Source organism: Gadus chalcogrammus, chromosome 19, assembly GCF_026213295.1.
Source record: "Gadus chalcogrammus isolate NIFS_2021 chromosome 19, NIFS_Gcha_1.0, whole genome shotgun sequence".
NCBI classification, from domain to species: domain Eukaryota; kingdom Metazoa; phylum Chordata; class Actinopteri; order Gadiformes; family Gadidae; genus Gadus; species Gadus chalcogrammus.
Window position 1 is genome coordinate 17536473 of NC_079430.1, and position 70314 is coordinate 17606786.

At 41.7% G+C, this 70314-nt stretch overlaps 6 protein-coding genes across 7 annotated transcripts; 4 read left to right on the forward strand and 2 right to left on the reverse strand.

Annotated features, from left to right (window-relative positions):
• Positions 1–15593: 15593 nt before the first annotated feature.
• Positions 15594–20425, forward strand: LOC130372121 (peroxisomal succinyl-coenzyme A thioesterase-like). The gene is made up of 10 exons (XM_056577910.1): positions 15594–16060; positions 16419–16518; positions 16729–16919; positions 17180–17340; positions 17719–17838; positions 17939–18021; positions 18353–18446; positions 18537–18617; positions 19321–19462; positions 19920–20425. Exons 1-10 carry the CDS (start codon positions 15751–15753, stop codon positions 20048–20050), a joined length of 1413 nt encoding a protein of 470 aa, XP_056433885.1. The 5' UTR covers positions 15594–15750; the 3' UTR covers positions 20051–20425.
• Positions 20426–20995: 570 nt separating this feature from the next.
• LOC130372124 (dnaJ homolog subfamily B member 9-like) lies at positions 20996–23693 on the forward strand. Its single transcript, XM_056577913.1, has 3 exons — positions 20996–21096; positions 21452–21694; positions 22011–23693. Exons 2-3 carry the CDS (start codon positions 21478–21480, stop codon positions 22556–22558), a joined length of 765 nt encoding a protein of 254 aa, XP_056433888.1. The 5' UTR covers positions 20996–21096; positions 21452–21477; the 3' UTR covers positions 22559–23693.
• Positions 23694–23760: 67 nt separating this feature from the next.
• On the reverse strand, positions 23761–30657 carry LOC130372123 (aldo-keto reductase family 1 member B1-like). The gene is made up of 10 exons (XM_056577912.1): positions 30410–30657; positions 29464–29631; positions 29047–29163; positions 28083–28160; positions 27447–27569; positions 26609–26715; positions 26108–26189; positions 25407–25490; positions 25112–25194; positions 23761–24713 (listed from the first exon to the last, which is right to left on the reverse strand). Exons 1-10 carry the CDS (start codon positions 30473–30475, stop codon positions 24671–24673), a joined length of 951 nt encoding a protein of 316 aa, XP_056433887.1. The 5' UTR covers positions 30476–30657; the 3' UTR covers positions 23761–24670.
• A 1480-nt stretch (positions 30658–32137) lies between these two features.
• On the forward strand, positions 32138–35304 carry LOC130372120 (protein regulator of cytokinesis 1-like). Of its 2 annotated transcripts, none has more exons than XM_056577908.1 (3): positions 32138–32291; positions 32922–33582; positions 33731–35302. In XM_056577908.1, the coding sequence occupies exons 1-3, from the start codon at positions 32281–32283 to the stop codon at positions 34856–34858; spliced, it is 1800 nt and encodes a 599-aa protein (XP_056433883.1). In that variant the 5' UTR covers positions 32138–32280; the 3' UTR covers positions 34859–35302. The 2 variants fall into 2 exon arrangements, with proteins under 2 accessions (XP_056433883.1, XP_056433882.1); XM_056577907.1 differs by lacking the exon at positions 32138–32291 and adding an exon at positions 32546–32613 and having other exon boundaries at positions 33731–35304.
• Positions 34973–39845, reverse strand: LOC130372122 (acyl-coenzyme A thioesterase 1-like). The gene is made up of 10 exons (XM_056577911.1): positions 39473–39845; positions 38881–38980; positions 38561–38751; positions 38092–38252; positions 37698–37817; positions 37515–37597; positions 37072–37165; positions 36901–36981; positions 36641–36782; positions 34973–36388 (listed from the first exon to the last, which is right to left on the reverse strand). Exons 1-10 carry the CDS (start codon positions 39660–39662, stop codon positions 36258–36260), a joined length of 1293 nt encoding a protein of 430 aa, XP_056433886.1. The 5' UTR covers positions 39663–39845; the 3' UTR covers positions 34973–36257.
• A 1354-nt stretch (positions 39846–41199) lies between these two features.
• On the forward strand, positions 41200–55946 carry pnpla8 (patatin-like phospholipase domain containing 8). Its single transcript, XM_056577906.1, has 10 exons — positions 41200–41374; positions 42520–43704; positions 44677–44826; positions 45589–45740; positions 46690–46784; positions 47210–47381; positions 48355–48412; positions 48674–48868; positions 52320–52515; positions 53572–55946. The coding sequence occupies exons 2-10, from the start codon at positions 42724–42726 to the stop codon at positions 53847–53849; spliced, it is 2277 nt and encodes a 758-aa protein (XP_056433881.1). The 5' UTR covers positions 41200–41374; positions 42520–42723; the 3' UTR covers positions 53850–55946.
• Positions 55947–70314: the final 14368 nt, after the last annotated feature.

Here is a 70314-nt window from a genome sequence, read left to right on the forward strand (position 1 = left end):
TGCCCCTTATGTTTTTTTTCATGACGACCAATAAAAAACCACAGTGTTGCCCCTTATGATTTTTTTCATGACGACCAATAAAAAACAACAGTGTTACCCCTAATGTTTTTTTCATGACGACCAATAAAAAACGACAGTGTTACCCCTTGTGGTTTTTTTCATGGCGACCAATAAAAAACAACAGTGTTACCCCTTATGTTTTTTTTCATGACGACCAATAAAAAACTACAGTGTTACCGCTTATGTTTTTTTTCATGACGACCAATAAAAAACAACAGTGTTACCACTTATGTTTTTTTTCAAGACGACCAATAAAAAACGACAGTGTTGCCCCTTATGATTTTTTTCATGACGACCAATAAAAAACCACAGTGTTACCCCTTATGTTTTTTTTCATGGCGACCAATAAAAAACGACAGTGTTACCCCTTATGTTTCATTTTATAAAAAACGACAGTGTTATGTTTTTTTTGATGACGGCCGATAAAAAATGACAGTGTTACCCCTTATGTTTTTTTTGATGACGGCCGATAAAAAACGACAGTGTTACCCCTTATGTTTTTTTTGATAAAAAACGACAGTGTTACCCCTTATGTTTTTTTTGATGACGGCCGATAAAAAACGACAGTGTTACCCCTTATGTTTTTTTTGATGACGGCCGATAAAAAACGACAGTGTTACCCCTTATGTTTTTTTGATGACGGCCGATAAAAAACGACAGTGTTGCCCCTTATGTTTTTTTTGATAAAAAACAACAGTTTTACCCCTTATGTTTTTTTTGATGACGGCCGATAAAAAGCGACAGTGTTATTTTTATGTTTTTTTTGATAAAAAACGACAGTGTTACCCCTTATGTTTTTTTTGATAAAAAACGACAGTGTTACCCCTTATGTTTTTTTTGATGACGGCCGATAAAAAACGACAGTGTTACCCCTTATGTTTTTTTTGATGACGGCCGATAAAAAACGACAGTGTTACCCCTTATGTGTTTTTTGATAAAAAACGACAGTGTTACCCCTTATGTTTTTTTTGATAAAAAACGACAGTGTTACCCCTTATGTTTTTTTTGATGACGGCCGATAAAAAAACAACAGTGTTACCCCTTATGTTTTTTTTGATAAAAAACGACAGTGTTACCCCTTATGTTTTTTTTGATGACGGCCGATAAAAAACGACAGTGTTACCCCTTATGTTTTTTTGATGACGGCCGATAAAAAACGACAGTGTTACCACTTACGTTTTATTTGATGACTGGAAATAAAAGACAACAGTGTTTGCCCTTGTGTTTTTAATTGTACTATAATAACCCAGCTAGGAGGAGCTGGGGATCGAACACCCAACCTTTCAGTTTCAAAACAACTGCTCTACCTACTGAGCTAAGCCACCCGATCTTTGACGATAAATGACAGTGTAACATCTTATTATTTATTTGATGACGGCCGATAAAAAACGACAGTGTTACCCCTTATGTTTCATTTTATAAAAAACGACAGTGTTACCCCTTATGTTTTTTTGATGACGGCCGATAAAAAACGACAGTGTTACCCCATATGTTTTTTTTGATGACGGCCGATAAAAAACGACAGTGTTACCCCTTATGTTTTTTTTGATAAAAAACGACAGTGTTACCCCTTATGTTTTTTTTGATGACGGCCGATAAAAAACGACAGTGTTACCCCTTATGTTTTTTTGATGACGGCCGATAAAAAACGACAGTGTTACCCCTTATGTTTTTTTTGATAAAAAACGACAATGTTACCCCTTATGTTTTTTTTGATGACGGCCGATAAAAAACGACAGTGTTACCCCTTATGTTTTTTTTGATGACGGCCGATGAAAAACGACAGTGTTACCCCTTATGTTTTTTTTGATGACGGCCGATAAAAAACGACAGTGTTACCCCTTATGTTTTTTTTGATAAAAAACGACAGTGTTACCCCTTATGTTTTTTTTGATGACGGCCGATAAAAAACGACAGTGTTACCCCTTATGTTATTTTTGATGACGGCCGATAAAAAACGACAGTGTTACCCCTTATGTTTTTTTGATGACGGCCGATAAAAAACGACAGTGTTACCCCTTATGTTTTTTTTGATGACGGCCGATAAAAAACGACAGTGTTACCCCTTATGTTTTTTTTGATAAAAAACGACAGTGTTACCCCTTATGTTTTTTTTGATGACGGCCGATAAAAAACGACAGTGTTACCCCTTATGTTTTTTTTGATGACGGCCGATAAAAAACGACAGTGTTACCCCTTATGTTTTTTTGATAAAAAACGACAGTGTTACCCCTTATGTTTTTTTTGATGACGGCCGATAAAAAACGACAGTGTTACCCCTTATGTTTTTTTTGATGACGGCCGATAAAAAACGACAGTGTTACCCCTTATGTTTTTTTTGATGACGGCCGATAAAAAACGACAGTGTTACCCCTTATGTTTTTTTTGATAAAAAACGACAGTGTTACCCCTTATGTTTTTTTTGATGACGGCCGATAAAAAACGACAGTGTTACCCCTTATGTTATTTTTGATGACGGCCGATAAAAAACGACAGTGTTACCCCTTATGTTTTTTTTGATGACGGCCGATAAAAAACGACAGTGTTACCCCTTATGTTTTTTTTGATGACGGCCGATAAAAAACGACAGTGTTACCCCTTATGTGTTTTTTGATAAAAAACGACAGTGTTACCCCTTATGTTTTTTTTGATAAAAAACGACAGTGTTACCCCTTATGTTTTTTTTGATGACGGCCGATAAAAAACGACAGTGTTACCCCTTATGTTTTTTTTTTTTATGACGGCCGATAAAAAACGACAGTGTTACCACTTACGTTTTATTTGATGACTGGAAATAAAAGACAACAGTGTTTGCCCTTGTGTTTTTAATTGTACTATAATAACCCAGCTAGGAGGAGCTGGGGATCGAACACCCAACCTTTCAGTTTCAAAACAACTGCTCTACCTACTGAGCTAAGCCACCCGATCTTTGACGACAAACGACAGTGTTACCACTTTTGTTTCATTTTATAAAAAACGACAGTGTTACCCCTTATGTTTTTTTTGATGACGGCCGATAAAAAACGACAGTGTTACCCCTTATGTTTTTTTTGATGACGGCCGATAAAAAACGACAGTGTTACCCCTTATGTTTTTTTTGATAAAAAACGACAGTGTTACCCCTTATGTTTTTTTTGATGACGGCCGATAAAAAACGACAGTGTTACCCCTTATGTTTTTTTTATGACGGCCGATAAAAAACGACAGTGTTACCCCTTATGTTTTTTTTGATAAAAAACGACAGTGTTACCCCTTATGTTTTTTTTGATGATGGCCGATAAAAAACGACAGTGTTACCCCTTATGTTTTTTTTGATAAAAAACAACAGTTTTACCCCTTATGTTTTTTTTGATGACGGCCGATAAAAAACGACAGTGTTATTTTTATGTTTTTTTTGATAAAAAACGACAGTGTTACCCCTTATGTTTTTTTTGATAAAAAAAGACAGTGTTACCTCTTATGTTTTTTTTGATGACGGCCGATAAAAAACGACAGTGTTACCCCTTATGTTTTTTTTGATGACGGCCGATAAAAAACGACAGTGTTACCCCTTATGTGTTTTTTGATAAAAAACGACAGTGTTACCCCTTATGTTTTTTTTGATGACGGCCGATAAAAAACGACAGTGTTACCCCTTATGTTTTTTTTGATGACGGCCGATAAAAAACAACAGTGTTACCCCTTATGTTTTTTTTGATAAAAAACGACAGTGTTACCCCTTATGTTTTTTTTGATGACGGCCGATAAAAAACGACAGTGTTACCCCTTATGTTTTTTTTGATGACGGCTGATAAAAAACGACAGTGTTACCACTTACGTTTTATTTGATGACTGGAAATAAAAGACAACAGTGTTTGCCCTTGTGTTTTTAATTGTACTATAATAACCCAGCTAGGAGGAGCTGGGGATCGAACACGCAACCTTTCAGTTTCAAAACAACTGCTCTACCTACTGAGCTAAGCCACCCGATCTTTGACGATAAATGACTTATTATTTATTTGATGACGGCCGATAAAAAACGACAGTGTTACCCCTTATGTTTCATTTTATAAAAAACGACAGTGTTACCCCTTATGTTTTTTTTGATGACGGCCGATAAAAAACGACAGTGTTACCCCTTATGTTTTTTTTGATGACTGGAAATAAAAGACAACAGTGTTTGCCCTTGTGTTTTTAATTGTACTATAATAACCCAGCTAGGAGGAGCTGGGGATCGAACACCCAACCTTTCAGTTTCAAAACAACTGCTCTACCTACTGAGCTAAGCCACCCGATCTTTGACGACAAACGACAGTGTTACCACTTTTGTTTCATTTTATAAAAAACGACAGTGTTACCCCTTATGTTTTTTTTGATGACGGCCGATAAAAAACGACAGTGTTACCCCTTATGTTTTTTTTGATGACGGCCGATAAAAAACGACAGTGTTACCCCTTATGTTTTTTTTGATAAAAAACGACAGTGTTACCCCTTATGTTTTTTTTTATGACGGCCGATAAAAAACGACAGTGTTACCCCTTATGTTTTTTTTGATAAAAAACGACAGTGTTACCCCTTATGTTTTTTTGATGATGGCCGATAAAAAACGACAGTGTTACCCCTTATGTTTTTTTTGATAAAAAACAACAGTTTTACCCCTTATGTTTTTTTTGATGACGGCCGATAAAAAACGACAGTGTTATTTTTATGTTTTTTTTGATAAAAAACGACAGTGTTACCCCTTATGTTTTTTTTGATAAAAAACGACAGTGTTACCCCTTATGTTTTTTTTGATGACGGCCGATAAAAAACAACAGTGTTACCCCTTATGTTTTTTTTGATAAAAAACGACAGTGTTACCCCTTATGTTTTTTTTGATGACGCCGATAAAAAACGACAGTGTTACCCCTTATGTTTTTTTTGATGACGGCCGATAAAAAACGACAGTGTTACCCCTTATGTTTCATTTTATAAAAAACGACAGTGTTACCCCTTATGTTTTTTTTGATGACGGCCGATAAAAAACGACAGTGTTACCCCTTATGTTTTTTTTGATGACGGCCGATAAAAAACGACAGTGTTACCCCTTATGTTTTTTTTGATAAAAAACGACAGTGTTACCCCTTATGTTTTTTTTGATGACGGCCGATAAAAAACGACAGTGTTACCCCTTATGTTTTTTTTGATGACGGCCGATAAAAAACGACAGTGTTACCCCTTATGTTTTTTTTGATGACGGCCGATAAAAAACGACAGTGTTACCCCTTATGTTTTTTTTGATAAAAAACGACAGTGTTACCCCTTATGTTTTTTTTGATGACGGCCGATAAAAAACGACAGTGTTACCCCTTATGTTATTTTTGATGACGGCCGATAAAAAACGACAGTGTTACCCCTTATGTTTTTTTTGATGACGGCCGATAAAAAACGACAGTGTTACCCCTTATGTTTTTTTTGATGACGGCCGATAAAAAACGACAGTGTTACCCCTTATGTGTTTTTTGATAAAAAACGACAGTGTTACCCCTTATGTTTTTTTTGATGACGGCCGATAAAAAACGACAGTGTTACCCCTTATGTTTTTTTTGATGACGGCCGATAAAAAACAACAGTGTTACCCCTTATGTTTTTTTTGATAAAAAACGACAGTGTTACCCCTTATGTTTTTTTTGATGACGGCCGATAAAAAACGACAGTGTTACCCCTTATGTTTTTTTTGATGACGGCCGATAAAAAACGACAGTGTTACCACTTACGTTTTATTTGATGACTGGAAATAAAAGACAACAGTGTTTGCCCTTGTGTTTTTAATTGTACTATAATAACCCAGCTAGGAGGAGCTGGGGATCGAACACGCAACCTTTCAGTTTCAAAACAACTGCTCTACCTACTGAGCTAAGCCACCCGATCTTTGACGATAAATGACTTATTATTTATTTGATGACGGCCGATAAAAAACGACAGTGTTACCCCTTATGTTTCATTTTATAAAAAACGACAGTGTTACCCCTTATGTTTTTTTTGATGACGGCCGATAAAAAACGACAGTGTTACCCCTTATGTTTTTTTTGATGACGGCCGATAAAAAACGACAGTGTTACCCCTTATGTTTTTTTTGATAAAAAACGACAGTGTTACCCCTTATGTTTTTTTTGATGACGGCCGATAAAAAACGACAGTGTTACCCCTTATGTTATTTTTGATGACGGCCGATAAAAAACGACAGTGTTACCCCTTATGTTTTTTTTGATGACGGCCGATAAAAAACGACAGTGTTACCCCTTATGTTTTTTTTGATGACGGCCGATAAAAAACGACAGTGTTACCCCTTATGTTTTTTTTGATAAAAAACGACAGTGTTACCCCTTATGTTTTTTTTGATGACGGCCGATAAAAAACGACAGTGTTACCCCTTATGTTTTTTTTGATGACGGCCGATAAAAAACGACAGTGTTACCCCTTATGTTTTTTTTGATAAAAAACGACAGTGTTACCCCTTATGTTTTTTTTGATGACGGCCGATAAAAAACGACAGTGTTACCCCTTATGTGTTTTTTGATGACGGCCGATAAAAAACGACAGTGTTACCCCTTATGTTTTTTTTGATGACGGCCGATAAAAAACGACAGTGTTACCCCTTATGTTTTTTTTGATAAAAAACGACAGTGTTACCCCTTATGTTTTTTTTGATGACGGCCGATAAAAAACGACAGTGTTACCCCTTATGTTATTTTTGATGACGGCCGATAAAAAACGACAGTGTTACCCCTTATGTTTTTTTTGATGACGGCCGATAAAAAACGACAGTGTTACCCCTTATGTTTTTTTTGATGACGGCCGATAAAAAACGACAGTGTTACCCCTTACGTTTTATTTGATGACTGGAAATAAAAAACAACAGTATTTTCCCATATGTTTTTAATTGTACTATAATCACCCAGCTAGGAGGAGCTGGGGATCAAACACCAAACCTTTCAGTTTCAAGACAACTGCTCTACCTACTGAGCTAAGCCGCCCGATCTTTGACAATAAATGACAGTGTGACATCTTATTTTTCATTTTATAAAAAACGACAGTGTTACCCCTTATGTTTTTTTTATGACGGCCGATAAAAAACGACAGTGTTACCCCTTATGTTTTTTTTGATGAAAAACGACAGTGTTACCCCTTATGTTTTTTTTGATGACGGCCGATAAAAAACGACAGTGTTACCCCTTATGTTTTTTTTGATGACGGCCGATAAAAAACGACAGTGTTACCCCTTATGTTTTTTTTGATGATGGCCGATAAAAAACGACAGTGTTACCCCTTATGTTTTTTTTGATAAAAAACAACAGTTTTACCCCTTATGTTTTTTTGATGACGGCCGATAAAAAACGACAGTGTTATTTTTATGTTTTTTTTGATAAAAAACGACAGTGTTACCCCTTATGTTTTTTTTGATAAAAAAAGACAGTGTTACCTCTTATGTTTTTTTTGATGACGGCCGATAAAAAACGACAGTGTTACCCCTTATGTTTTTTTTGATGACGGCCGATAAAAAACGACAGTGTTACCCCTTATGTGTTTTTTGATGAAAAACGACAGTGTTACCCCTTATGTTTTTTTTGATGACGGCCGATAAAAAACGACAGTGTTACCCCTTATGTTTTTTTTGATGACGGCCGATAAAAAACGACAGTGTTACCCCTTATGTTTTTTTTGATGATGGCCGATAAAAAACGACAGTGTTACCCCTTATGTTTTTTTTGATAAAAAACAACAGTTTTACCCCTTATGTTTTTTTTGATGACGGCCGATAAAAAACGACAGTGTTATTTTTATGTTTTTTTTGATAAAAAACGACAGTGTTACCCCTTATGTTTTTTTTGATAAAAAAAGACAGTGTTACCTCTTATGTTTTTTTGATGACGGCCGATAAAAAACGACAGTGTTACCCCTTATGTTTTTTTTGATGACGGCCGATAAAAAACGACAGTGTTACCCCTTATGTGTTTTTTGATAAAAAACGACAGTGTTACCCCTTATGTTTTTTTTGATAAAAAACGACAGTGTTACCCCTTATGTTTTTTTTGATGACGGCCGATAAAAAACAACAGTGTTACCCCTTATGTTTTTTTTGATAAAAAACGACAGTGTTACCCCTTATGTTTTTTTTGATGACGGCCGATAAAAAACGACAGTGTTACCCCTTATGTTTTTTTTGATGACGGCCGATAAAAAACGACAGTGTTACCACTTACGTTTTATTTGATGACTGGAAATAAAAGACAACAGTGTTTGCCCTTGTGTTTTTAATTGTACTATAATAACCCAGCTAGGAGGAGCTGGAGATCGAACACCCAACCTTTCAGTTTCAAAACAACTGCTCTACCTACTGAGCTAAGCCGCCCGATCTTTGACGACAAATGACATCTTATTACTTATTTGATGACGGCCGATAAAAAACGACAGTGTTACCCCTTATGTTTCATTTTATAAAAAACGACAGTGTTACCCCTTATGTTTTTTTTGATGACGGCCGATAAAAAACGACAGTGTTACCCCTTATATTTTTTTTGATGACGGCCGATAAAAAACGACAGTGTTACCCCTTTTTTTGATGACGGCCGATAAAAAACAACTGTGTTACCCCTTATGTTTTTTTTGATAAAAAACGACAGTGTTACCCCTTATGTTTTTTTTGATGACGGCCGATAAAAAACGACAGTGTTACCCCTTATGTTTTTTTTGATGACGGCCGATAAAAAACGACAGTGTTACCCCTTATGTTTTTTTTGATAAAAAACAACAGTTTTACCCCTTATGTTTTTTTTGATGACGGCCGATAAAAAACGACAGTGTTATTTTTATGTTTTTTTTGATAAAAAACGACAGTGTTACCCCTTATGTTTTTTTTGATAAAAAACGACAGTGTTACCCCTTAGGTTTTTTTTGATGACGGCCGATAAAAAACGACAGTGTTACCCCTTATGTTTTTTTTGATGACGGCCGATAAAAAACGACAGTGTTACCCCTTATGTTTTTTTTGATAAAAAACGACAGTGTTACCCCTTATGTTTTTTTTGATGACGGCCGATAAAAAACGACAGTGTTACCCCTTATGTTTTTTTTGATAAAAAACGACAGTGTTACCCCTTATGTTTTTTTTGAAAAACGACCGATAAAAAAAGACAGTGTTACCCCTTAAGTTTTATTTGATGACTGGAAATAATAAACAACAGTGTTTGCCCTTATGTTTTTAATTGTACTATAATCACCCAGCTAGGAGGAGCTGGCGATCGAACACCCAACCTTTCAGTTTCAAGACAACTGCTCTACCTACTGAGCTAAGCCGCCCGATCTTTCACTACAAAAGACAGTGTCACATCTTATTATTTATTTTATGTTTCATTTTATAAAAAACGACAGTGTTACCCCTTATGTTTCATTTTATAAAAAACGACAGTGTTACCCCTTATGTTTTTTTTGATGACGGCCGATAAAAAACGACAGTGTTACCCCTTATGTTTTTTTTGATGACGGCCGATAAAAAACGACAGTGTTACCCCTTATGTTTTTTTTGATGAGGGTCGATAAAAAAGAACAGTGTTACCCCTTATGTTTTTTTGATAAAAAACGACAGTGTTACTCCTTATGTTTTTTTTGATGACGGCCGATAAAAAAACAACTGTGTTACCCCTTATGTTTTTTTTGATAAAAAACGACAGTGTTACCCCTTATGTTTTTTTTGATGACGGCCGATAAAAAACGACAGTGTTTTTTTTGATGACGGCCGATAAAAAACGACAGTGTTACCCCTTATGTTTTTTTTGATAAAAAACGACAGTGTTACCCCTTATGTTTTTTTTGATGACGGCGGATAAAAAACGACAGTGTTACCCCTTATGTGTTTTTTGATGAAAAACGACAGTGTTACCCCTTATTTATTTTTTTGATGACAGCCGATAAAAAACGACAGTGTTACCCCTTATGTTTTTTTTGATGACGGCCGATAAAAAACGACACTGTTACCCCTTATGTTTTTTTTGATAAAAAACGACAGTGTTACCCCTTTTTTTTTTTTTGATGACGGCCGATAAAAAACAACAGTGTTACCCCTTATGTTTTTTTTGATAAAAAACGACAGTGTTACCCCTTATGTTTTTTTTGATGACGGCCGATAAAAAACGACAGTGTTACCCCTTATGTTTTTTTTGATGACGGCCGATAAAAAACAACAGTGTTACCCCTTATGTTTTTTTTGATAAAAAACGACAGTGTTACCCCTTATGTTTTTTTTGATGACGGCCGATAAAAAACGACAGTGTTACCCCTTATGTTTTTTTTGATAAAAAACGACAGTGTTACCCCTTATGTTTTTTTTGAAAAACGACCGATAAAAAAAGACAGTGTTACCCCTTAAGTTTTATTTGATGACTGGAAATAATAAACAACAGTGTTTGCCCTTATGTTTTTAATTGTACTATAATCACCCAGCTAGGAGGAGCTGGCGATCGAACACCCAACCTTTCAGTTTCAAGACAACTGCTCTACCTACTGAGCTAAGCCGCCCGATCTTTCACTACAAAAGACAGTGTCACATCTTATTATTTATTTGATGACGGCCGATAAAAAACGACAGTGTTACCCCTTATGTTTCATTTTATAAAAAACGACAGTGTTACCCCTTATGTTTCATTTTATAAAAAACGACAGTGTTACCCCTTATGTTTTTTTTGATGACGGCCGATAAAAAACGACAGTGTTACCCCTTATGTTTTTTTTGATGACGGCCGATAAAAAACGACAGTGTTACCCCTTATGTTTTTTTTGATGAGGGTCGATAAAAAAGAACAGTGTTACCCCTTATGTTTTTTTGATAAAAAACGACAGTGTTACTCCTTATGTTTTTTTTGATGACGGCCGATAAAAAAACAACTGTGTTACCCCTTATGTTTTTTTTGATAAAAAACGACAGTGTTACCCCTTATGTTTTTTTTGATGACGGCCGATAAAAAACGACAGTGTTTTTTTTGATGACGGCCGATAAAAAACGACAGTGTTACCCCTTATGTTTTTTTTGATAAAAAACGACAGTGTTACCCCTTATGTTTTTTTTGATGACGGCGGATAAAAAACGACAGTGTTACCCCTTATGTGTTTTTTGATGAAAAACGACAGTGTTACCCCTTATTTATTTTTTTGATGACAGCCGATAAAAAACGACAGTGTTACCCCTTATGTTTTTTTTGATGACGGCCGATAAAAAACGACACTGTTACCCCTTATGTTTTTTTTGATAAAAAACGACAGTGTTACCCCTTTTTTTTTTTTGATGACGGCCGATAAAAAACAACAGTGTTACCCCTTATGTTTTTTTTGATAAAAAACGACAGTGTTACCCCTTATGTTTTTTTTGATGACGGCCGATAAAAAACGACAGTGTTACCCCTTATGTTTTTTTTGATGACGGCCGATAAAAAACAACAGTGTTACCCCTTATGTTTTTTTTCATGACGAACAATAGATAACTACAGTGTTACCCCTTATGTTTTTTTTCATGACGACCAATAAAAAACGACAGTTTTACCCCTTATGTTTTTTTTCATGACGACCAATAAAAAACGACAGTGTTGCCCCTTAAGGTGCGGCCACACCAGACGCGTATCTCGCGTACTTTTTACGCGAGATACGCGCGTAAAATGTTGCTTGACCATTTTGTGTCAAAAATGGTCACATACGCGCAATACGCGCCATACGCGCATACGTCACTCGCCTAGATGAGTCCAATGTCCATGCAAGTGAACGGAGCGTTCCCTCTTCGTCATAACTATCAAACCAAATGTTATGTTATGTTACTATTTCCACCCAGAATAAAGAAAGTTGTCGGCCGTGGCTGTGTGTGTGTGTGTGTGTCTTGCCCCAGGATGAGGCTCCCCACGGTAAAGGCTCCAACACTTGGGTGTGTGTGTGTGTGTGTGTGTGTTGCCCCAGGATAAGCTGCGCTGGAGTCCGAGGTAGGAAACCCAAACGCCGCCGTGTTTGGGTGATAGAGTTTAGATCGGGTTAGATTAAATAATCTCGGATATAAATAACAATAATCGGGTTAAATAACTTCACATGGTGTGTCTGGTGTGTTTCCAGCATTCGTAGTGTTGATCAGCAGATATATAGTCCGCCAAGACGTTGAGGTTGCTTAGTAACCAGAGACTCTGTCCATGCAAGTGAACGGAGCGTTCCCTCTTCGTCATAACTATCAAACCAAACATCCTTCACATTCACCGAGCGAACATTATGAAAGTAAAATGCACATTTCTCGCTAGAAATGTTTCCATAAAAGCATTTAATGGCGTAACTATGTTACTATTTCCACACAGAATAAAGAAAAATGTCGGCCGTATGCTTCTGTCCAAGCTCACTACTCTCTGCCAGTGACGTCGGGTCAAGCTCAACGCTGATTGGGCAAGGCGGCAATCGTCAGACGCGTATCTCGCGTACTTCGCGTAAAAAGTTCAATTTTTTGAACTCTTGAAATGTACGCGATATACGCGATATACGCGCGTATTGCGCGTAAATATACGCGCCACATACGCGCTATACGCGCGTACAATGTTGCTTATACGCTTAATACGCGTAATACGCGTAATACGCGTATTAAACCAATGGTTCCCTATGGAGAAAATGGCGATTTGAGACGCGAAGTACGCGAGATACGCGTCTGGTGTGGCCGCACCTTTACGTTTTTTTTCATGACGACCATTAAAAAACAACAGTGTTACCCCTTATTTTTTTTTCATTTCGACCAATAAAAAACGACAGTGTTACCCCTTATGTTTTTTTTATCGTCATGAAAAAAAACATAAGGGGTAACACTGTCGTTTTTTATTGGTCGTCATGAAAAAAAACATAAGGGGTAACACCGTCATTTTTTATTGGTCGTCATGAAAAAAAACATGAGGGGCAACACTGTGTTTTTTTTTTTAATTGGTCGTCATGAAAAAAACATATGGGGTAACACTGTTGTTTTTTATTGGTCGTCATGAAAAAAACATAAGGGGAAACACTGTTGTTTTTTATTGGTCGTCATGAAAAAAAACATAAGGGGTAACACTGTCGTTTTTTATTGGTCGTCATGAAAAAAAACATAAGGGGTAACACTGTCGTTTTTTATTGGTCGACATGAAAAAAAACATAAGGGGTAACACTGTCGTTTTTTATTGGTCGTCATGAAAAAAAACATAAGGGTTAAGACTGTGGTTTTTTATTGGTCGTCATGAAAAAAATCATAAGGGGCAACACTGTGGTTTTTTATTGGTCGTCATGAAAAAAACATAATAAAACCAATAAAAAACGACAGTGTTACCCCTTATGTTTTTTTTCATGACGACCAATAAAAAACGACAGTTTTACCCTTTATGTTTTTTTTCATGACGACCATGATATATGGTCATTATACAACGGGGGTGAATATACCCCGTTGTATAAGTATATTTATACAACGGGGGACCTAAATCCAGCGATCTGATTGGTTCCCATCTTTTGTATAATGAGCGTATACATAACTGCTATGACGCCCGATCATTTTGTGAAAGTATCACTCCGCGCCTTGAAGTGGAAACCGTTACAACCGTTCTCTCGGAGGGACGCTAAAGTGTGTTGCATAGCGACCGTCGTGCATTTTGAAGGCAGCCAGGAGGGACTACTTTTTGGTAGTCTTTAATAAAACATTTACTTTGACTTTCTTGGTTTCTTTTTAAATGTAGTGTGTCTATGACTTTCGTTTCGCCATAACAGTAACCGTTGTATAAAAGCAATCGATCACTTCAGTCAGTGGCATGGGTATATACACATAGACACATATACACATACACATACACATGTGTGTGTGTGTGTGTGTGTGTGTGTGTGTGTGTGTGTGTGTGTGTGTGTGTGTGTGTGTGTGTGTGTGTGTGTGTGTGTGTGTGTTTGTGTGCGTGTGCGTGTGCGTGTGTGTGTGTGTTTGAGTTGTTCTGGTATCTGAAAAAGAATGAATTAGAAAAAAGTCAAGAATAGGAAGCAGTGAAACGCTGACGGGACAGATTTGTGTTTGGACATCAAGATAAACTGAAAGTGAAGAGAGGCCCGACAGAGGGCCCTGTCTCCCTGGTTGACATGGTGACATTTCAAAACAACACTGAACCAATCAACATACTGGCCCCATCAAAACAACGACAACAACAACAACACGATCACATGTTCACGTTAACCTGAACGTTACTTGATTAAACGGAGCCAAAGATCGGGTCTTTTGGGTTCGTCAATAAATCCACTGCAGAATGTAACTAAATAACGATCGGGGAGCAACCGAAGGACACGATGGAGGAGGACATACCTTCGTCCAATGTGAGTCTAAGGGCCGAGGAACTGGAGAAGGTGATGAACGACCTCGACTCCGATGACCAGATCATGAACACCACCCAGAAGGTGGACCACCCGGGTCAGAACATGGACTGGGTGTCTTGTAGGGACTTCAACGTGGAGCTCGGCCGAAAACAGATCATGGAGTACGTCAGCACATGGGGGCTGAGTCCCCGCTGGCTCCTCAACCTGGCGTTCCTGGAGACCATCGAGGAGGAGTACCACAGCCTCCACCGCTACAGGGCGCGGTGGAGCATCCCGACCCGCCAGTCGCCCGTCCCTAGAGACACCGCCTCGGTCTGCTTCACCGTGCGGCTTTCGAGGTTCAGGCCTCAGACTGAACCGGTGGAGGTGTGCTACACCTTAGAGTCCAACCAGCTGGTGCACTTGGCGGGGAAGACTGCGTTCAGGGAGAAGTGGCTGGAGGACTTGGTCCACAGCAAAGCGCTACTAAGACGGGCGGTGGACTTCTAGACCCAATCAATCGATCACCACTTTCACATGTTATGAAGAACGTCTTTGATCGTTATTTAAAATATCGAATAGGATGATGATGTAAAATAAACATCTCTCTCTCTCTCTCTCTCTCATAATGGGCACTTTTCTCATCAATATGTTTGCATCAACATTTTTGACCTCACCTAAAAATACGTAATTTCAATCCATTTGGTAATAGTTAATCCTTTTCAGCAAGGCTTGGTTACACTTTTACTTGGACTTTGTACACACACGCCACATTATAACCAAGGCAAGAAAGTATGTAACATAACTTATTTATATATTTCTGGTACTATTACGGCGAAGTAATGGTTATAATATTAATAATAATAATAAGTGTTCTAAAATATTTGCTAAATATGAATTGTAATACAATTGCATCCCTTATAGCATAATTAAGCATGACTATTTTAAGATGCAATAGAAAGCATTCATATTGTATTCCCAAGTTTAAACAGAGCCCATAGCCTATGTATGCATTATTTATTCACTTACGCTAACATGAAAATTAGTCACTTTAACCAAGTTACAAAGGCCCTCTCAATGATTAGTCATCTGAGTTCAAGTTGTCTTGTTATGTTTGGCATTTAACATGTTTGAAACAAATTCAATATCAATTTGTTTACCCAGTGATCTTTAGAACTACATGGGATTGTTACAGCGGCATTGGGCATTGCGCATGCGCGAACTGTATACGCTGGAAATCACACAGTGACCTCAGTGGTCAAACGAAAGACACTTATTGATCACTTAGCCACAATCTTACGTGTAGTTGAAGCACTTCTACTTCTAAACATCTTGTCCTCTTTTTTTTTATCGCAATCGACTGAGCCAATGAATGCCTTAAAACGTTTGTATAGGCGTCAGGAAGTAATCCCCAGCTGCAAGACCTTCGCAACTTCCCAGTGGACTAGTTTTCTCCACTTCCGAAGTAACCTCTTGAGAAATAACTTCATGGCACGAACTATTGCTATGTTGTCTGTTCATCCCTCACGGGGACTCGTGGACGAAAAGTTCCGAGTGGAGGTGGAGAATCTCCCCCCTGCATGCCCAGTGACTCTGCACTGTCTCCACCGCTCCGAGGACCAGGACCACTGGGAAGCCTTCGGGCATTACTGCAGCGACCACAGCGGGACGGTGAAAGGTAGGTTCCACTTTGCTCTACTGCAGCGACCACAGCGGGACGGTGAATGGTATAGGTTCCACGTTCCTCTACTGCAGCGTCCATAGCGGGACGGTGAACGGTAGTCCCATGGTCTACGAATGCACCGTGACCAGATTAAAGAGGTTATTTTTCTCTTTTTTGCATAAATGGGGACTTAGAAATACTGATTTTGCATTGTGGTTTGTTTTTGATTCGATTATACGGTTATACTTAATGTCCTGTTTTACCAGTGTAGGCCTATTAAATAACACTTTTCTATCCATGCGATTGTGGCATGTGCTAAATGTTTAACATTGAAGACTGTCATTTGCACAACTGACGTCCACTTTTTGTGAAGTCTCTGAAGATGAAAGTTTCGGGGGAACTTACAGCGGAAGGGAACATATGGGACTGCTGTGGAGTATGCGACCCGTTCCAGGCAGTAGAAGGGGTCTTAGGTAGGCCCACCATCATCAACACATGAATTATGAAGAGATCCTCATATATTGTTATTTATTGTAGGCCTACTATGTAATGGTATGGAGTAATTGAAACTTACTACGTGTAAAAAAGACTAGAAATTGAATGTTTATTTTTAAGCCTCGAAAGTTGCTCTGGGTGCCTTTAATATTGCCTTCTGTTTTGTCATTTTCACCGCTGTGATTTAGGTTGAGAAAGACGCGAGTTGACGTTCCCATGACGCTGCTCATATCGGTGTACAGAGGTCACCTGACCGCGGGCTTCAGAGAGCTGCCTCCCGTGGCCTCGGTGGTAGCGGAGAGGTGGTACATGGCGCCCGGCGTCAAACGCATCGCAGTCGAGGAGCGAGGGGTCACTGGCACTTTCTTCATTCCTCCGGGTATACTGTGTGTCGGATACTGTGTGTTAGTTAGTTAGTTTTATTTATTTGTCACATACACAATTGTACAGGGCAATGCGTAGTGAAATTATTGTGTGTGTGTGTGTGTCTCTCTCTCTCTCTCTCTCTCTCACTCTCTCTCTCACTCTCTCTCTCTCTCTCTCTCTCTCTCTCTCTCTCTCTCTCTCTCTCTCTCTCTCTCTCTCTCTCTCTCTCTCTCTCTCTCTCTCTCTCTCTCTCTCTCTCTCTCTCTCTCTCAGGCCCCGGGCCCTTCCCCGGTGTGCTGGACATGTGGGGTGGGGGAGGCGGACTGGTGGAGTACCGCTCAGCCCTGCTCGCGTCCCACGGTTTCGCGTCCATGGCCCTCAAATACATCGACCCTGGGGACACTCCCACGGATATGGCGATGGGCTACTTTGAGGTGCTGCACGTGTCTCTACTTGCTTGGCCAGAATCAAAGGGCAAAAGACCAAGGGATTGAACTGTGAACCTACTTTGACTGGAAGTGTAGTTGGCTGTAATTCTGCCCCAAGGCTCAATTTCTTTAACGTCTTCAAATGTATGCATGTATGTATTAAGGGCCCAACTACACCTATACATAAGCATTCATAAAGTAGCATGCCATGGGATTAATACCTTTTCTCAGAAGTATTCGTGTTACGGTGATTTATTTATGGGGAAGGAGAAAGGATAGTCAATAGGTTTGCGTCCCAGCTGAGAGTGTCTGTTCAATGACTTCATAACCAATTCAGTACAGTGTATTTGTTCCTCATCACGTTTTAAACCATTTTATACTCAGACAGCATTTCAGATCATCCAAGATCACCCGCAGGTTACCAGCGACCGGGTGGGCATTCTTGGCCTTTCCTTTGGCACTTCAGTGGCCCTGACTGTAGCCGCTTACTCCCAGATTAGCAGAGTAAGAATTGAATGTATATATCTCACACATTTTCATGATGACACAACCTGTATTTCATTAACCACAGTGACTTTGTTTTTACACTTTTCCTTTTCTTTAGCCTCGTTGCTGTGTTGGTATCAGCGGCAGTCACGCCTACCCAATAAACAGACCTGTGGCTGAATTATTCGGGGAGATGGGCATGTAGGTCTCACTAGTAACATTATTACAGGGCCCCTGTTGTACGACCGTCCAACCACTGGTGACATAAGTGGGAGTTTCCACTAAGATGTATGATAGATAGATCTGAAACCCCCGGTCACGTCCCTGGTGGACTGTACCAATGGGTAGACCGGAGTTGGATCCATACATAATGCATAGTAGTGGACACTCTCACTTTTTATGACAGATTTGACCTCACTTGTTGGAGGCCGGGAAACTAGGGGCCCCTGTAATTCAACGTTGCATGTTCTACGGCTCCAAAGTCAAGTGTGATTGTAATGCTGAGATCACCCACCTTCTCCCCTCCCCCAAGGAATGAAGAGAAAATGAAGAGGGATGAGGAAGACAACGTGATAATGCGAAACCTGATTCTACCTATCGCCACTGACCCGGCCAAGAAAGTTGACGTAGGTGCTATAAAACACTGTGTATTTCCAGAAAACACACATAGGGATAAGACATTTATTGTGAGAACTCTGGTGGATTCTCTCTGCCAGGTGGGAAGAATTGAGTGTCCGCTGCTGCTTGTCAACGGAGACGACGATCAGAACTGGGCCACTACAGAGTCTGCAGAAGATGTGAGTTCACACACACTCGCCCTCACGCACACGCGCCGAACCAGACACACTGATGTTCTCTCTGTAAACTATAAAGTAGCATCATTTGATTATCATAACATTTTGATTGTTTGTAGTATTTTTGTGAAACCCTTTTTATTGACATTTAGTGGATTACGAACATTCTTCTTTTTGCAAGACTGCAGATGCTAAGCACATTTTAAAAAGCTAACCAAAGGTACCTTATGTACATCAAAAGATGTATGTATTCATGACGTGGAATATGCACTCGCCTTACACTTTTAAGCCATGTTTAAAAGCCATCCAAATGTATTAACAAAGTCTGATTTCGTATATATATATTGTGGCGACCCGGCCCCAGGAATGTCTCTCTCACATAGGAAATACCACACTCCAAGACCCGTTCAAAGCCCGGTGGGGCGTTTATTCATTAATAACGGAAAGTAAACTGCGGGGTCGGTGCCCAACGCAAGAAAAACAAAAATCATACAAGTGACTCCCGTGAGCCACGCTGGCGTCCAGGGAATTGTCTCTCCGGCCTGGGCCGGTCTCGTCCCTGGCAAGGGAGGTCACTCCCGTCGAGTGACGTCGTCCTGGGGGGGGGGGCCGGGTTGCCACAATATATATATATATAATAATAGGAATAACTGGTTTGCGATTATTTGAGAAGCTATTGCTTATGAAGCCATTTCTGCCCTTTCAGATAGCAAACATGATGTCTGTTGCTGGCAACAAACACCTGCTGACCACCCTGACGTACCCCAAAGCGGGTCATCTTATCGAGCCCCCCTTCACGCCACACATCAGGGCCAGCAACTTCATCGTTCAACATACCAGAGAGAAAGGTGAGCTTGTGCGGACATGCTAAACATAACCTGCTGTGCTCATGCAGTACCTACAATCTTTCTTTGTATTAGTGATGTGTTGGTGTTGGTCGACCGAAACAACAAGGGGAATTTGGGGTTCTCTTACCCTTTAAAGAAATGTATCTGAATGAAGTGGTTCTGGATAAAAGCATCTGCTGAATGACTAATTAGTAAATAGTTAGTGTTTCTCTTGTTTCTGAGCCTCACTTACAAGACCCCTTCGGAAAAGAAAAGTGGGGATATGTTAAGAAACCAACAATACCTAAGTCAATAAGGATCATGTTGAAATGAGCGGTGTGTTTATTCTGTGTGTGTGTGTGTGTGTGTGTGTATGTGTGTGTATGTGTGTGTGTGTGTGTGTGTGTGTGTGTGTGTGTGTGTGTGTGTGTGTGTGTGTGTGTGTGTGTGTGTGTGTGTGTGTGTGTGTGTGTTATAGTTATAATGCTGTGGGGAGGAGAGCCCAAAGCTCATGCAGTTGCGCAAGAAGATTCTTGGAAGAGGATCTTAAACTTCTTGAAGGAGCATCTGTGTATCCAACCCACCCTGGCTCCCCAGGCCAAACTATGAATGTGTCACACACACACACACACACACACACACACACACACACACACACACACACACACACACACACACACACACACACACACACACAGGTGACCTTTTGTGGCCAACTTAGGAAACATTGGCTAACGCACACATGCACACGCACGGTAATATAAATCATTCCTAAGGATCAATTGATCAGAATACAAAAGTCAATATATATTTATATATTTAATATCAAACTTGAGACAACTTTTCAGGCAGTAAACCAATGTTGCTCAGCAGTTGCCACAAATCCTCAACATCTTGCACCCAAACGAAATCAAACTGGATTTGTATTTTAGATTGTAATAAAAAATAAAAAAAACACCTTTTGCAATTACTCATTGCATTTTTTGCCCTCTTTCTTTCGACAGCTTAATCGGAATGTTGGTTTGAAATATTAAGTCAAATCTGAGTGAAATAAATAAAACTATGGTAGAAAGCTACATTTGCAATAAAGTTAATGCTTCATGTAACATGTGTCACAAATTTAGCCAATCAAAAAGAGCGACAATAATTAGAAATGCATTTCCTGCAGAAAATGCGTGAGCGCTGTAGTGCAAAGTGAGGTTGATAATGTTTTAGTGAAGCCACATAGTTAAATCAAATGAAGGGATTTAAACAGAGTCTAAATGCAGTTAAATATGTAAACATCTGGGTGAAAAAATGGGGAAGGAGTAGAGTCCCAAAATGTGTAGGGAATAATAAAGAAAGAATAAAACCTGAGAACAACAGTTTGGAGCGGCATTCAGAACTCAACAGAAATAAAAGAAGACAGGCTTCCGGATTGCATAACGGATGTGACGACAGACCACATCCAGCAGCAACGCTGTTCCACGTGCAATTGGTGTCGACCAATAGCAGACGTCGCAGCCCTTGGAGGTAAGGACGCGGACCAATAGGACTGCGAGTCGTGGTGTTCCGGCTCTGGAATGCCGCCCGTCCACTTTCGACCACCTCGCCTCAAACAAACAACAGCAGTCGATGGACGGATCCCGCGGGTTGCTGTCACCGCTCCACTCCAGGTAACCAAACCAGCCCTTATATTCTCGAATATACCTTTTATGTGATGGCCCTGTCTCATCCACAAAGTTGTTTAATAACCAAGACCAGAGTTACTAGTTATTTGTTTCGCCAAAGGATGTTATTCTTTTCTTCTTTTTCTTATTCTTAGTATGTACGTGTACATCTGTGTGGCTCTGGCAGCGTCACGTGGTCATTGTTTTTCTTTTTTTTTAGTTGCCCATCCATGGTTTAGGTCTCCTTTTTCTTTTAAGTCTTCGTGTTCCATGGTCGTTGGCCCATTATGGTCTACATATAGAGAAGGACAGGCCAGTGATGACGAGCCACCTGTCACCAACCCCTCCTCACCCCACACAGGTCACGAAGCGGGTAAGGGTCCGACCATGGCCACGGCTCACACAGTTCTGCTGCTAGCAGTGTACATCCTCCTCATCACGGAGTTCCTGCTGGCCTCCCAGGACTTCTACCACATCCTTGGGCTGCCCAGGGACGCCTCAGAGCGACAGATCAAGAAGGCCTTTCACAAACTGGCCATGAAGTACCACCCCGATAGAAACAAGAGCCCAGACGCCGAGTCCAAGTTTAGGGACATAGCCGAGGGTGAGTGCTAATGTGTTGCCCCGTTTCCTTATTGCTTACATTTTAGCGGCAATTTATTGCTGTATCGACTGACACTGTGCTGCGCTTACTTACTTCGCATTAACTTGGAAATCTTGGCTTAAAAATTACGATTTACGCATGATTTTAAAACCGCATGAATATTTTATGGATATATTGTATTGATGCTATTAAACCAATGGGAATGGCCAAGCCCTGTTATTCTCGTCTCATGGTCACACCTGGGCAGTTAGTGTGTTTTTAGCGCCGAGGCATCACGGACGTCCAATCATGCGTGTGCCTCCCGTCTCTCCTCCAGCCTACGAGACGTTGTCGGATGATAAGAGACGGCGGGAGTACGACCAGCTGGGGGGTCAAGGCCCCTTCCCCGGGCGGGGCAGCGACCACAGCGGCGGGGCCAGAGCCGGCCACAACGCCAACTTCCACCAGTACTTCCAGTCCTTCAACTTTGACGAACTTTTCAAAGACTTTGACCAGTTCGGACAGCCACACCACAATCACAACCAGCATCACCAGCACCACCACCACCACCACCACTCCGACCCCCATTCCCAAGCCCACCAGAAGAGACACTTTGACGGACACTTCCAGGCCCACCAGGAGGCCGTCAACGCACACAAGAGACAGTTCCAGCAGGGGGGCTTTGGAAGAGCAGGAGCAGGAGCAGCAGCAGGAGCAGGAGGGGGGGGGGTCTTCGACAACATGTTTGAGGACCTGGAGAAGATGTTCTCGTTCAACGCGCACGGGTCCAGCAGGTTCCAGGGGGGGACGGGTAAACAGCACTGCAGGACAGTCACCCAGCGCAGGGGCAACTTGGTGTCCACCTTCACGGACTGCTCCTCCTAGTACCCCCACAACCATAACAATGCTCTTCTCTTACCCCTGGCCACGTCCAAGCTTTCATTAAAACTTCTGGTTGAGGAACTTGACGTGACTTTAATTGTAGTGGGGTGGTTTTAATGTTAGGGTCACCAAGAACAAATCTTTTGAATTAGGTGGAATTTTTTTCCACGACTGAGTCAAAGCAATAGCCCATACGGTTTTCATTCATGGAATTGCGACTTCAACTCTAGACATAGATTAATTTTTTCGGGGTTTTGTTAACATACATACTTTGGCTTTGCGCATTGTGTGAATGTGAAGGTGAACCTTCGCTCTCAGGTTGGAAGCAATATTTGATATGATTTTTCATTGGAGATGTAGAAAGCTTGATGGGCCATGGAAGCAATAACATCCATCTCTAGAGTCTAGACTATTTCTTCGAGCAGTCTTTTCTACCACTGCGTAATCGTACGCACGGCAATATCGCACCAACATACCCATCAATCTCTTTTTTGAAATTGTTATATCACAGCCTTTTGTAGAGGTTGTTATACACAAGCAATTACAATCGAGTGTTTTTTTGTGAAATTATACAATCTTTTTTTTCTTACGAATTCAGTGTCTGAATAAGAATAAGACATTTTGTTTTGGATTGTCGTGGTGTGAAAGTGGAATTTTGTAACTCATGAATGGCCATGGTTTATCATTGCCAACTGTTACCTCATTTAAGTAATTATTTTCTTCTGCAGAGTCTGTCTGCCTCATCAGTCAGGGAATTAATGACAGGAATATCCCAATGCTGTGGTTCTACAACACCTATTATAACTTTGGCACATTAGCTGTGCTGATGGTACCAATGCATTTTATTTTGTAATGGTAATTGGCTACTAGACCATGTTCAAATGTGATGACTGGTCACCGAGGGGCGAACACAATGGTTGGTTACTTTCCTGTACTAACATTATGTGCAATATTTGCTTCCCATGCTCTTCCCAGACAGTGCTGTATGACAGTGTCATTGTCGAATGTTTGCACTTTGTATGCGTGTGTGTCTTTGTTGCATTATGTCTGTATGAGTGTTTGGTGAATTAAGAAAATAAACGGCGAATTGTAAAAGCATTTGAAATCAAAAGCTTAAAGTTTCTTTTATTATAAAAAAGAATACCCGAGATGTTTCTTTTTAGTATACGTTCAAATAAGGTTTGGATTTCGTAAGGCAATAGCTTCATTATTTCCACACCTTTTTAAGTATTTAAACCACTTTGGAGTGACTATTGCATTGTGCCGATAACCAATCGTGTTTTAATTGTAGGAATTATATTTCAGGGCAGACTTGATCTAAATCAAAGAAAAAGAACCAAAGCAAAAATGTTACGTTCAAAAGAGGATAAATTGTATTAAGTAATATGAAGAATCCTGAATATACAGGAGACAAATGGTATGAGGTATTTACATCTTGGCGGATGTAATATAACTGATCACTTTTCCTTAACTAGATTGCGATTATACAACCAAATTGTTGCACATCTGTGGTGTGAGAATAACAACCAATAGGGGGATGAGAACTTTAAAAGAGTAAACTGTTAGAGAAGCCTGATCATTGATAAGCCCATCCTGTCCAACCTGTGTTGCAATAAGGTGCACACATGGAAATAAAATATGAGTCGTCTTAGTTTGCAATGAAATGGCTCTAGAAGATGTGAAATCAGCGCAACTTCATTTTGAGTTACATTCGCTTCCATTTCAAAGTGACCTGAATTCAGATGCATAGTTAAGTTAGCGTTAGACACGCCTACAGCTACCGGGGATGGTACCCAATATATGACCCCCAAGTTCTAGCATACTGAAATGTTTGATTTTTTAACAATAAATGCTTGTTTTCACACAGGTCCTTTAATGATATATCCCTCAAATGCATCCAGCTCACAAATCATTGGGGAAAATTTGACTTCATAAAAAATGACATACTGACAAAAAGTACACATCACAGTTTAATTTTTCTTTCGGGGACCTTTTCAAAACAACGTTTAATGATTGAGGGGAGTGTAACAAACCCAGATGTGTCAGTAAACTCAAGCAGACGCGTGTGCGCAGGGTGACATTGGAGTGCATGTAGCTGTGCGTGCTCACTCCCGCCTAATACTCAGCGTGGAACGGGTAGTCCTTGTGATTCTTGCTCCTGAAAGTAAATCAGAAAGAGAAAAGATGCATTGGCAGCCTCAAATTTAAACGTTAAAAAGGTCCCATGACATGCCACCAGGTGTGAGTGTGTATAGCCTCACAAGCCGTTTTGAAAATCTGCCCCTTATGACATCACAAGTGGGCATGTCCACCTAGCTGTGTGACGGATAGGTGTGGCATGTCATGGGAGCTTTAAAAGTTTTCCATGTGACACTTTATGCCCTGCCTTGGTGCCATGCGTCCCCAATTCTATGAATCCCCAATTTTTGGGTTACACCCTTTCGTCGTCATCCAGGTCGATTCCCCCGTGGGTTTCGGAGCCACATGAGTGAACAATTGAATAAATGTATAACACATGATGTAAGAGCTCATTCTCAATTTGGATAGGCATCTCACATGGCCAGAGGGCAGCATCTCCAGTTCCTGTGCAGTCCTAATATGGTCTTCATTTCCTCCTCAGTGAGCTCAAAGTCATACACCTGTGGAAAAACAGAGAAATACATTATTTGACTATGATCAACTCGATGTAAAAATCATATGTAACATACATGAAGTGGACTGTAAACTCTGCCAGAATACAATAATACGTATTTTATACCCACAGTGTGTCAAACAAATGACAACACACTATAATAAGGCTCATTCTAATGATGAATGATAATTCCTATAATAGTGCATTCGTGGCTGGTACCTGGAAGTTCTCCTGTATGCGGGAGGGTGTGACAGACTTTGGGATCACCACCAGGTTTCTCTGGACCTGGAACCGGATCAGGACCTTTGAGGAGAACGTGGAAAGAACCGCAGAGGTCAAGAGGTCATTATTCAAAACATTCAACACATTCAACTAAATAATTCAATTCAATTTCATTTGTATAGCACTTAATCACAGATACAGTCTCAAAGGGCTTAACAGGCCATATATTTATGACTCCCCGCCCCCCTGACACAAGCCCCCCAGAGGGCAAGAAACTAGAATTAAAAGTCACGTTCGTCGTTGACATAACGCAGATATCTCCGATCTCGCCATTTCTTGAAACCATTACAGGGAAGAATACTCTAGCCATGTCTAGATAAAGGATATTAACGTGTTGAGTTCAAAGCACGCCATCCACCTACTAACGTTACATTCAGGAGTTAATTGATGTTCCACCAACTCATGAAGACTCATATTTTGTCACACGGGTCAAATATGGTGATAGAACACAATATACAGTTACGATAAAAATCACTTTTTACCCTCATTTAATTCCATAGCTAGTGAGGTCCATGTTCCTGTTTTTCGCCCACTTGCCAATTAAATTCCTCTCGGTACAAACTTTCATCCACAAACCACTGTAGACTGATCTGCCGAAGCCAGTTTGTATCTGGCATGGGGAGTGAAGTGCGTTGTACCTGGGCTGTAGTCTTCTTGTGCTTCTCGCCGATGGACTTGATGGTGGGGTCTTCCAAGAGGGAGGGGTCACCCGGCTGAGCCCTGAAATGATTCCACGTATGAGAACAGTTAACATAACTGATAGCTTAATAGAAGTTGATTGTGTTGTCAGAAAAAAAAAAACAGGAATGTGTGACTATATCTCCACAGTTTTCTGCACGCTTCACTGTATTGTGCTAGCTAACAGGCGCTGTGTGTGTATTTGAGTGTTATGGCATCTCACCAGGGGCTGAGTGTATTTGACTTTGTTTCTCTAACTAATCAGACACGGTCTGTATTTGACTTTGTTTCTCTAACTAATCAGACACGGTGTGTATTTGTCTTCGTTTTGCTAACTAATCGGACACAGTGTGTATTTGACTGTGTTCCACGTGCTAATCAGACACAGTGTGTATTTGACTGTGTTCCACGAGCTAACCTGTACGTTCCTGAATTTCGGGCTACGTGTTGTGCCCACTCACCCTGGACGATCGGGGGAGCCCAAGGGGCTGTAGGCCGTCACTGCGATGCCTTGGGAGTTACAGTAATCGATCAGCTTCGCTTGATTCAGATACGGGCTGCACTCCACCTGAGGCACAAAGGAAAAGGATATGGAACATGGATAGAATTTGTCTGAAAGGTTGTATCAGCGATGTTGGGTGATGACGTCACTTCTATTGGTATTTGAAGCAAGATCCAAAACAAACAGAGCCAGCTCGCCCGTCACTTCCGTGTTCCGTTCATCCAGTAAAAACGATCATGAACGCAGCGCAAAACCCCACAACACCCACCCCTTGTCGTGATTGGTTGGAATACTATTTAGCGGATCGTACGGGAAGATCTGATTAATGCGATTGTTTATGTTTCGGCCTAGCATCGCTGATACAACCTTTAAACGATGCCCAGATGTCCTGGGTGGATGTCAGTTGATATCCAGTCAAACCCATGAGCCCTTCATGTTATGCGGCTGATCATTTGGCAAAGGCTTTTTTTAAAAGTGCAACAAAATGGAAATATTATGTAACTGTAATCATCATGCAGGTATCAGGGGCAAGCAGACCTACAGATAACATTTGGGGCGGTCGAAGACACAGTTGTTTGCCTTCAGGCCACCAACTGCCCAATATTGTCACTTTCAATAAACCGACAAGAGAAAGGTAACTGAATTTCGGCTTCTTGCCTGTGTCATTTAATCCAACTAACGCTCACAAAATGTCCCCAATCGGGTTGTGTGCTTGCTTCTCCGTTCAGGCCACACTCAAGTAGCCATGGGGCTCAATTTCCCTCGTATCATGTCGGTACCAAAGGGTCTGGGCGTACCTGGTTGTTGGCCGGCTTGTATTTCAGCCCGGGCTTGTTGAGCACAGACTCCACCTGCTGCTTGTTGAAGTTGGAGATCCCGATGGCTTTCACCAGCCCTGCGTCCATCAGCTCCTCCATGGCCTGAGCGTTTTCACAGTCAGTTAACACGCTTTATCCAAAAAGACTCCCATATCAAAATCAGTCGTTATTCCAAAGTGCTGCATGAGCAGGTTAAAGAAAACACACTGAAAAACAACTGGGCAAGGTGCAGATTAGCTAATATGAGTCCAATGATAAAAGGTTTGATTATTATTTAAAGTGATAATAATAATAATAATAATCTTTGTTGCTTACAGGGAATCCTATTGTAAGTGCTTGGCACTTGTTTTTATGAACATCCTGCCTGTACCGACCGTGATATTTTTCTCTTTCTTCTGATAAACGTACACATTGTACTTTGGACAAAAGTGTTTGCTAAATGTGCCCTAAATGTTAATGTAATAATAATAACCAGATAGAACTGCAAAGTAAGTTCAAGTTCAACACAAAAGCCCAAATCAATAATGTGCGCATGTCATGAGTGGATTGAATAGCAATGGACCAAGCTAATCCTTGTTGAGTGTGTCCATCACTGCCTAGCCGTGGTCAGCGTACCTCCCATGTATCCAGGAAGTCAGTGCCGCTGCAGATTGGTTCTCCTGCAGCGTCACACGGGAAGAGCTCGGCCCCGGCCTGGAACAGAACAACAACAGGTCAACATACGTACCCCAGACCACTCTGATGTTGTAGAAGGACAGCTCTGTCTAAGTGTTACGGTGTCCAACAAACATAAAATCAGCAGCCTTCGGACAACCCAACATAAACACAGATGACGTTTTTTTTTGTGGATAAAACAATGTTTTATGGTTGACAATGATCGTAAGGTTTCGTTCAAATGAAACCAGTAACAGCAACCCAAAAAAATAACCCCGTCGGCAGAAAAGCCCTGGGTGGTTACCACATAACAGAAAGGGAAAAATGCAAAGGAAAAACCTCACACTAACTGCCTGAGCGGTTCGGCTTATCTAACAATCAGCCAACAATCAGGGCGAGCCAAACAGCAACCTGCGACCACAATGCTCCGCCTCCAGGAGGTGATTTATATGATTGAGCGCAGGACGCAAAAGCAAGACATTAGTGCAAAACCAACAAAAAGAGCACAAGACCCAGCACTACCACGTAACACTAAGGTTAACACAACATGGATGGCTTGGGCACACAAGAACAATGGGAACACAAACTTATTAGAGCCCTGGCATAGAATAGTAACCAGCGGATGATTTGGTGAGCTGTCATGCTCTACTTATGTATGTAACTTAAGTCTCATTGAGAATCAACCATTTATTTTACACCTCGCCAAGACACAAAAAAAACACAGTAAACCCAACATTAGAAAATATTGTTTGACCAATTCAATCGGGTAGAGAAGAAGAAAGACCTTTAGATAGGGGAAGATGGTTGCTTTGTCCCGACTCCTGCTCAAGAAAGAGGTACCGACCCAACCCAAGTGTTGCCTTCTGAGTTCATTACAAAACGCTCACCTTTCACCCGGGGTAAAACAAGTCAGTCATGAATCTACCTTGTAGCCCATGGGCCAGTGGACGAGGTACAGATCCAGATAGTCCAGCTTCAGGTCGCTCAGAGTCTTCTCACACGCTCCTCTCACCATGCTCTTGGCGTGGAAAGTAGACCACAGCTGTCGAAGGGTTAAGGATAAGGCATCATCAGTCAGGCAGTATAAAGGTATAAACCGCTGGCCTCGGACCCAGTAGGTGTTCAATGAAGAAAGGTTTTTCATTCAATTGTATATCGAAATACCAACTAAAACTTAAGGTGTGAGGATGAGAACGAGCCATTCTAAAAAAACGTGTCGTCACAAGTAGATTGATTTGGAAATGTCTTGTTGACTAATAACCCTAACACCTGGTGGAAAAATAGGGGGGCAATTACTGTAGTGTATGTGTCAGTAAACATGACAGAAATAAGTACAACTCACCTTGCTGACCACGAAAAGATCCTCTCTCTTGACCACACCTTCCGTGATCATAGCGTTGATGCCCTCGCCAACCTCTTTCTCGTTTTGGTAGACGAAGGCCCCGTCGATGTGTCGATAGCCGGCGGTGATGGCTGCTTTCACGGCCTCCGTCACCTTACCTGGTTGGGACTACAGGGTGGAGTCATGGGTTAATGGCGCAGAGTCGAAGGTGCTCCTGGGTTCGATCCGAGAGCTGAAATGCCCTAACTTTGACCTGTTCAATAGGGACATCTATCTACTTTGAATCTTCTGGGGATGAATCTATCTGTAAATTATAATAATGCTCCTATGCATATCCCACATTATTAGTTATTTCTGATCTTACATTAAAAGCTAAAATATCCTTCCTAGGTTAGCATTAAACCAGATTTGGCCTGAATACTTTTTCATGCAACAAACCTGTGAAGAATAAGGTTCTGATGTAAGGAAGAATGAGAGAATACAATATTGTGTAATAGCATAGGAATGATTAAATCAACAGTAAAACTACAACAATATTTATCATATAGGCTATAACATATGAATTGGTGGAGCATAGGGTCATTTTGATGAATGTGCATAGCTTTCAAGAAAATAAAACATTACGATTGACAAACACTGGAATAAAGTAAAACAAACCATGATTTTTTTTTGACCTAATTTGTATTCATAATTGTGTCTTTATCTGTTTACCGTAAACATAAATGCGCACCGCAACATACAAATAAAGCATTGTACAAATACGTCATTACCATTATAACCCGCGGCGCATCACATGACTGCTGTAAGTACATTGTAGAAGGTAACAATGCAACACAAATGCATTAACATCCCCCTCGATGTTAAGTTAGAAAGTTAAATAACTAGTAATGCAGCCGCCCCTAAAGTAGTGTTATTCCCTCTCCTACATAGTTTCCAATCCACGTACCTTCCATGTCCCGAGTCCCACAGTCGGCATATGAGCGCCGGTGTTGAGTTTCACAAACGTTGCCATTGTTGGTGGTCGTTGTTAGTAGTTGCGGCGACTCTGGTTCTGGTTCAGCAGTAATGCGTTGAGACTCTGAGATTCGTGTCTGCAATGCTGAAGACTCTCAAGACAGACAGCAAATGGGCTGTGTGGAGAGATTCTTCAGCCTGAAGTCAAAAATAGGTCGATTTTCGGGCATCGATTTATGATGCCTGTTTATCAGAGGAATATCGATGTAGCTGCAGACTTCAAAGTCATTACTCTAAATATTGAGTCGGGTTTTTTTAATATATGTGCACTTTAATGTAACGTACATTGCCAAATGTAATTTATTTTCGTTAGTTCGTGTTTTTTTATACCTTGGGAAGTATTCTCTCTCTCTCTCTCTCTCTCTCTCTCTCTCTCTCTCTCTCTCTCTCTCTCTCTCTCGAAAAGGGTTGGTGTGCCATTCTAATGGTTTAGAATGGCACATTTCTCTTACAATTTGAGAAAACATTGCGTGAGTCAAGTCAAGGCTTGTGAAAGACTGATATGGTTGTTTTTGACGGAAAAAGAATATGAGTCATTGCTGCATTTACAAGAAAGGAGAATGATTTTAAAAGAGTTTGAATGTACTGCTATCTTGTGGCTGATATGTGTAAAACAAGTCGTTGTCCAGTTCATTGCGAGGTACAGATGACAATTCACACACACACACACACACACACACACACACACACACACACACACACACACACACACACACACACACACACACACACACACACACACACACACACACACACACACACACACACACACACACACACACACACACACACACACACACACCTTATAGAAGGGGGGCTCGATAAGATGACCGGCTTTGGGGTACGTCAGGGTGTCAAGAGGTGTTTTTTGCTAGCAACAGACAGTTGGCTATCTGAAAGGTCAGAAATGGCTTCATAAACAATAGCTTCTAAAATAATCGTCAAATTCTTATGTGCATGTATAATATTTATATATATCCTCGTAAAATCCTACTTTTTGTTTCGTACATTTAGTGGATTTGGTTGGCTTTTAAACATGGGTTAGAAAAGTAAGGTGATTTATACAATTTGATTAGATTTGTACTTTATTATTTTCTTTTTTTGCAACAGCAGCACACATCTGTAGTTATTATTTTAATGCATCACAAAGGAAAAATATTGGGACATATATAGGCACTCTACGGTCAGCTTAGCTTAGGAGGTAGAATATTGGTCTTGTAACCGAAAGGTTTCTAGTTCAATCCCCAGCTCCTCCTAGCTGAGTGTTGATGCGTCCCTGCGCAAGTCGAGCTGACTGTCGCCTTGCATGATTGACTCGGTCGTCGGTGCGTCACTGTGTGTGTTAACCGATGTAACTCGCTTTGGTTAAAAGCGTCTGCTAAACAACCTAATTGTAATTGTCTACAGACAGCAAAAACAAGGCCAGTTTTCTCTTCTTTTGTTATAAAAAATGAATGTGAAGAAAAATAGTATTATCTTTGTGAATCATTTGAAGTCATAATTTAAGCCATATAATAACGATTATCTCGCCCGCCTGTGCGTAACCATCGGGCGGGCGGATCTTTCATCCATGCCCTGTAAAACTCAATAAGCCACGCCCATTGGTTCAGCGTTTCAATGACGCCTTTCTTATCAACCAATGAGAGCCTCGGGTGGAGCCTGGATTAATTTTTTAAATCTGCTGGACGCGTCGGGCACTGAATCAAGACGACCGACGCAGGCGATTCAAAACGTCAACGTTTTGGTAGAAAACAGGGGTCAAGCCGTATTTATATCGTGTTTTGATTGGAGTACACCGAGACAATGCGGAAGAGGTTAGTACAAAATAAAACACTAGCATTGTTTAGGCAAACTTATTTGGTCGTGACTTGGCAAACTAGACTGCGGTGGTGAACTCATCGGGACGCTGGATAAGTGCAAAGAATCAAAAGTTAAAAGTTCACTGGAACACGGTCCTGCTCCTCCTCTGATAAGACGACAATTATTCCATTAGTGCAGTGTTGAACGACGCTCTTTTATAAAAAGTTGGATACGTACGTTAAACTGTTCCAGGAAACGACGCGACGTCAGTGAGCTTTAGTGCATTTGAATTTCAATAATTCGTATGGAATGATTCAACATGACGGGCGGACTATGGCGAGTGTAGTATAATACTAAAGATAATCAATTCTGTAATAATGCATGAATGGGTGAGCTAGGCTTTTTTTTCATCAGATAACCCCAACAAAAGACATGTCACTGGGTCGTCCTCCAAAGATCACAGACCTGGCACTGGTTTCTATGAATGTTGAACCCCGTTCTTCAAAATTTTAAATATTTACCAATCAGCTTTTTAGTGAATCTCTTCCATATGCTTGAGATAGACATTATAGCTGTTTTTTCTCATTTGACCCAAGATGGCTGAATTTGAATAAATTAATAAATTGTTTGTTTTTGTATTCCAGTGAGCTCCACGCAGCCGAATCTGTGGCTTCACTAAGCAATGCCCTGATCCACCTGAAAGACATCTGGGAACAGGTTGGAATCCCAGAGGAACAGCGCCTCATAAGGACCGAAGTGTTCACCCAGCACATCAAGAGTATGCTGGACCTTATGATTGAGGAGGAGGAAGGCATGAAGAAACGTGTGGAGAACAGCCTTGAGACGTGCCGCAAGGAGCTCGACCAGCTGTGCGTGGAACTCGGGATGCCCGGCGTCCCTGAGGCGACGGGCCTCACCATGCTGCAGCTGGAGAAGGACCGACGCGCGCGGCTGGAGATCATGCTGAGGCACAAGAAGGAGCGGATGGACGACCTGCGAGCGCTGGTCGAAAGCGACGGCGACCTCTGCGACGTCCTGGGCGCCGCGCCCTTCAGCATCGACCACGACCGCGTGCCGTCCGTGGAGCAGCTGGACGGCTTCCGCTCCCACGTCGGCGACCTCGCCGCGGAGAAGCGGCGGCGGCAGGCGGAGTTTGTGAGCCTCAAGGAGCAGATCGTGGCCTCCATGGAGGACCTGGAGAGGCTGCCCGAGACCAGCTTCGAGAGGGACGTCGTGTGCGAGGACGAGGACGCCTTCTGCCTGTCCCACGACAACATCGGAGGGCTCAAACTTCTGCTCGCCCGTGTACGGTTGTGCGCCAGCGGCTCGACCGTGTCATCTTACTTTGTTGTAGATGACCTCTGCTTTACATAGTTGTGTTTGTGTGTAACGCACCAGTGGTTTTGAGACATAAATGTAATCGTGTATTCCATTTCACCCCCTCTCCCTCTAGTTGGAAGACTGCAAGGCGGAGAACCGACGCCGTTGCGCTGCGTACCGCCTCAAAATCCAGGAGCTGTGGGAAAGGCTCCAGACTCCGCAGGAGGAGAGGGAGGCCACGTCCCCACACATGGTCCACTGCAAGAAGGAGAACATGGAGGCGCTGCGGGCGGAGCTGGAGCGCCTGGAAGCCCTGAAGATGAGGAGCATCAGGAGCTTCGTGGAGGCGATCCGCGCCGAGGTGGCCGTCCTCTGGGACAAGTGCTTCTACAGCGCCGGGCAGCGGCAGGAGTTCGGCGTGTACTACCACGAGGAGGACGTCTTCACGGAGGAGCTGCTGCTCCGCCACGAGGCGGAGGTGTCCACGCTGAAGAGGCGCTACGAGACGCACCGGCCGCTGTTCGAGGGCGTGGCCCGCTGGCGGGAGAACTGGACGCTGTTCCTGGAGCTCGACCGCAAGGCCAACGACCCCGCCCGGCTGAACAACCGCGGCGGGAACCTCCTCAAGGAGCAGAAGCAGAGGGCGGACCTGCAGAAGAGCCTGCCCAAGCTGGAGAAGAGCCTGAAGGCCCAGATCGACCTCTGGGAGCAGGAGTGCGGCGGCCGGTTCCTGGTGGACGGCGGGCAGTTCGTCGACTACATCAAGCAGCAGTGGGCGGCCTTCCACGACGAGAAGGAGAAGGAGAAGACGGAGCGGCTGATGAAGAAGACCAAGCAGTTCGAGGAGGAGGTGAGGTTCGGAGCGGCGACGAAGACCCCGTCAAAGAGGCGCCTGCCGACGGTTCCCACGCCGAGCAAGGTGAGGAAGCTCAACGTCGCCGCCACCCCCAACAGCACCCTGAGCTCCGGCTCTGGGAGCACTATCTGCCAGAGCGCGGGGTCCCGGCCGCCTCTCGCCGCCAAAAATCTGTCGGTCAACGGAAAGGCGTCTCACACGATGGAGCGGAACAAGGGGTACACCACACCCCTCCCCGATAAGAACACTCTGAACGTCGGCAGCGGCGGCGCCATCAAGTGCCAAGATAACAACGACTTCACGTTCAGCACGATCGCCGGAACCTACTCCGATTTTGCGCGCGACCTTTCGAAGGCAACTAAAGCAGAAACCAACCCACTGAACTCCACCTGCAGTCATCACTGATTGATCAGCAACCGGGAGTCGTCCAGCTCTTTGGTTTGGCATTGTTTTTATCTTTTATATATATATATATATATACACACATAGGCTTCTCTTTCTCTTCTGTTTATCCTTTATTCTTTTTTTCACTTGCATAAAAATACTGTGTATGGAATTATACATTGGTTTGATTGTTTCCTTCCACGTTGAATTTCGTTCATAGAATTTTGTTGTAAAATCTGTTGTATTTTAGTAGTCATGGCTGGAATAATATTTCCAGCAATGCCAATTTGATTGTTTATTAAAATATCAAAATTTAAATAGCCCTTTTTTTTTCTATCTTTAATTTTCAAGTTTTGATTGATTGTCTTCATTTCTAACATGTAAACAATAAAAAAACTTTGCTTATTTGCTTTTCTATGGCTGGAATTACAACCTCATTGCACCTTAAAGGGACACTGTGTAATATTTTAAGTAATTTATTACCTCAAATCAACGTATTCATTTATAAATAAGTCCTCATTGGTGTAAAATGATCTCTGCCAAAAATCACACTTATCCTCCTGAGCGAAGAATAATTAATATGTAGTTACATAGGACGGGTAAGCTTCATGGAGGCTTCCATGTTCTTCCGGTCTATGAACTGCCGAGAGGGACAAAAGCGCTACGTGTTACAGGAAATGCAAACGCGTTTTCATTCTGAGCCAGCGTGAATGATGACTGAAATAATTCACTATCTTGCTCGAGGAGTAATTACTCGTACATCACTAGCTTACACTAATGATTCAATGCAGTTTGAAATTTGTTTGCAATAACAAACCTCATCATCACTCGAATGACTCGATGAGGTAGTATTGGATGTCATGACACAGCTTCTTGGCAATTACTGCCCACCGTAGTTTTTTAACAAGCGATCACTATTAGTTTGAATGCAATATACAATTGTACCACTAGAGGGGAGTCATTTTTTACAGTTTCCCTTTAAACTGTTACTGGGCTGGATCAATCTGTTAACAAACATTTATTTACAGACTTTTTTTTTTCTTGCTATTTTCATTCAACTTTATCTTATCTTAAACTGTATCTTATCGAACGATTTCAATAACATTTATATCATATTACGAAAAGAAAATATTAACATATTTTGTCGCCATTTGTTTTGCATTTACCTGGAACAATCAAAGTACGCAGACGCTTGACTGATAACCAATATGTAACAAGCGCGCATTTAAATCGACCAATCTGGACGTTTGGTCTACACGCCACCCGGATGTTACTGTTTTATTTCATGAGTTGTGTACGATATCTATGGCCCATAGTTGGATTAATTTTATTAGTTTCGGGCTCACATCTTGACCATTTCGTGCTTCATACGTGTATATATTTTAATGTCAAAAAAACAAAACTCGTGTGTGTGACACATTTATAGTTTGGCCTTGGGAGCCAGGGTGGGTTGGATACACAGATGCTCCTTCAAGAAGTTTAAGATCCTCTTCCAAGAATCTTCTTGAGCAACTGCATGACCTTTGGGCTCTCCTCCCCACAGCATTATCACTATAACACACACACACACACGCACAAAATAAACGCACCACTCACTTCAACATGATCGTTATTGACAAAGGTATTATTGGTTACTTGAAAGCGACATATCCCTACTTCTCTTTTCTAAAGTGGCTGATAATATATTTTATTTCAATACATGACTATTTATTACTAGTCATTCAGCAGATACTTTTATCCATAAAAATTGTAGGTTCTTCATGTGCACAGCGGGTTATGTTGAGCATGTCCACACAAGCTCACCTTTCTCTCTGGTATGTTGAACGATGAAGTTGCTGGCCCTGATGTGTGGGGTGAAGGGGGGCTCGATAAGATGACCCGCTTTGGGGTACGTCAGGGTGGTCAGAAGGTGTTTGTTGCCAGCAACAGACATCATATTGGCTATCTGAAAGGGCAGAAATGGCTTCTTAAACAATATTTTCTAAAATAATAGCAAACCAGTTAGTCCGATTCTTACGTACATGTATAATATTTATATCTATCCTAAGTGCGTGTGTACTCACATCCTCTGCGGACTCTGTAGTGGCCCAGTTCTGATCGTCGTCCCCGTTGACAAGCAGCAGCGGACACTCAATTCTCCCCACCTATCAGAAAGAGTCCACCAGAGCCCTCACAATGAATGTCGTATCCCTAAGTGGTTTAGTTGGAAATACACAGTGTTTTATAGCACCTACGTCAACTCTCAAGGCTGGGTCCGTGGGGATCGGTAGAATTAGGTTTCGCCATATCACGTTGTTTTCTTCATCCTTCCCAACTTTCTCATTGTTCCTATAGGGAGGGGGACAGGGGGTCGATCTCAGCATTACAATTACACTTGACTTTGGAGCCGTTGTACATGCAAAGTTTAAAATAAAGGGCCCCTAGTTTCCCAGCCTCAAACAGGTGTGAGCTCAAATCTGTCGTCAAAAGTGAGAGTGTGCACCAAGGTGCATTATGGATGGATCCCACCCCGGCCTACCCATTGGTACAGTCCACCAGGGACGTGACCGGGGGTTTCATATCTTATCCATCATCTTCATCAACTTCTTATTGGACACTCCCACTTGTGATGTCACCAGTGGCTGGGTAGACTGGTACAATGGGACCCTTTAATAATGCTGCGTGTCAGGTGACCTACCTAACCCTTGCCTCTGCTAATACATCCTTGGGTGTGGTTATTGGGTAGGCGTGACTGCCGCTGATACAAACACAGCAACGAGGCTAAGGATAAAACAAAGGGTTAAAACAAAGTCACTGTGGGAAAGGAAATGCAGGATGTGTCATCATGAAAATGTGTGAGATATATACATTCAATGCTTACTCTGCTGATCTGGGAGTAAGCGGCTACAGTCAGGGCCACTGAAGTGCCAAAGGAAAGGCCAAGAATGCCCACCCGGTCGGTGATAACCTGCGGGTGGTCTTGGATGATCTGAAACGCTGTCTGAGTATAAAACGGAACATGAATGAGGAACAAATAAAATTTACCGAATTAGCCATAAAGTCATTTAACAGACACTTGCATCAAAAGCTTTCAGCTGGGACTCAAACATCTGAACCACTGGACTATCCTTTCTCCTTCCCCAATATAAAACACTGTAATACGAATACTTCTGAGGGGAGGTATTAAACACTTCCAGTCCAAGTAGGTTCAGAGTTCAATCCCTTGGACTCTTGCCCCTTGATACTGGCAACACAAGTAGAGACACGTGCAGCACCTCAAAGTAGCCCATCGCCATATCCGTGGGAGTGTCCCCAGGGTCGATGTATTTGAGGGCCATGGACGCGAAACCGTGGGACGCGAGCAGGGCTGAACGGTACTCCACCAGTCCGCCTCCCCCACCCCACATGTCCAGCACACCGGGGAAGGGCCCGGGGCCTGAGAGAGAGAGAGAGAGAGAGAGAGAGAGAGAGAGAGAGAGAGAGAGAGAGAGAGAGAGAGAGAGAGAGAGAGAGAGAGAGAGAGAGAGAGAGAGAGAGAGAGAGAGAGAGAGAGAGAGAGAGAGAGAGAGAGAGAGAGAGAGAGAGAAAAGAGAGAGAGATCTTTAGGGAGGAGGGGTGGTTGGGTTGGATTTCTTTTTTGATTTTTTTTTTAGAGAGAGAGAGCTTTCTGTATTTATTGAATACAGTGTCGTAAAGTTGATCTATGCATACACACACACACACACACACACACACAAATTATACCCGGAGGAATGAAGAAAGTGCCAACGACTCCTCGCTCCTCGACTGCGATGCGTTTGACGCCGGGCGCCATGTACCATCTCTCCGCTACCACCGAGGCCACGGGAGGCAGCTCTCTGAAGCCCGCGGTCAGGTGACCTCTGTACACCGATATTAGCAGCGTCATGGGGACGTCAACGTGCGTCTTTCTCAACCTAAATCACAGCGGTGAAAATGACAAAGCAGACGGCAATATTAATTACATATATATTTATTATATTATTACAATAAATAACAATGCATTAGGATTTCTTCATCATTCATTGTGTTGATGGTGGACCTACCTAAGCCCGCTTCTACTGCCTGGAACGGGTCGCATACTCCACAGCAGTCCCATACATTCCCTTCCGCTGTAAGTTCCCCCGAAACTTTCATCTTCAGACACTTCACAAAAAGTGGGCGTCAGTTGTGTTTTCAAGGTTAAACAATTAGCTAAAGCTACAATATTATGGATGAAAGTGTTTGTTTATAAAACTGGTATAACAGGATATTACTACGGAGCCCCCCTTGGGGGGCTCCGTAGTAATATCCTGTTATACCAGTTTTATAAACAAATATTAGGATATTAAGTACACATGTATAATCGGCTCAAAAACAAACATGGAGAGGAACAATGACAGCTACAATGTGACTGTTTCTAATTCACCATTTGTGCATGGAGAAAATAACCTCGTTATTCCGGTCACGGTGCGGCAAAAGACCATGGGACTTGAGCAGAATGGAACCTACGATGATTCACTGTCCCGTTGTGGTCGTTCAGTAGAATAAAGCGGACCCTACCATTAACCGTCCCACTGTGGTCTATCAGTAGAATAAAGTGGAACCTACCTTTCACCGTCCCGCTGTGGTCGTTCAGTAGAGTAAAGTGGAACCTACCTTTCACCGTCCCGCTGTGGTCGCTGCAGTAATGCCCGAAGGCTTCCCAGTGGTCCTGGTCCTCGGAGCGGTGGAGACAGTGCAGAGTCACTGGGCATGCAGGGGGGAGATTCTCCACCTCCACTCGGAACTTTTCGTCCACGAGTCCCCGTGAGGGATGAACAGACAACATAATAATAGTCCCTGCCATGAATTTATTTCCCAAGAGGTAACGCCGGCAGTAGAGAAAACTAGTCGAAAGTAAGTAACTAAGTTACGAAAGTCGAGATCGAAAAGGGCGAGATACTACAAAACGGATACTACATACGATTGTGGGTAAACGAACATTAAATGTCTTTCGTTCGAGCACTGAGTGTCCCTGTCATCAGAGATCATTATGTAGAATTGATACATTTCACGCATGCGCAATGGCCAGTGTCGCTGTAACAAACCCCTAAAGGCCTAAAGAGCACCATAATGTAAGGTCAACAGTGTAATATTGAATTTTGTTTCAAACATGTTAAGTGCCCAACATAACAAGACAACTTGAACGCTGCTGACTGTTCATTTTAGTACCATTGGGCCTTTGCAACTTGGTTAAAGTGACTAATTTGGAAGTAGCTCAAGTTAATAAATGGACATGGAAATAACATATATGATACACATAGGTCAGGGTCGCATGAACAGGGAGCATTCCTACTCTATTCCCACGTTTACACAACACGAATAGAGTAGGAATGCTTTCTATTCATGGCGTATTCTGTCGTGCTAAATTGAGGGGATGACATTATAATACCGATTGAGATTTAGCAACATTAATTCTAATGGACAGGGTGGACAGTCGGCACCCGTCAGCAGGGAATAGCGTTGTTTGTGGATGCAATTTTCCATAACGTTTATGAAGAGTATTATTAATATTATTATTTCGGGGTAATAGTAACTATTAGGTTATATTGCATCATATTTTCTTGCCTCTTTATTGGTATAACGTGGCGTGTGTGTACAAAGTCCTAGTTTAAGTGTGCCCCCAGTCTTTCTGGAGATTATTTACTTTGAACTCAAAATGGAAATTATGTATTTTTAGAGGATGAGGCCAAACATTTTGAAATAGGCATAAGGAAGAACAAATTACCCATATTCTTGTCTCAATGTATACTTAATGTGCATACATGCCTACACCAATTAAATTAATTAATTGGTTGAGAGAGAGAGAGAGAGAGAGAGAGAGAGAGAGAACACAACGTCTAACTGATCACTGTTTTGATTGTTTGTTTGTTTTGTTTTGTCTTGTTTTTGTTTTATTTATTTCTTATTGCTTGTTTATTTATTTATTTATTTATTTTTTCCACAATGTCTTTTTTTTTTTTTTTTTTTAAATATGTATGATGACTATATGCTCTGTAAGGTGACCTTGGGTGTTTTGAAAGGCGCCTCTAAATTAAATGTATTATTATTATTATTATTAGAGAGAGAGAGAGAGAGAGAGAGAGAGAGAGAGAGAGAGAGAGAGAGAGAGAGAGAGAGAGAGAGAGAGAGAGAGAGAGAGAGAGAGAGAGAATGGGGCATGTATTCGATGCAGGCGTAATTAATAATGCATACTTTTATTACTATTAATATACAACTGCATCCATATGGAATGATTCATGTTTGCTACTGATCTGATTGGTCGAAGCAATTACATTTTCCGAGCCATCTGATTGGTTGAAAAATAAAAAGAGAAAGAAAGATAGACAGATTAAAACCGAAGCAGAACAATAGTTTAGCGCTGCATGCAACTGATAATAATAAAAAGTATTTTAAAGTAATATATCCAGAAACCGGAAGTGCTCCGGACACACCACACACACGTCACTTCCTCTTTACATCTACCAAAACAGTACCTGTACGAGGAAAGCATTTAGAATAGGATACGGTTTTCTAAAGGTAAGGGTCAAGTCCTTTTCTATTTAAATAGCTCTTCACTTAACCCGTTGAACCGGTAACAAATACATGTGAATAAGTCAAAACACAGCTTGGAACGAACTTTAGATGTTGACTACCGCCGCCTAACATTACCAATGAAGACGACGCGATGGGCATGCTGAACATTAATATCAGATTAAACAACAACCCTTGAAACGATAAAAGTCGTTCTTCATAACATGTGAAAGCGGTAATCGATTGATTGGGTTTAGAAGTCTAGAAGTCAACCGCCCGTCTGAGTAGCGCTTTGCTGTGGACCAAGTCCTCCAGCCACTTCTCCCTGAACGCAGTCTTCCCCGCCAAGTGCACCAGCTGGTTGGACTCTAAGGTGTAGCACACCTCCACCGGTTCAGTCTGAGGCCTGAACCTCGAAAGCCGAACGGAGAAGCAGACAGAGGCGGTGTCTCTAGGGATGGGCGACTGGCGGGTCGGGGTGCTCAACCGCGCCCTGTAGCGGTGGAGGCTGTGGTACTCCTCCTCGATGGTCTCCAGGAACGCCAGGTTGAGGACCCAGCGGGGACTCAGCCCCCATGTGCTGATGTATTCCATGATCTGTCTCCGGCCGAGCTCCACGCTGAAGTCCCTACAAGACGCCCAGTCCATGTTCTGACCCGGGTGGTCCACCTTCTGGGTGGTTTTCATCTGGTCGTCGTGGCCGAGGTCCTTCATCACGGCCCTGTTGGCTCTCTCCAGAACCACTGTCACCAGTTCCTCCGCCCTTAGACTCGTATTGGACGACGGTCTGTCCTCCTCCATAGTGTCCTACTGTCGCTCCCCGGTATTTATCTAGTTACTTTCTGATCCAGTGGATTGAAGAAACCAAAAGACCCGATCTTTGGCTCCGTTTAATCAATGACAATAAGTAACGTTCAGGTTAAAGTGAACATGTGATCGTGTTGTTGTTGATGTTGTTGTTTTGATGGGGCCAGTAAATTACCGACCGTTGATTGTTTCAGTGTTGTGTTGAAATGTCACCATGGCAACCAGGGAGACAGGGCCCTCTGTCGGGCCTCTCTTCAGTTTATGTTGATGTTCAAACAACTGTCTGAACCGTGTACGTTTTCACTGCTTCAATTCTTGACTTTCTCTTATTCATTCTTTTTCAGATACCTGGACAACTCAAACGTATATCTAATAATATTATACATTTACATTTATATATATTTCATCCACCGATTGTACTAATAAATCGGCTTTAGCCCCTGCAAGAGTGCCCAAGATGGTACATCACTCTATATAGGAATCCCAAGCCCAGAGGGGGGTACTAGTTAATGTATTAACCAACGGAGGACCTTCCAGTCCAGAGACGCATGTCCCGGATCAGGAGCACACTCGACAGCGTCTCTCGAGTGGTCGGCAGCAAGGACCTGATCTCCAAGCTCTCCCGCTTACGGCTCGGTAGCTCAGCGGTCGACGGGTCCAATGCGGGCGAGGTTCTGGTCAACGCGGAACCCCCCGGCGCCGCCCAGACCAGCATGACGGCGCCCGGGTTAGACCGGAACATGCGTGTAGAAGGAGAGTCCCTGCGGCAACCTGACAAAGAGGAGCCTTATGTGGCGACCTCCCCCAAGACCGGCTCGGCCCCTTCGGCGAGCGCCGGCGACGCGTCCGCGGCGAGCTCCCCGCCGTCCGCCTCTTCCGTGGCCAAGCAGACGCTGCAGCTGTTCCACCCGTCGACCCTCTCCGCCAACGTGGACGAGACCTACAACACGTTCGCCAAGAACGTCAACAGCTACTTTAGCGTCGGCGCGGACGAACAGGGGGACGGTACAGAAGGACAGCAACAACAACAACAGCAGCAACAACAACGACGGCATGGGGACCACGTCCGCGATCAGCCCCCCCACCACCACCGAACGCCAGAGACGGCCGTAGAACACCTTCCCCTCGCCGTCCCTGTCGCAGGCCAATCCAAGCCCGAGGAACCCCTCGCTGCCGCCCCCTCCTCCGGATCAACCTCTCCTCCTCCGCCTGGCAAGGGGACCCCTCTGACGGAGAACGCTTCGCCGACTCCAGCCCCGCCCCCACCCACTACCTCCGCCAAGAAGGGCTTCACCCAGTACCTGTCCTACCCCACGCCCAGCATGCAGGCCTTCGTGGGCAGCTACATCGCACCGCTCGTCCCCAAGTTCCGTGTGGAGGCCAAGAGCATCGCAGTCGTGAAGGAGAACGGGCGGGCCCCCGGGGAGGCCGTGGAGAAGAAGAAGAAGGAGGAGGAGGAGGTGGAGAAGAAGAAGAAGGAGGCGGAGGAGGAGAGCGCCAGGAAGCTGCTGCTGACTCAGAGAGAGAAGGTAAGGCTGATGGCATTATTTATTTATGGTTTATTCGACAGGGACAGAGACAGTGTACATAGACTAACAGAACAGCTATCCAAAACAAGTGTCATGGTGCTTATAGCGGATGCTAATTTGCAACACCCGTCCCTAAATCCGCCGTAGGAAATTGGGAAGTAGTGAAGAATGCGCAGGGAAGTGGGCAGCTGTTCAGTCCTATGAAGGTTGTGCAGCATGTGGAATTTGATTTGCACTTCCTCCCAACTTTGGTGGTATGCTTTGATTTGTTTTCAGTCTCACTTGTAAGTCACTATAGATCGTGTATCCGTGTGCTGATAAATTCCTCAAAGTAAATGTAAATTGTCAGAGGATCCGCTTGATGCAAAGAAGAAACCTTCAGGAAAACAGAACGTCATGATGATATTAATTCCAAAGATGTCTATTTCATTTTGATTATTATCGACAATTTACTTATGAGGCAGACCCTTTTATTCAAAGAAATGTAGAGATTTCCCATACACATGATTAAGGAGCAGGTAGGGGTTTGGTTTGATCATGGAGGCCTACTGCCTACAAATTGGCTGTGTATCTTGGGGATCAAACCTGGTATCTTTTGGACAGGGGTAGAAACCCCCTACCGTGCCCGGGTGTCTTCATTAAACTCTATATACTACTAATGGAAACATGGTTGATTGTACTTCGTCTCCAACTGCGTTTCATCTGGATCTGAGGAGCTGGAGCTCGGACGGTCGTAGCGATCCTCAAGGGTTTATTATGGTCCCACGTTCAATCCAACCCAACGACCCCGCAGACGCTCCGACGCAGTCGTGAGCCTTTATGGTTCTGCGTCGGGTTTGAGTAAGCGGACCAATCGCAGCCCTTGCGATTGGTCGCAAGGTCCGTAACCTCCTTGCGCTGCGTGAACGTGGGACCGTAATCAGCCCTTCAGTCTGTCTCCTCCTCCTCCTCCTCCTCCTCCTCCTCCCTCAGATCATCGCCAGGGTGAGTGTGGACAACCGCACCCGGGCGCTGGTGAAGGGCCTGCAGAGCGTCACCGACGTCAGGCTGCTGACTGGCCGCGTGGAGGAGCTCAGCTGCCATCTTCTGGAGTTCCCGGAGACCCGCGGCGTGGTGGTCAAGGTACGCGGGCTGTGTTAGCGTCGGGCAAAAGCAGTGGTCGACGCCGTTGTCAATTTAGTCGGTGCAGTCGTTTTTTTTTTTAAGTGGAGAATTAAAGGCGCTGTAGGTATGATTTGAGAGTTGTGAAGAGAGATCAGAAGAGAGCATGGAGGGCCGAAGAAAAAGTCCCCTTCTTCTCTGCGCCATCTCATCCTAGGTTTCTCTGCCATTGCTACGTGTTGCATTTCCCGAAACCTGTGATTGACAGGCAAGATGAATGAGCTGATCCAATCAAGGAAGAGATGCCCAGATTTGTTATACAGTATATAAGCCAGGAGTAGTGTAAAGGCTAATCACTCAACTCAATGAACTCACCGCAGTGAACTCAAAACAGATATTCTCTAAATGTTTGTCAAAAGAGACTTAAGCCTTGTTTCCACCGCAGGAACTTTACCCATGAACTAGGAACCTCTGGGGAACTAGTTGTGTCTTACCGCAGGAACTAGGATCCACATCGAGTTCCGGGACATTATTTGACCCACAAAACAACCCTGCTCTAATTTGAGTCAATACGAAGACACAAAACAACTGCTGTTCAGTTTTTCTTTTTTTTTCTCTCATTCACGAATAGCCCTCATCTGTGTTTCCTTTAAATGAAACGAGCCACTCTATTCAGCCGCTGTGCAGATGCTTTTTGCGTTGACACGCTGAACCCCTGAGCTGAACCCCCCCCCCCCTCTCCCTCTCTCACCCCCCCCCCCCTCCCCCCCTCCCCCCTTCCAGGAGCGAGCCCTGCCCCGCCTGCTTCGCCTGCGGCAGGCCAGCGACCCCCCCCTCCAGGCGGCCGTCAGGGAGGCGCTGGCCCTGGTGGGCTACACCGACCCCGTCAGGGGGCGGGGCATCCGGGTGCTGACCATCGACGGAGGCGGGACCAGGTGAACACGATAGACCTCTGAAGAATAAGCCCCGCCTCCGAAGAGGCTCCCGGTTCCTTCGGTCAAATGTCTCTAGGAAATACAGATGGGGTTTTAGAATGATCTTACATAACATCTTTCCAATCTAGTTCCGACTGGGTTTTTGGATTGCCGTTAAAGCAGAATTAATAATTGTTTGCTACTTTAACGGCACCGAAAATCTCAAAACCCAGTCGAAACTAGATGGAAAAAGTGTGTAGTTCAAAACGTGACCCAGCTTTTACTTCTTCGCCTCCTACAGAGTTTGTTATGCACAAAATTATTCAAAAGCGCCAGGTTATTTCCCACAGACATCGGACCGAGGGAACCGGAGCCTCAGAGGCGAGACTTATTCTCCAGGGGTCTATTAGACAAGCCCTCCAGATCAAGACTTTTGAATACCAAGGGCTAAGGGCTCAAGTCTGATGGGATCAGTGGGGCGGCTGAAAAAAAAGAGTAGAGACAGAGATGAGTTAATCATGCTGCAGGGAGGTGATCTGTAACCTGAGGTTGATTACATAATCTCTGCTAATCTGTTACTCAGAAGGGACTAGATCATCTCGGGTACAGTTAACTACGGCTGGCCTAGTTTGTGTCGGGAGATAATGCACGACTTACAGATCCACGACCGGCAGCACCACAATTCATTGAAGCAAATCCGACCAGTTCACCCAGATCTAAGATCGTCTCAGCATTAGGCTTTAGATAAGATTCTAATAATCTATCATCTATATGAATATAAATCTGATATGGGAAACTAGGGAAGAAGCAACAGCAAACAAGCATCTAAAAGAGTATAACATGCAGCACACAGGAGATTACCGTGGAATGAAACCTTAATAAATAGAAGTGAAATACTTATGCAGAAGTATCATACAGCTGAGAAGACATTTTATACTTATTACTGACTTCATTATTGTGTTGGCTACAGGGGCCTGATGGCACTCCAGACTTTACATAAGCTGCAGGAGCTCACCGGAAAACCAATCCATCAACTGTTCGACTACATCTGTGGAGTCAGCACAGGTATGCCCTCTGAACCTATGGGCCACCCTCCCTCTCCGTTTTTCACTATCTTTGAATAATGGAAGGACGATATCTGTGCTTTTCTCAAGGCTTTCATTGTCGTACTTGACCATGACCCAATTGCAGACCTCAAATTATGACCTTAATTTGGTATCGTTGGGGTTTTATTGTTTATAAATCGTGGGGAGGGGGAGCTAAATAACATCTACATAAATCCATTCTATTCAATCATTTGATCATTGAAGGAAATCTTAACATTGGGCTGCAAGTATGTTTACTGACCGGGACACCTACGTACTCGCAGTGGACTCATGTCTGCCGATTGTTTCTGAAGCTTCTGGTTCCTACCTGTTTGTCTGTCTGTCTGACTGTCTGTCTTCCTGTCCGTCTGTCCGTCTGTCCGTCTGTCCTACCCCCCCCCCCAGGAGCCATCCTGGCCTTCATGCTGGGGGTGTTCCAGATCCCCCTGGAGGAGTGTGAGGAGATGTACCGCAAGCTGGGCTCGGACGTCTTCAAGCAGAACGTCATCGTGGGCACGGTGAAGATGGGCTGGAGCCACGCCTTCTACGACAGCCAAGTGTGGGAGAACATCCTCAAGTCAGTCCGGCCGTTCCCCACCTGGGGCTGTGCTTCTCCTTCTCAAACACTGTTTTACCGTCTAGTTACTTAAAGGGGACATATTATCCCACCAGGTCTGAGTATGATTAGCCATTACAAGCCGTTTTGAAAATGTGCATCTTCTGACAACACAAGTTGGCGTATCCCACCTAGATGTATGCTGGATAGATCAGTCTACTAGCCTACCCAGTGGACTAAACGTTGCTCATCTATTCGTCACACATCTAGGTGGACACGCGTGATGTTAGAAGCTGCACATTTGCAAAACGGCTTGTAACGGCTAATCACATTCACACCCGGTGGTATAATATGTCCCCTTTAATATAAGGCTCAACGCGCTCAACTCGCTATACACTCGCCTTGACGACTGCTGCAAGCGTAATGTAGTAATGATAACAAAAGTAAGGCCAGAATAGCCCCCCAATTTGGATTTTTAAGATTGCTAGATGGATGTTTCGGGCAAGACAACATTCTTCATCGGGTATTCTGGTAATGCACAATCAATATACACAGATAGGGTTAATTATAGGTAACCACAGCCAACACAGCAATTGCATCCAACTAAGGGAACCACAACCTTTCCAGGCAAAGTATCATGATGTAGGATACCTAAAAATAAAAAACTAAGACGCACAACACTAATTATATTCCCTTCATAAGTAAGAAGGCAATTTAGAGTGCTATTCTAGCCTTCTCTTTTCTCTTCTAAAGTGACTCTGTGATTTTATATACTGGTCGTTAAAGAGCAGATCGGCGTTAAGTTAGGGTATCTTGTAGGATGTCTATAGGTTCCTCCTTTGCTTCCTTGATTTCTCCTTTCCTTTCCCCCCCTCTTGTCTATTTAATTTAGCCATCATCATGTCCGCTGTCTCCTTTTCTCTTCTTTATTGGTGACCGATCTTTTGGAAAAAAAAATAGAAGCCTTGTTGAGGTCTTTTGTTTTTCTCCTCAGGGAAAGAATGGGCGAGGGACTCATGGTTGAAAGCGCCAGGGGTCCAAACTGTCCTAAAGTAAGCTGATACCCACTCATATATACTATTAAGAATGTAAAATGATTGATGTAGACCGAAGTACATACATTTATCTAACCCACATTGCAAGGGAATGTGGGTTATAAAAGAAGAAAATAAATAATGACGTTTTAATGAATACAAACATAGAAAATATAGATCCTCTCTTCTTGTTCTTTAATTCACCTCATAATGAAATCACAATGAATTTCATCAGGCGCTAATTGCATCTTCATGTCTGTTGCGTCGTGTCGCCACTAGGTGTCAGCAGTGAGCACCATTGTGAACAGAGGGCTGCCGCTGAAGGCCTACGTGTTCCGCAACTACCGGCTGATGCCCGGGACGCGATCCCACTACCTGGGCGACTGCAAGCACAAGATGTGGCAAGCCATCCGGGCGTCATCAGCTGCTCCGGGATACTTCCAGGAGTTCGTCCTGGGAAAAGACCTTCACCAGGTATGGTTTGAAGTAAACTATATAAAAAAATAAAGAAAAGTAAAATGAAGTGAATTTTTTTTCGCATACTATATCTAGGTCTTCTTCTCCCCCCCCCCCACCCCCAATGTCAGAGTGTATAATTCTTCAAATAACATCGGTCATCTCAAAGATTTCCGTTTTGTTCTCTCTGGTGACATCTTTGGCGATAAGTGGTAATGGTTACTAAATACCATTAATTAATAATAATTCTGCAAATGCAAGGGCTTACATCAGGGGGCCACATGCTGTACCACCCCTGTGTCACCTTATCCAACGATAGATAGACTCAACAAACATAAATTCACAGGAAAATGCCTTCGCATGAATACATTTTGTGGAGTAAAATATTTCCAAACGTCCAAGTAATCTACCAAAGCTTTAACAGGCCCACTAAAATACTTCAGTGGAGAAGATGACCATATGTTTGTGCTCATCCCTCTAATATATTCCTACGGGGGTTTAACATGAATAATCCTGGTTAAATGATGATGTGGTGTTACTGTGTCCTGTTAGTTGCACGAGAGGCGGGCCAAGTTTTAGCTGCTAGCAGAACAGATGAAGGGCAACCCTGTCATCAATATCCCTGTAAAAATGCCTTGCCCAAGGGATTCCTGGAGAAATCAAACCTTTTATATAACCATGAATACAAATTACTTGGATTGCTCTATTGATCTTCATAGTCCGTCATGTTCGAGGAATTCATCTGCGTCCTTCAACTATTAGTCATAGGAAGCACAGACGTGAATGCATTCTGGATCAGTTCTAGATGCCGTTTGACTTCGATGCATCCATTTGTTTTAAGAATGTTTACAATAGTTAACAACATGGATAGCTTGGCTTCAAGCGGTACATGGAAACAAACAAAACAGTAGTGTCTGCTTTATAACATAAAATATGAAATCATAATTTATACACGACTCCAACAAGGAATGCAAAGATCAGCAGAATATGCCAAAATGTAAGCAGTGCCTTAAATAAAATAGGACTAGTTCTTTAGAAAGGAATTACGGGAGAAGTAAAACGGATCTCCTTTCTTCTGTTGTTGTGGTCATCTCTCTCTCTCTCTCTCTAGCTCTCTCTCACTTTCTATTCTTTGAGATTTGTTCTAATTATTTTTGGTTGCTAATAAACGTTTAGTTTGACCCTGAAACAAAAAGAAAAGAGAAAGAAGAAAGATGGACAGAGAGCAAGAAAGAAATAGATTATAATGTCCCAGCAATGTCTCAACTCCAATTCCTTTCTTCTCTGACCATTTCATCTTTAGGGAGCCATTCAGAGTGAGTTGTTATATTCGTTAGAGTTGATTTCAGGCCTTAGTCATTAGCGGCCAGCTTTCGCCACAAACACAGAAGGCTTAAACTTCCCCTCTGTGATGCTAGCTCCTGGTGGGATAGTTGGTCTAATTGAGCACCCCCTTTCTCCCCTAGATACCTTAATTACCAGCCCTAATCTTCAATGCTCACGCCGCCCTATTTACCGATCTGGGACCCTGCACCAGACCTCACCAGCGGGCTTTTCAACCCAAAGGCTTAACTCTTTTCTGGGCATGGGATGCAGCCTTCAGCCCCCGCTCCCTTTGAGTCAGTGAAGGAATGTACAGGTTGTTTGAGGCTCTCTGCCTGGCCTTCACCCGCGAATAGCGATGATATTCCTATTCTACTGGATGCCTGGACGTTCAAAACTATATTTGTGCTACATCTGTGTCATAATATGATCAGTGGCCTATGATCAATATCAATAACTTTCATTTGGACCCCCTTTCATCCTTTCATTTAAACAAAAGGACCACAATGAAAATTTGCTGGATGTTCTTTTTGTGTTCATGCATGTGTTGGCTTGCTGCAAATGTATATGCTCATTTTGAATTTAAATCTAAATCAATGACCTTAATCTTTCATATGAAATGAGGGTCAAATCAACAACACCAACCAGAAGGAAGAGTGGAAGCAGGTCTATCCAAATACGTAGATGAAGAGATGGGGCTTCACAGTGTTTTTTAAAAAGGTCTCCAGGGCTGACTACCGTACCCGTTCTCTGGCCACGCACGTGTGGTTCTGGCCCACGGTCAGCACTACCGTTCCCGCCCACCGCTCACACTCCTACTCTAGTTTTCAGGACCCATGGTGGTATTTCTCAAGAGGAGTGTGCCATTCGGACCAACACACACACACACACACACACACACATCAACCGACTTCACAGCGAGGAATTCTCGCTGTGGTTGGAGGAAGTCACACACACGCATACTGCAGTGAATTGAACCGGCAACCTTAATCAATCTCCCTGTCTATTTGTCACGTCTCTAGCAGACAGCACACATATACAGACGGACAGACAGACAGACAGACAGCCAGACAAACCCATTTGTGTGTGTCTGTCTCGATTCTTATGTGCTATAGTTAAACTCATAATTGCACTAGTATGCTGAGGCCTTCCTACTGACCCTGTATAACGCTCTTGGCTACATGGTCATACATTAGTGTGCTTGTCATTTGATGACTGAGCTTTCCAGGGCTGCACGTTTTGAACCCACTTCTTTTCAAGGCTTTTCAAGGCCATATATCTCTGGCTTCTTAATGCAACAGATTATCCAGGGTGTGTTTGCCTTCAGGCCAGGGTCCGCTGCTCCCGCTCTCCGTCCGAGTTAAGCTCCATCAATTTCTCCTTCCTCGGCCTTCGTTTATGACGATCATAAAAGCCCTCGATCAAAACAGACGCACGCCATGAACGGTCACTGCAATGAAAACGTGGAGATTTACAGAGTTCTCCCCATCGCCACGGAGCCCTCATGAGTCTCTCCTCCCTCCTCTCGGTTTTCCATGCCTGTCTGTCTGTTTGTCTGTCCGTCTGTTTGTCTCTCTGTGTGTCTGTCTCTTGGTCTGTCTATCCGTCTGTCAGTCCTTTTGTCTGTCTCTTGGTCTGTCTGTCTGTCTGTCTGTCTGTCTGTCTGTCTCTTGGTCTGTCTCTCTATCTGTCTTTCTGTCTGTCTGTCTGTCGTTTGTCTCTCTTTTTCCTCTTATCTTTTCGCAACCCTTCCTCTGAACAGAGCCGTGGGAGGGTGTACGCAAACGATGAGACTGGGATTTGGACATCATGTTAAGGATAAATGTTTTGTCCTGTTTTGATTTTTGTTCGTCTCCTCTCCCTTTTTCCTCTCTTTCGTTCTTTCCTCTCACTCGCTCACTCACTCTCCCTCTCTCTCCCTCCCCCTCTCTCTCTCCCTCCCCCTCTCCCTCCCTCCCTCTCTCCCCCTCCCTCTCCCTCCCCCCTCTCCCTCTCTCTCTCTCTCTCCCTCCCCCCTCTCTCTCTCCCTCCCCCTCTCTCCCTCCCTCTCTCTCTCTCTCTCTCTCTCTCCCTCTCTCTCTCCCTCCCCCCTCTCTCTCTCCCCCCCTCCCCCCTCTCTCTCCCCCTCTCTCCCTCCCTCCCCCAGGACGGGGGCCTGCTGATCAACAACCCCACGGCGCTGGCCATCCACGAGTGCAAGTGTCTGTGGCCCGACACGCCGCTGCAGTGCGTGGTGTCGCTGGGCACCGGTCGCTACGACGACGGGGGCAAGCACAGCGCCACGTACACCAGCCTGCGAACCAAGCTCACGCACATCATCAGCAGCGCCACGGACACAGAGGGTGAGCGGGGGGGGGGGGGACTTGAAGCAGTGTGCGAAAGTTGTGGTGTGTGTTTGTGTGTTTTCAGAGAGAATGAGATGGTGTGTGTGTGAGACTTTAAGCAGTTTGTGAAAGTAATGCGTGTGTGTGACAGATGCGTGACGCCATACAAATCCAGAGTGTGTTAGTGTGTGTGTGTGTGTCTGTGTGTCAAAGTGAGTGTGTGTGTGTGTGTGAGGGGGGCAGATGTGTCTGCGACGCTGTATAGCGACCAGGATTAACCAGGGTTATTTATAGACTTCAGATTACATCTGTATTGGTCCGGGATTCTGCAGCCACTCACTGAGCCATCACAGGGGCATGGCATCACTCGACTTATTTATCTATTAGGGTTTAGTTTATGATGATGGTGTTCGGTCGACTGTGATAAGCTCTGCCGCTCAGCGAACAACATCTGGACTAAATGGCTCAACACCTCGGAATGGCTTTGGACTCTGTCGTAAATCAGGTGAATCGGTCCATTCACAGTCGGCACAAACTAAGGTAGAAAGAGGGAGAGGGTGGGGGAGGGAGGGAGAGAGAGAGAGAGAGAGAGAGAGGGGGGAATGGGCGGTGCTGTCAGTGACGAGCAGCTTGCTGCGTTCATGTACTACATCGAGGCCAACTGGATTCCAACTCCAACATAGTGAGCGGGTCACCTTTCTACCTGTCTTGTTCACCTCTCTCTTTCTCTCTCTCTCTCTCTGTCTCTCTGTCTCTCTGTCTCCCTGTCCCTCTCTGTCTCCCTGTCCCTCTCTGTCTCTGTCTCTTAATTTAATTCAATCAAGCTTTTTTGCCACGGCAAACAATCATTTACATGGCTAATACAGGTGAAGAAATAAGAAATAATTTGATCAAATACAAAAGTCTGACACAAAAGATAGATAAAAAGTGAATTAAAAAAATAGAAATATATATGTACATAAAACTTGGTATAGAAATGCAGTTTGAGAGCATAAAAAATGCAGTTAATAACCACATCTCTCCCTCCCTCCCCTCTCCTCTCTATCTCCCCCCCCTCCCCCCCTCCTCTCCCAGAGGTGCACACCATGCTGGACGCGCTGCTGCCGCCCGACACCTACTTCCGCTTCAACCCCCTGCTGAGCGAGGACGTGCCGCTGGACGAGAGCCGCAGCGAGCGCCTCAACTTCCTGAAGGGCGAGGGCGAGCGCTACATGCTGCGCAACGACGCCAAGCTGCGGCGCGCGGCCGCCGTGCTAGCCGCGCCAAAGGGCCCCGTGCAGCGGCTGGCCGACTGGGCCAAGCTGAAGACGGACATGTACGACGGCCTGCCCTTCACCTCCTCCAAGCTGTAGGCCCATTGGAGGAGAGGGGGCCAGGGGGCGGGGCTTAAGGAGACGGACATGTGTGACGGCCTGCCCTTCACCTCCTCCAAGCTGTAGGCCCATTGGAGGAGAGGGGGCCAGGGGGCGGGGCTTAAGGAGACGGACATGTGCGACGGCCTGCCCTTCACCTCCTCCAAGCTGTAGGCCCATTGGAGGAGAGGGGGCCAGGGGGCGGGGCTTAAGGGGACGGACATGAATGACGGCCTGCCCTTCACCTCCTCCAAGCTGTAGGCCCATTGGAGGAGAGGGGGCCAGGGGGCGGGGCTTAAGGAGACGGACATGTGCGACGGCCTGCCCCTTCACCTCCTCCAAGCTGTAGGCCCATTGGAGGAGAGGGGGCCAGGGGGCGGGGCTTAAGGAGACAGACATGTGCGACGGCCTGCCCCTTCACCTCCTCCAAGCTGTAGGCCCATTGGAGGAGAGGGGGCCAGGGGGCGGGGCTTAAGGAGACGGACATGTGCGACGGCCTGCCCCTTCACCTCCTCCAAGCTGTAGGCCCATTGGAGGAGAGGGGGCCAGGGGGCGGGGCTTAAGGAGACGGACATGTGTGACGGCCTGACCTTCACCTCCTCCAAGCTGTAGCCTCATTGGAGGAGAGGGGGCTGGGAGGCGGGGCTACTGCCCTTCACCTCCTCCAAGCTGTAGGCCCATTGGAGGAGAGGGGGCAGGGGGCGGGGCTTAAGCGGTGGGCCCTCGGCCCATTGGAGGAAAGGGAGAGCAGGAGGCGGGGCTTAGGCAGAGGTTTGAGATTTAGCAGTTGGTAATTCGAAGGTCCAACTAAAAATAGGAGGGGGAAATGTCTTTAAATGCTTCTGTCCGCACGTTTATACTGATGATATTCAGAGGTGGACGAGGGCAGAGGGAATCATGTTTTGTGCATTGTGTGTGATGTAACGCAATCGTCACTGAGCTTAAGTTGTTTAACTCCCTAGCTAGAAGACTGGGTTATGCCAATTAGGTATTTCTGAGTTCAGAGATAAAATATTATTTGTTTTTTTTTAATTTATTTTTAATTCTTATTTGCTACTGAGTCCCATCACTTTCACTGATCAATTGTACAACACTGGGAATCTCCTCCATCTCTCTCTGTCCAGCTCTGATTCTAAATGAGCTCAGTGGCATGGGAACCAGCAGAGAAGAGCAAGTGTTGTGAAGGGGACCGCCTCCATAGATGTATGAGGGGATGACATGATGGACAGGAAGTTTAAATTGGGACGTTTTGATTATTGAGTTGAGGAAAAAATTACTTGATTGATTGGTTTGAGATGAGAGATGATGAGGTGCTCATATTTGTGTGGTGATACATTTCACTGTCGTTAGTAATAACTGACTAGTATGATATTGGGATAACTGCTCATTTTGTAAATATCCCACATTTCTGTTTTAACACTATTGATGCAACTCTGTCCAAGTAGTTTAGTGAGAGAATCCATTGATAACTACCATTATACTTTCTTAAGACTCAATGCACTTTGTATAATACTATTGTTAGCTCTCCCGATTTTATCTAAATGATGTTTTAAGTAATGGCAAAAGTCTCAGAAATTGGTCTACCAATACATAATAAACGACTTCATTAAATAGGACATAATGACAGGGTTATTTCTTTCAAATTAAAAGTCCTCAAGATTTTTCCCATAAATATTTCAAATGGATAGTCATTTCATTTTATTTGCTTTATTTTATGGTTAAGAGCATGTTCTACTCTATGAGTATGTTTTATATCGACCATATTTCGAGAGATTAGTAATTCTATGTTTTGAACTTAAGATGTTGCATGCACAAGAAAGATCGGTCCAAACTTGCTGTGAATAAAACCTTGTATAATTGTAAAACCTCACAATTCTAACGATGTGAAATTAAGTATACCTGCATTGCCTTGAATCCTGCTTTGATACATTCTTTGACTGCTTGGTAAAAGGATAAAGAGCATTAAAATAATTATCATGAAAAATTATTCATGTTGGGTTTTTATTGTCAATGTTTGCATACTTACTGCTTATGTTTACCTGCTTTCATTTTGTTTCTTCATCAAATATATTTACACTTTTGAATTGTATTTAAATTAAATTATCTGTAGTTGTCTTTGATAGTCTTCAACCATAATCCTTATTGCTGTCATTATGTGTTGTTTACAGGGTTGCAGACTACCTAGGCAAAAAAAACAACGCATGTTTATGTATTGCCAATAATCAATACTTTCTGTTTTGCCTGAGAACGTGATGGCACCAGATGATAGGGCACCGTCTACAACATGCACTTCATGGGGGGCAAAAACACAAGCAGCATCTCAAGTATTTTAATTGAATTGAACCTTATCTCCCCCCAGGTGTCTTCTTCACATGATAATGTAAGTCTTTCCTAACAAACCCAAGCCCCCTCCCTCCTTCCACACTAACAGTTGTCACCAAGCAATGCCAAGCTTGTCAATGATGATGAATTGCTGCTTTTCTCTCCTCTCCCGACCAAATGCATGCAACCGACTACCCACTCTATCGTCATGGATACATGATCAGCCAATGCTAACATTCCATTGTATCCACTGCTGTGATATGGATTTCAGTGATTTTCATCCCCACAATCAATCTAAAATTGATATGCCACTACTCGTAGGAAATCTTTGCGACAATGCATAAATATATATAATCTGAATTGTTCTTTATTAAGGGGAGGTAGGGGGTAAGGAGTTTGTTTTAGAGGTCTACAAGAGGGTTTAACGGGTTTGAGTGTTACGTGTGAAGGTCCTAAAATAATCAAAAAACTACTTGTTCATTTTTGTTCGAGGATAGAGGGGTGGTGTAGCCTAGAAATCTAGTCGCCCCTAGCGGCAGCAAATTTAATTTACAGCCAGGGAGGTCTAGCCTTCTTTCGTCGTTTTTCGCAGCTGGAAACAGAAAATGGGACAGGCCAATCAGATCGTGAGGGGCGGTATTGAGCCGAATGACGACAGAGCTGCGACGGTTCCATGTTAGAGGTAAACAATGACAGTGTAACCCCTTATGTTTTTTTTGATGACGGCCGATAAAAAACGACAGTGTTACCCCTTATGTTTTTTTTGATGACGGCCGATAAAAAACGACGGTGTTACCCCTTATGTTTTTTTTGATGACTGGGAATAAAAAACAACAGTGTTGTTTTTAATTGTACTATTATCACCCAGCTAGGAGCAGCTGGGGATCAAACAACCAACCTTTCAGTTTCAAGAAAACTGTTCTACCTACTGAGCTAAGCCGTCCGATCTATGATAATAAACGACAGTGTTACCCCTTATGTTTTTTTTGATGACGGCCGAAAAAAACGACAGTGTTACCCCTTGTGTTTTTTTTGATAACAAACGACAGTGTTACCCCTTATGTTTTTTTTGATGACGGCCGATAAAAAACGACAGTGTTACCCCTTATGTTTTTTTTGATAAAAAACGACAGTGTTACCCCTTATGTTTTTTTTGATGACGGCCGATAAAAAACAACAGTGTTACCCCTTATGTGTTTTTTGATAAAAAACGACAGTGTTACCCCTTATGTTTTTTTTGATGACGGCCGATAAAAAACGACAGTATTACCCCTTATGTTTTTTTGATGACGGCCGATAAAAAACGACAGTGTTACCCCTTATGTTTTTTTTGATGACGGCCGATAATAAACGACAGTGTTACCCCTTATGTTTTTTTTGATGACGGCCGATAAAAAACGACAGTGTTACCCCTTATGTTTTTTTTGATGACGGCCGATAAAAAACGACAGTGTTACCCCTTATGTTTTTTTTGATAAAAAACGACAGTGTTACCCCTTATGTTTTTTTTGATGACTGGGAATAAAAAACAACAGTGTTGTTTTTAATTGTACTATTATCACCCAGCTAGGAGCAGCTGGGGATCGAACAACCAACCTTTTTTTTTGATGACGGCCGATAAAAAACGACAGTGTCACCCCTTATGTTTTTTTTGATAAAAAACAACAGTATTACCCCTTATGTTTTTTTTGATGACGGCCGATAAAAAACGACAGTGTTATTTTTATGTTTTTTTTAATAAAAAACGACAGTGTTACCCCTTATGGTTTTTTTGATAAAAAACAACAGTGTTACCCCTTATGTTTTTTTTGATGACGGCCGATAAAAAACGACAGTGTTACCCCTTATGTTTTTTTTGATGACGGCCGATAAAAAACGACAGTGTTACCCCTTATGTGTTTTTTGATAAAAAACGACAGTGTTACCCCTTATGTTTTTTTTGATAAAAAACGACAGTGTTACCCCTTATGTTTTTTTTCATGACGGCCGATAAAAAACAACAGTGTTACCCCTTATGTTTTTTTTGATAAAGAAAGACAGTGTTACCCCTTATGTTTTTTTTGATGACGGCCGATAAAAAACGACACTGTTACCCCTTATGTTTTTTTTGATAAAAAACGACAGTGTTACCCCTTATGTTTTTTTTGATGACGGCCGATAAAAAACAACAGTGTTACCCCTTATGTTTTTTTTGATAAAAAACGACAGTGTTACCCCTTATGTTTTTTTTGATGACGGCCGATAAAAAACGACAGTGTTACCCCTTATGTTTTTTTTGATGATGGCCGATAAAAAACGACAGTGTTACCCCTTATGTTTTTTTTGATAAAAAACGACAGTGTTACCCCTTATGTTTTTTTTGATAAAAAACGACAGTGTTACCCCTTATGTTTTTTTTGATGACGGCCGATAAAAAATGACAGTGTTACCCCTTATGTTTTTTTTGATAAAAAACGACAGTGTAACCCTTTATGTTTTTTTTGATGACGGCCGATAAAAAACGACAGTGTTACCCCTTATGTTTTTTTTGATGACGGCCGATAAAAAACAACACTGTTACCCCTTATGTTTTTTTTGATAAAAAACGACAGTGTTACCCCTTATGTTTTTTTTGATAAAAAACGACAGTGTTACCCCTTATGTTTTTTTTGATAAAAAACGACAGTGTTACCCCTTATGTTTTTTTTGATGACGGCCGATAAAAAACGACAGTGTTACCCCTTATGTTTTTTTTGATAAAAAACGACAGTGTAACCCTTTATGTTTTTTTTGATGACGGCCGATAAAAAACGACAGTGTTACCCCTTATGTTTTTTTGATGACGGCCGATAAAAAACGACACTGTTACCCCTTATGTTTTTTTTGATAAAAAACGACAGTGTTACCCCTTATGTTTTTTTTGATAAAAAACGACAGTGTTACCCCTTATGTTTTTTTTGATGACGGCCGATAAAAAATGACAGTGTTACCCCTTATGTTTTTTTTGATAAAAAACGACAGTGTTACCCCTTATGTTTTTTTTGATGACAGCCGATAAAAAACGACAGTGTAACCCCTTATGTTTTTTTGATAAAAAACGACAGTGTTACCCCTTATGTTTTTTTTGATGACGGCCGATAAAAAACGACAGTATTACCCCTTATGTTTTTTTGATGACGGCCGATAAAAAACGACACTGTTACCCCTTATGTTTTTTTTGATAAAAAACGACAGTGTTACCCCTTATGTTTTTTTTGATGACGGCCGATAAAAAACAACAGTGTTACCCCTTATGTTTTTTTTGATAAAAAACGACAGTGTTACCCCTTATGTTTTTTTTGATGACAGCCGATAAAAAACAACAGTGTTACCCCTCATGTTTTTTTTGATAAAAAACGACAGTGTTACCCCTTATGTTTTTTTTGATGACGGCCGATAAAAAACGACAGTGTAACCCTTTGTTTTTTTTGATGACGGCCGATAAAAAACGACAGTGTTACCCCTTATGTTTTTTTTGATGACGGCCGATAAAAAACGACACTGTTACCCCTTATGTTTTTTTTGATAAAAAACGACAGTGTTACCCCTTATGTTTTTTTTGATAAAAAACGACAGTGTTACCCCTTATGTTTTTTTTGATAAAAAACGACAGTGTTACCCCTTATGTTTTTTTTGATGACGGCCGATAAAAAACGACAGTGTTACCCCTTATGTTTTTTTTGATAAAAAACGACGGTGTTACCCCTTATGTTTTTTTTGATAAAAAACGACAGTGTAACCCTTTATGTTTTTTTTGATGACGGCCGATAAAAAACGACAGTGTTACCCCTTATGTTTTTTTTGATGACGGCCGATAAAAAACGACACTGTTACCCCTTATGTTTTTTTGGATAAAAAACGACAGTGTTACCCCTTATGTTTTTTTTGATGACGGCCGATAAAAAACAACAGTGTTACCCCTTATGTTTTTTTTGATAAAAAACGACAGTGTTACCCCTTATGTTTTTTTTGATGACAGCCGATAAAAAACGACAGTGTAACCCCTTATGTTTTTTTTGATAAAAAACGACAGTGTTACCCCTTATGTTTTTTTTGATGACGGCCGATAAAAAACGACAGTGTTACCCCTTATGTTTTTTTTGATGACGGCCGATAAAAAACGACAGTGTTACCCCTTATGTTTTTTTTGATAAAAAACGACAGTGTTACCCCTTATGTTTTTTTTGATAAAAAACGACAGTGTTACCCCTTATGTTTTTTTTGATAAAAAACGACAGTGTTACCCCTTATGTTTTTTTTGATGACGGCCGATAAAAAACGACAGTGTTACCCCTTATGTTTTTTTTGATAAAAAACGACAGTGTTACCCCTTATGTTTTTTTTGATGACAGCTGATAAAAAACGACAGTGTAACCCTTTATGTTTTTTTTGATGACGGCCGATAAAAAACGACAGTGTTACCCCTTATGTTTTTTTTGATGACGGCCGATAAAAAACGACACTGTTACCCCTTATGTTTTTTTTGATAAAAAACGACAGTGTTACCCCTTATGTTTTTTTTGATAAAAAACGACAGTGTTACCCCTTATGTTTTTTTTGATAAAAAACGACAGTGTTACCCCTTATGTTTTTTTTGATGACGGCCGATAAAAAACGACAGTGTTACCCCTTATGTTTTTTTTGATAAAAAACGACAGTGTTACCCCTTATGTTTTTTTTGATGACAGCTGATAAAAAACGACAGTGTAACCCTTTATGTTTTTTTTTGATGACGGCCGATAAAAAACGACAGTGTTACCCCTTATGTTTTTTTTGATGACGGCCGATAAAAAACGACACTGTTACCCCTTATGTTTTTTCTGATAAAAAACGACAGTGTTACCCCTTATGTTTTTTTTGATGACGGCCGATAAAAAACAACAGTGTTACCCCTTATGTTTTTTTTGATAAAAAACAACAGTGTTACCCCTTATGTTTTTTTTGATGACAGCCGATAAAAAACGACAGTGTAACCCCTTATGTTTTTTTTGATAAAAAACGACAGTGTTACCCCTTATGTTTTTTTTGATGACGGCCGATAAAAAACGACAGTGTTACCCCTTATGTTTTTTTTGATGACGGCCGATAAAAAACGACAGTGTTACCCCTTATGTTTTTTTTGATAAAAAACGACAGTGTTACCCCTTATGTTTTTTTTGATAAAAAACGACAGTGTTACCCCTTATGTTTTTTTTGATAAAAAACGACAGTGTTACCCCTTATGTTTTTTTTGATGACGGCCGATAAAAATGACAGTGTTACCCCTTATGTTTTTTTTGATGACGGCCGATAAAAAACGACAGTGTTACCCCTTATGTTTTTTTTGATGACGGCCGATAAAAAACGACACTGTTACCCCTTATGTTTTTTTTGATAAAAAACGACAGTGTTACCCCTTATGTTTTTTTTGATGACGGCCGATAAAAAACAACAGTGTTACCCCTCATGTTTTTTTTGATAAAAAACGACAGTGTTACCCCTTATGTTTTTTTTGATGACAGCCGATAAAAAACAACAGTGTTACCCCTCATGTTTTTTTTGATAAAAAACGACAGTGTTACCCCTTATGTTTTTTTTGATGACGGCCGATAAAAAACGACAGTGTTACCCCTTATGTTTTTTTTTTTTTTTAAACATTTTTTTTTTTTAAACATAAGGTTTTTTTTGATAAAAAACGACAGTGTTACCCCTTATGTTTTTTTTGATAAAAAACGACAGTGTTACCCCTTATGTTTTTTTTGATGACGGCCGATAAAAAACGACACTGTTACCCCCTATGTTTTTTTGATAAAAAACGACAGTGTTACCCCTTATGTTTTTTTGATAAAAAACGACAGTGTTACCCCTTATGTTTTTTTTGATGACAGCTGATAAAAAACGACAGTGTAACCCTTTATGTTTTTTTTGATGACGGCCGATAAAAAACGACAGTGTTACCCCTTATGTTTTTTTTGATGACGGCCGATAAAAAACGACACTGTTACCCCTTATGTTTTTTTTGATAAAAAACGACAGTGTTACCCCTTATGTTTTTTTTGATGACGGCCGATAAAAAACGACAGTGTTACCCCTTATGTTTTTTTTGATAAAAAACGACAGTGTAACCCTTTATGTTTTTTTTGATGACGGCCGATAAAAAACGACAGTGTTACCCCTTATGTTTTTTTTGATGACGGCCGATAAAAAACGACACTGTTACCCCTTATGTTTTTTTTGATAAAAAACGACAGTGTTACCCCTTATGTTTTTTTTGATAAAAAACGACAGTGTTACCCCTTATGTTTTTTTTGATAAAAAACGACAGTGTTACCCCTTATGTTTTTTTTGATGACGGCCGATAAAAAACGACAGTGTTACCCCTTATGTTTTTTTTGATAAAAAACGACAGTGTTACCCCTTATGTTTTTTTTGATGACAGCTGATAAAAAACGACAGTGTAACCCTTTATGTTTTTTTTTGATGACGGCCGATAAAAAACGACAGTGTTACCCCTTATGTTTTTTTTGATGACGGCCGATAAAAAACGACACTGTTACCCCTTATGTTTTTTCTGATAAAAAACGACAGTGTTACCCCTTATGTTTTTTTTGATGACGGCCGATAAAAAACAACAGTGTTACCCCTTATGTTTTTTTTGATAAAAAACGACAGTGTTACCCCTTATGTTTTTTTTGATGACAGCCGATAAAAAACGACAGTGTAACCCCTTATGTTTTTTTTGATAAAAAACGACAGTGTTACCCCTTATGTTTTTTTTGATGACGGCCGATAAAAAACGACAGTGTTACCCCTTATGTTTTTTTTGATGACGGCCGATAAAAAACGACAGTGTTACCCCTTATGTTTTTTTTGATAAAAAACGACAGTGTTACCCCTTATGTTTTTTTTGATAAAAAACGACAGTGTTACCCCTTATGTTTTTTTTGATAAAAAACGACAGTGTTACCCCTTATGTTTTTTTTGATGACGGCCGATAAAAAATGACAGTGTTACCCCTTATGTTTTTTTTGATGACGGCCGATAAAAAACGACAGTGTTACCCCTTATGTTTTTTTTGATGACGGCCGATAAAAAACGACACTGTTACCCCTTATGTTTTTTTTGATAAAAAACGACAGTGTTACCCCTTATGTTTTTTTTGATGACGGCCGATAAAAAACAACAGTGTTACCCCTCATGTTTTTTTTGATAAAAAACGACAGTGTTACCCCTTATGTTTTTTTTGATGACAGCCGATAAAAAACAACAGTGTTACCCCTCATGTTTTTTTTGATAAAAAACGACAGTGTTACCCCTTATGTTTTTTTTGATGACGGCCGATAAAAAACGACAGTGTTACCCCTTATGTTTTTCTTTTTTTTTTAAACATTTTTTTTTTTTAAACATAAGGTTTTTTTTGATAAAAAACGACAGTGTTACCCCTTATGTTTTTTTTGATAAAAAACGACAGTGTTACCCCTTATGTTTTTTTTGATGACGGCCGATAAAAAACGACACTGTTACCCCCTATGTTTTTTTTGATAAAAAACGACAGTGTTACCCCTTATGTTTTTTTTGATAAAAAACGACAGTGTTACCCCTTATGTTTTTTTTGATGACAGCTGATAAAAAACGACAGTGTAACCCTTCATGTTTTTTTTGATGACGGCCGATAAAAAACGACAGTGTTACCCCTTATGTTTTTTTTGATAAAAAACGACAGTGTTACCCCTTATGTTTTTTTGATGACGGCCGATAAAAAACGACAGTGTTACCCCTTATGTTTTTTTTGATAAAAAACGACAGTGTTACCCCTTATGTTTTTTTTGATGACAGCCGATAAAAAACGACAGTGTAACCCCTTATGTTTTTTTTGATGACGGCCGATAAAAAACGACAGTGTTACCCCTTATGTGTTTTTTGATGACGGCCGATAAAAAACGACAGTGTTACCCCTTATGTGTTTTTTGATAAAAAACGACAGTGTTACCCCTTATGTTTTTTTTGATAAAAAACGACAGTGTTACCCCTTATGTTTTTTTTGATAAAAAACGACAGTGTAACCCCTTATGTTTTTTTTGATGACGGCCGATAAAAAACGACAGTGTTACCCCTTATGTTTTTTTTGATAACGGCCGATAAAAAACGACAGTGTTACCCCTTATGTTTTTGTTGATGACGGCCGATAAAAAACAACAGTGTAACCCCTTATGTTTTCTTTGATAAAAAACGACAGTGTTACCCCTTATGTTTTTTTTGATGACGGCCGATAAAAAACGACAGTGTTACCCCTTATGTGTTTTTTGATAAAAAACGACAGTGTTACCCCTTATGTTTTTTTTGATGACGGCCGATAAAAAACGACAGTGTTACCCCTTATGTTTTTTTTGATGACGGCCGATAAAAAACGACAGTGTTACCCCTTATGTGTTTTTTGATAAAAAACGACAGTGTTACCCCTTATGTTTTTTTTGATAAAAAACGACAGTGTTACCCCTTATGTTTTTTTTGATGACGGCTGATAAAAAACGACAGTGTTACCCCTTATGTTTTTTTTGATGACGGCCGATAAAAAACGACAGCGAAAAAATAAAAAACGACACTTACGTTTTATTTGATGACTGGAAATAAAAGACAACAGTGTTTGCCCTTGTGTTTTTAATTGTACTATAATAACCCAGCTAGGAGGAGCTGGGGATCGAACACCCAACCTTTCAGTTTCAAGACAACTGCTCTACCTACTGAGCTAAGCCGCCCGATCTTTGACGAAAAATGACAGTGTAACATCTTATTATTTATTTGATGACGGCCGATAAAAAAAGACAGTGTTACCCCTTATGTTTCATTTTATAAAAAATGACAGTGTTACCCCTTATGTTTTTTTTGATGACGGCCGATAAAAAACGACAGTGTTACCCCTTATGTTTTTTTTGATGACGGCCGATAAAAAACGACAGTGTTACCCCTTATGTTTTTTTTGATGACGGCCGATAAAAAACGACAGTGTTACCCCTTATGTTTTTTTTGATGACGGCCGATAAAAAACGACAGTGTTACCCCTTATGTGTTTTTTGATAAAAAACGACAGTGTTACCCCTTATGTTTCTTTTGATAAAAAACGACAGTGTTACCCCTTATGTTTTTTTTGATGACGGCCGATAAAAAACGACAGTGTTACCCCTTATGTTTTTTTTGATGACGGCCGATAAAAAACGACAGTGAAAAAATAAAAAACGACACTTACGTTTTATTTGATGACTGGAAATAAAAGACAACAGTGTTTGCCCTTGTGTTTTTAATTGTACTATAATAACCCAGCTAGGAGGAGCTGGGGATCGAACAACCAACCTTTCAGTTTCAAGACAACTGCTCTACCTACTGAGCTAAGCCACCCGATCTTCGACGACAAATGACAGTGTAACATCTTATTATTTATTTGATGACGGCCGATAAAAAACGACAGTGTTACCCCTTATGTTTTTTTTGATGACGGCCGATAAAAAACGACAGTGTTACCCCTTATGTTTTTTTTGATGACGGCCGATAAAAAACAACAGTGTTACCCCTTATGTTTTTTTTGATAAAAAACGACAGTGTTACCCCTTATGTTTTTTTTGATGACGGCCGATAAAAAACGACAGTGTTACCCCTTATGTTTTTTTTGATGACGGCCGATAAAAAACGACAGTGTTACCCCTTATGTTTTTTTTTATAAAAAACAACAGTTTTACCCCTTATGTTTTTTTTGATGACGGCCGATAAAAAACGACAGTGTTATTTTTATGTTTTTTTTGATAAAAAACGACAGTGTTACCCCTTATGTTTTTTTTGATAAAAAACGACAGTGTTACCCCTTATGTTTTTTTTGATGACGGCCGATAAAAAACAACAGTGTTACCCCTTATGTTTTTTTTGATAAAAAACAACAGTGTTACCCCTTATGTTTTTTTTGATGACGGCCGATAAAAAACAACAGTGTTACCCCTTATGTTTTTTTTGATAAAAAACGACAGTATTACCCCTTATGTTTTTTTGATGACGGCCGATAAAAAAAGACAGTGTTACCCCTTATGTTTTTTTTGATGACGGCCGATAAAAAACGACAGTGTTACCCCTTATGTTTTTTTTGATAAAAAACGACGGTGTTACCCCTTATGTTTTTTTTGATGACAGCCGATAAAAAACGACACTGTTACCCCTTACGTTTTATTTGATGACTGGGAATAAAAAACAACGGTGTTTTTAATTGTACTATAATCACCCAACCAGGAGGAGCTGGGGATCGAACAACCAACCTTTCAGTTTCAAGACAACTGCTCTACCTACTGAGCTAAGCCCACGATCTTTGATAATAAACGACAGTGTTACCAATTATTTTTCAATTTATAAAAAACGACAGTGTTACCCCTTATGTTTTTTTTTATGACGGCCGATAAAAAACGACAGTGTTACCCCTTATTTTTTTTTTGATAAAAAACGACAGTGTTACCCCTTATGTTTTTTTTGATGACGGCCGATAAAAAACGACAGTGTTACCCCTTATGTTTTTTTTGATGACGGCCGATAAAAAACGACAGTGTTACCCCTTATGTGTTTTTTGATAAAAAACGACAGTGTTACCCCTTATGTTTTTTTTGATGACGGCCGATAAAAAACGACAGTGTTACCCCTTATGTTTTTTTTGATGACGGCCGATAAAAAACGACAGTGTTACCCCTTATGTTTTTTTTGATAAAAAACGACGGTGTTACCCCTTATGTTTTATTTGATGACTGGGAATAAAAAACAACGGTGTTTTTAATTGTACTATAATCACCCAACTAGGAGGAGCTGGGGATCGAACAACCAACCTTTCAGTTTCAAGACGACTGCTCTACCTACTGAGCTAAGCCGCGCGATCTTTGATTATAAACGACAGTGTTACCAATTATTTTTCATTAATAAAAAACGACAGTGTTACCCCTTTTGTTTTTTTTTATGACGGCCGATAAAAAACGACAGTGTTACCCCTTATGTTTTTTTTGATAAAAAACGACAGTGTTACCCCTTATGTTTTTTTTGATGACGGCCGATAAAAAACGACAGTGTTACCCCTTATGTTTTTTTTGATAAAAAACGACGGTGTTACCCCTTATGTTTTTTTTGATGACAGCCGATAAAAAACAACAGTTTTACCCCTTATGTTTTTTTTGATGACGGCCGATAAAAAACGACACAGTTACCCCTTATGTTTTTTTTGATAAAAAACAACAGTGTTACCCCTTATGTTTTTTTTGATAAAAAACAACAGTGTTACCCCTTATGTGTTTTTTGATAAAAAACGACAGTGTTACCTCTTATGTTTTTTTTGATGACGGCCGATAAAAAACGACACTGTTACCCCTTACGTTTTATTTGATGACTGGGAATAAAAAACAATAGTGTTTTTATTTGTACTATATTCACCCAACTAGGAGGTGCTGGGGATCGAACAACCAACCTTTCAGTTTCAAGACAACTGCTTAGTTACCCCTTATATTTTTTTTCATGACGACCAATATAAAACAACAGTATTACCCCTTATGTTTTTTTCATGACGCCCAATAAAAAACAACAGTGTTACCCCTTATGTTTTTTTTCATGACGACCAATAAAAAACAAGTGTTACCCCTTATGTTTTTTTTCATGACGGCCGATAAAAAACGACAGTGTTACCCCTTATGTTTTTTTTGATAAAAAACGACGGTGTTACCCCTTATGTTTTATTTGATGACTGGGAATAAAAAACAACGGTGTTTTTAATTGTACTATAATCACCCAACTAGGAGGAGCTGGGGATCGAACAACCAACCTTTCAGTTTCAAGACGACTGCTCTACCTACTGAGCTAAGCCGCGCGATCTTTGATTATAAACGACAGTGTTACCAATTATTTTTCATTAATAAAAAACGACAGTGTTACCCCTTTTGTTTTTTTTTATGACGGCCGATAAAAAACGACAGTGTTACCCCTTATGTTTTTTTTGATAAAAAACGACAGTGTTACCCCTTATGTTTTTTTTGATGACGGCCGATAAAAAACGACAGTGTTACCCCTTATGTTTTTTTTGATGACGGCCGATAAAAAACGACAGTGTTACCCCCGTATGTGTTTTTTGATAGAAAACGACAGTGTTACCCCTTATGTTTTTTTTGATGACGGCCGATAAAAAACGACAGTGTTACCCCTTATGTTTTTTTTGATGACGGCCGATAAAAAACGACAGTGTTACCCCTTATGTTTTTTTTGATAAAAAACGACGGTGTTACCCCTTATGTTTTTTTTGATGACAGCCGATAAAAAACAACAGTTTTACCCCTTATGTTTTTTTTGATGACGGCCGATAAAAAACGACACAGTTACCCCTTATGTTTTTTTTGATAAAAAACAACAGTGTTACCCCTTATGTTTTTTTTGATAAAAAACAACAGTGTTACCCCTTATGTTTTTTTTGATGACGGCCGATAAAAAACGAGTGTTACCCCTTATGTGTTTTTTGATAAAAAACGACAGTGTTACCTCTTATGTTTTTTTTGATGACGGCCGATAAAAAACGACACTGTTACCCCTTACGTTTTATTTGATGACTGGGAATAAAAAACAATAGTGTTTTTATTTGTACTATATTCACCCAACTAGGAGGTGCTGGGGATCGAACAACCAACCTTTCAGTTTCAAGACAACTGCTTAGTTACCCCTTATATTTTTTTTCATGACGACCAATATAAAACAACAGTATTACCCCTTATGTTTTTTTCATGACGCCCAATAAAAAACAACAGTGTTACCCCTTATGTTTTTTTTCATGACGACCAATAAAAAACAAGTGTTACCCCTTATGTTTTTTTTCATGACGGCCGATAAAAAACGACAGTGTTACCCCTTATGTTTTTTTTGATAAAAAACGACGGTGTTACCCCTTATGTTTTATTTGATGACTGGGAATAAAAAACAACGGTGTTTTTAATTGTACTATAATCACCCAACTAGGAGGAGCTGGGGATCGAACAACCAACCTTTCAGTTTCAAGACGACTGCTCTACCTACTGAGCTAAGCCGCGCGATCTTTGATTATAAACGACAGTGTTACCAATTATTTTTCATTAATAAAAAACGACTGTGTTACCCCTTATATTTTTTTTTATGACGGCCGATAAAAAACGACAGTGTTACCCCTTATGTTTTTTTTGATGACGGCCGATAAAAAACGACACTGTTACCCCTTATGTTTTTTTTGATGACGGCCGATAAAAAACGACAGTGTTACCCCCGTATGTGTTTTTTGATAGAAAACGACAGTGTTACCCCTTATGTTTTTTTTGATGACGGCCGATAAAAAACGACAGTGTTACCCCTTATGTTTTTTTTGATGACGGCCGATAAAAAACGACAGTGTTACCCCTTATGTTTTTTTTGATAAAAAACGACGGTGTTACCCCTTATGTTTTTTTTGATGACAGCCGATAAAAAACAACAGTTTTACCCCTTATGTTTTTTTTGATGACGGCCGATAAAAAACGACACAGTTACCCCTTATGTTTTTTTTGATAAAAAACGACAGTGTTACCCCTTATGTTTTTTTTGATAAAAAACAAGTGTTACCCCTTATGTTTTTTTTGATGACGGCCGATAAAAAACGAGTGTTACCCCTTATGTGTTTTTTGATAAAAAACGACAGTGTTATTTCATGATGGCCGATAAAAAAAGACAGGCTTACCCCTTATGTTTTTTTTGATGACGGCCGATAAAAAACGACACTGTTACCCCTTACGTTTTATTTGATGACTGGGAATAAAAAACAATAGTGTTTTTATTTGTACTATATTCACCCAACTAGGAGGTGCTGGGGATCGAACAACCAACCTTTCAGTTTCAAGACAACTGCTTAGTTACCCCTTATATTTTTTTTCATGACGACCAATAAAAAACAACAGTATTACCCCTTATGTTTTTTTCATGACGCCCAATAAAAAACAACAGTGTTACCCCTTATGTTTTTTTTCATGACGACCAATAAAAAACAACAGTGTTAACCCTTATGTTTTTTTTCATGACGACCAATAAAAAACGAGTGTTACCCCTTATGTTTTTTTCATGACGACTAATAAAAAACGAGTGTTACCCCCTA

What these genes read in the sequence shown, in the direction of transcription:
- LOC130372121 (XM_056577910.1), top strand. Translation starts at nt 15,751, where the DNA reads ATGAATGCCTTAAAACGTTTGTATAGGCGTCAGGAAGTAATCCCCAGC. An exon ending in CCACAGCGGGACGGTGAAAG is followed by an intron (nt 16,061 to 16,418) that starts GTAGGTTCCACT and finishes CTTTTTGTGAAG; the next exon opens with TCTCTGAAGATGAAAGTTTC. An exon ending in CTTACTCCCAGATTAGCAGA is followed by an intron (nt 17,839 to 17,938) that starts GTAAGAATTGAA and finishes CCTTTTCTTTAG; the next exon opens with CCTCGTTGCTGTGTTGGTAT.
- LOC130372124 (XM_056577913.1), top strand. Translation starts at nt 21,478, where the DNA reads ATGGCCACGGCTCACACAGTTCTGCTGCTAGCAGTGTACATCCTCCTC. An exon ending in GTTTAGGGACATAGCCGAGG is followed by an intron (nt 21,695 to 22,010) that starts GTGAGTGCTAAT and finishes TCTCTCCTCCAG; the next exon opens with CCTACGAGACGTTGTCGGAT.
- LOC130372123 (XM_056577912.1), bottom strand. Translation starts at nt 30,475, where the DNA reads ATGGCAACGTTTGTGAAACTCAACACCGGCGCTCATATGCCGACTGTG. An exon ending in ACTTCCTGGATACATGGGAG is followed by an intron (nt 27,570 to 28,082) that starts GTACGCTGACCA and finishes GAAAACGCTCAG; the next exon opens with GCCATGGAGGAGCTGATGGA. An exon ending in ACAAGCCGGCCAACAACCAG is followed by an intron (nt 26,716 to 27,446) that starts GTACGCCCAGAC and finishes TTTGTGCCTCAG; the next exon opens with GTGGAGTGCAGCCCGTATCT.
- LOC130372120 (XM_056577907.1), top strand. An exon ending in TCAAACTTCTGCTCGCCCGT is followed by an intron (nt 33,583 to 33,730) that starts GTACGGTTGTGC and finishes CTCTCCCTCTAG; the next exon opens with TTGGAAGACTGCAAGGCGGA.
- LOC130372122 (XM_056577911.1), bottom strand. Translation starts at nt 39,662, where the DNA reads ATGGCAGGGACTATTATTATGTTGTCTGTTCATCCCTCACGGGGACTC. An exon ending in TTAGCAGAGGCAAGGGTTAG is followed by an intron (nt 37,166 to 37,514) that starts GTAGGTCACCTG and finishes CCCTCCCTATAG; the next exon opens with GAACAATGAGAAAGTTGGGA. An exon ending in TCAACATACCAGAGAGAAAG is followed by an intron (nt 36,389 to 36,640) that starts GTGAGCTTGTGT and finishes TGTGTGTTATAG; the next exon opens with TGATAATGCTGTGGGGAGGA.
- pnpla8 (XM_056577906.1), top strand. Translation starts at nt 42,724, where the DNA reads ATGTCCCGGATCAGGAGCACACTCGACAGCGTCTCTCGAGTGGTCGGC. An exon ending in GTGTGGGAGAACATCCTCAA is followed by an intron (nt 47,382 to 48,354) that starts GTCAGTCCGGCC and finishes TTTTCTCCTCAG; the next exon opens with GGAAAGAATGGGCGAGGGAC. An exon ending in TGGGAAAAGACCTTCACCAG is followed by an intron (nt 48,869 to 52,319) that starts GTATGGTTTGAA and finishes TCCCTCCCCCAG; the next exon opens with GACGGGGGCCTGCTGATCAA.